Genomic DNA, 72089 nt, shown 5'->3' with positions numbered 1-72089 from the left:
TCATTCTTTGCATATGCTTGAATAAAACTGGTTAAAGGAACCCTGAGTCTCTATGGTCGCTGTGTGATCAGGGATTGTAACTTCTCCTTTTCAACTGGCCTATGTGGTAGTTACAGGATTGGAGGGAGTACCGTTTTCAGATCTTGTCAAAGGCTTTGCTGAAATCCATATAAACCACATCAACTGCACTATCCTCATCTACACATCTGGTCAAATTTGTTAAGCATGACCTCCCTCTGACAAAGCCATGCTGACGATCCCTGATCAAACCTTGCTTCTCCAAGTGGAGATAGATTCTCTCCTTCAGAGTTTTCTCCAATAGTTTCCCTACCACTGACGTGAGACTTATGGCCTGTAGTTCCCTGGCTTTTCTCTCCAACCTTTCTTAAATAGTGAAACCACATTAACTGTTCTCGAGTCCTCTGGCACCTCCCCCCTGGCCAGAGAGGAACTAAAAATTTGGGTCAGAGCCCCTGCGATCTCCTCCCTTGCCTCCCTCAGCAGTCTGGGACATAAATCATCTGGACCTGGAGATTTGTCCACTTTTAAGCCTGCCAACACCCCCAATACCTTGTCAGTCCCTATATCAATTTGCCTAAGAACCTCACAGTCTCTCTCCCCGAGTTCAATACCGTCATCCTCATTCTCTTGGGTGAAGACGGATGTGAAGTATTCGATCAACACTCTACCGATGTCCTCTGGTTCCACCCATAGGTGGTCTCTTATGGGACCTACTCTTTCCCTGGTTATCCTCTTCCCATTGATATACATTTAGAATATCTTGGAATTTTCCCTACTTTTACCAGCCAGAGCTTTTTCATATCCCCTCATTGCTCTCCTAATTGCTTTCTTAAGCTCCACCCTGCACTTTCTGTACTCCATTAATGCCTCCGCTGATTTGCTTCCCTTGTGCCTGCTAAAAGCTTCTCTTTTCCTTCTCATCATAATCTGAATATCTCTGGTCATCCATGGTTCTCTGGGCTTGTTACTCCTTCCTCTCACCATAGAGGGAACATGTTGAGCCTGAACCTTCCCCATTTCCTTTTTGAATGCCCCCCATTGCTCCTCTGTAGATTTCCCCACAAGTAGCTGTTCCCAGTCTATCTTGACCAGATCCTGCCTTATTTTACTAAAATCTGCTCTCACCTAATTCAAAACATTTTTTTGCAACTTTTCTATTTCTTGGTCCATAACAAGCTTAAATTGTACCGTGTCATGGTCGCTTTCACTGAAATGCTCCCCCACCACCACCTCAGCCACCTGTCCAGCTTCATTCCCCAGAATTAGGTCCAGCACTGCGGTGTTCCTTGTTGGGCCCTTTACATATTGACCTAAAAGTTCTCCTGTACACATTTCAAGAAATCCATTCCATCCAAGCCCTTAACACTATTATCTATCCCAATTAATTTTGGGAAAGTTGAAATCACCTAATATAATTAACCTTTTATTATTGTCAGCTCACCTGCTGCTGAAACCCTCATTAATATCTGTGTTACCTCTAGACTTGATTATATTCCAAAGCACTACTCGTTGGTCTCCCACATTCTATGCTCCATAAACCTGAGGTCATCAAAATTCTGATGCTTGTGTTTTAACTTGCGCCAAGCCCTGTTCCCCTACAACTCCTGTGTTCACTGACCTACATTCCTCACATCAAGCAATGTCCTGATTTTAAAATTCTCATTCTTGTTTTCAAACCCTCAATGTCTCCGTAATCAATTCCAGCCTCACAGCTCTACAAGATATCTACATTCATCTAGTTCTGGTCTCTTGAGCATCCCTAATTTTATTCACTCCACCACTGATATCTGTGCCTTCAGTTGCCTATGCCCTAAGTTCTGGAATTTCCTCCCTAAACTTCTCTGCCTCTCTAACTTGCTTTCCTCCTTTAAGACACTTCTGTAAACCTACCTCTTTGACCAAATTTTGGTTATCTGCACTCATATCTCCTTATGCGACTCAGTATCATATTTCTGTTTTATAATGCTCCTATGAAGTGCATTGGGGCATTTTATTCTGTCAAATGGACGATACATGCTGTGTAAAAGCGAAATACTGCAGATGCTGTAAATTTGAAATAAAAACCAAAAATGCTGGAACACTCAGCAGGTCAGGCAGCATCTGAGGAGAGATAGAGTTAACGTTCCAGGTCGAGATGACCTTTTATTGGAACTGATTCTATATAAGTTGTCGTTTGGAAGAGTACTTTTGATTAACATCAGGAGACTTTCTGGGACTCTTTGTCAAGACTTCACAAACACTCTTAGCAACATTTTCCTTGGAAATTCTTTCAGGACTTCACCTAAGAAAAGTGAGCACTGTGCTACTTTACCTTATAGAAGTCATCGGAAGGAAGGAAGTGCTCAGTCATCAGCATTTTGCATTATGTCCCCCTTGCTCTGCTTGAGGAATTGGAGAAAGAGATGAGGCCAGGCAGAGTAGCATCAACTGTTACTAGGAGAGAGGGACTGGAGGGTGAGAGGGTTTTCATAGAGCAATATTCCTATGTTCACATGACCCAAGACTAGGAGGTTGCACTTTACTGAGGAGGTTGTTATGGATCTGTGGCTTCAATGAAAGACTCAGACATCGCAGCATAGCCAGGATTGCATTGCCTGTAGAAATACACAGGTCAAAGAAGCGCTTGATTTTTATGCTACTGGAATCCTCTGTACATTTCTACGTAAGGGAGGTCTCTGAGACTCTCTATGCTCTGAGGAATGACCACAATCATTCCCTTTTACTGGAGATGGCCAGAGGAAGACAACTCTAGGATTCAATAGGATTTTAGGATTCCCCATGGTCTAGGGAGCCATTGACTATGCAGATGTGGCCACTTGAGCCCCTCATTTAAACTTGGAGATGTTCAGAAACAGGAAGGGAATTCATTCTCTCAACATATAGTTGAGTGCAACCATTAGCAATGAATCATGCAAGTGAATACTTGCTATGCAGAGAGCTGCAAAAATGCTTTTACAGTAAGACAGTCATCCATCCAACAAATCTTTGTTCTCCAATGCAATGTGCATGCATGGCTACCAGGTGCCAAGGTTCACCCTTTGGTGTCTTGCCTCAAGATTCCAATGAAAAACCCTAGGCACCAGCTGAGTACTCATATAAGCTGGAATATAATTGAGCAGATGATAGGGGTCCTGAAACAGAGGTTTAGATGCCTTGATCAGGAAGGACTTGGTTTTGTGAAAGGGAAATCATGTTCAAGCAATTTATTGGAGTTCTTTGCAGGAGTCACATGTGCTGTGGATACAGGGGAACTGGTGGATGCACTGTACTTAGGATTCCAGAAGGCATTTGATAAGGTGCCACATCAAAGCTTACTGTGGAAAATCAAAGTTCATGGTGTAGGAGGTAACATATTGGCATGCATAGAAGATTGGCTGGCTAACATGAAACAGAGAGTAGGCATAAATGGGTCTTTTTCTGGTTGGCAGGATGTGATGAGTGGTGTGCCAGAAGAATCAGTGCTGGGGCCTCAACTTTTTACAGTTTATATAAATGACTTGGGTAAAAGGACCGAAGGTATGCTTGCTAAATTTGCTGATGACACAAAGATAGGTAGAAAAGTAAGTTGTGAAGAAGGTATAAGGAGGCTACAAAGGGATATAGGCAGGTTAACTGAGTAGGCAAAGATCTGGCAAATGGAATATAATGTGAACAAATGTGAAATTGTCCATTTTGGCAGGAAGAATAAAATAGCATATTATCTAAATGGTGAGAGATTGCAGAGCTCTGAGATGCGGAGGAATCTGGGTGTCCTGGTGCATGCATGAATCACAAAATTATAGTATGCAGCTACAACAAGTAATTAGGAAAGCTAAAAGAGTGTTATTGTTTATTGTGAGGGGAATTAAATATAAAAGTATGGAGGTTATGCTTCAGTTGTACAGGACACTTGTGAGACCAAATCTGAAGAACTGTGTACAGTTTTGGTTCCCTTACTTAAGGAAGGATATAAATGTATTAGAAGCAGTTCAGAGAAGGTTTACTGGACTAATATCAGGCAGGTTGTCTCATGAAGAAAGGTTGTACAGGCTGAGCTTGTATTCACTGGAGTTCAGAAGAGTAAGAGGTGACTTGATTGAAATTTTTAAGATCCTGAGGGGTCTTGACCGGGTGGATGTTGGAAGGATGTTTCCTCTTGTGGGAGAATCTAGAACTAGGGGTCACTGTTTAAAAATAAAGGGTTGTCCATTTAGGACAGAGTTGAAGAGAATTTTTTTCTCTCAGATGGTAGTGAGTCTTTGGAACTCCCTTCCTGAAAAGGCAGTGGAAGCATAGTCTATGGATTTTTTAAGGCAGAGATAGATAGATTGTTGATAAACAAGGGGGTGAAAAGTTATCGGGGCTGAGTGGGAGGTTACAATCAGATCAGTCATGATCTTATTGAATGGTGAAGCAGGCTCAAGAGGCTGAGTGGCCTACTCCTCCTAATTTGTATTTTTGTAGGATGTAGTGTGCAGGACTTAGCTGAGAAAGTGCCCACATTCCTGGTGATTTGTTGCATGCTCCTCAATCTGGGCATCATGACAGACTAGCCAGGAAAACCATCATTGTTCCAGCAGGTCAAATGCAAGAGCTGAAAGAGGAGGAGGCAAGGGGGACCATGATGGGCACCAGAGTTTTTCAGGTACACGGTCCACATCTGAGAGGGATGCTAGCCATCTTATAAATGAAGAGCGCCTTTGAGAGACAAGTTCCACCATTGGACTCTGCTGCACTGTTATACATGATGTAATTTCCATGGCTTAGGATCCAACAGGCAGTCCATTAGCTTCAGTCAATCCCTTCTCCATGAAGATCACAATGAAAAGATCCCTAATTCCAGCACTCCCAAATTAGTATAATTACTCTTTATCTAATTATTCCTTATCAAAAACAGTAGAAACGTGACTACAATCATTTGTAAACAGGCTGTCCATTGCACCAGGCATTTGGCTTGTCATAACCATGTCTTTTTCAGAAGTTTAACTATATGAGGTCCTCAACTGACATCCCTACAGCAGAACTGGTATGCAATTTTATCCTATGTTACAGACCATGATGCTAGCGGTGCACAGTTAATTCCAGCCCCACTTCTCCATAGGTCATAGCAATAGTTTAAATATTTAACTTTACCACAAACTGGCCAATTGTTTATTCTTTGATACTGTTATTCCCAGCATAAAAAGACTCTAACCAGGCTTCTTTCAGTAAAGACAAAAAAATTGATTTATTATAAAACAAACTACTTTTAAAAAATGAGTTAACAAACACATAGTTTAGAAGTGTAACAATTTTCCCCTTTTCAAAAAAACAGATATTTGAACCCCCATACACTAAAACACAAACAAAAAGCAGGACAAAACAAACACAGTCCCCTGCAGAGGCTGGGGTGTGGGAACATTTCTTTTAAAAGGTTAAAATTCAAAAAGGTCTCGACGTTATTGATCAAACAGAATCCTGGTCACAGTAGGTCTGGAAGTTCTTTCTGACTGATTTCTTGTGAAATTATCCTTGATGACTCTTACTTATCACAATTTTGCAGATTTTCATAAGATGATTTATTCCAATGAAATGTTTCTGACAAAGGTTTAACTCAAAGGTGGGACAGAGAGGGAAAGAGAGAGTCTTTTCCTTGCAACCTGTTCTAAGGCACACCCACACATTCTGACTGAGAATTTTAAAGACTAAGGTGTTCAAAGAATACTTCTCTTAGGCCAGATGTTTTTAACAGTCAGCAAGAGCCTTTAGCCTGGCAATAACCTTCGTTAACTTAGACATACAAAGTATCTCTTCCCTTTCCAGGTGTTCCCCTCTGGACATCTTTCTTGGCCCGTGGGTTTTCTGAAGAATGGCACATTCACAGCCTTGAATTAATATTGCAAACTTTTAAAAATAACTCAGGAGGCAGAATGTCCAAAATTCAACATCCTTCAATTTTTCAGAATTGGTTCCTCACTCAGTCCATTGCACCAAGCATTTGGTTTATCACAACCATCGGTCTTTTTCAGAAGTTTGGCCATATGAGGTCCTCAACTGACTCCTCTACAGCAGAAGTGATATGCAACTTTGCTGCCTGGAATGGTGGTACTTGTGGTGTCCCTTCCACCTGGAATGGCTGCCCACTAGTGCCCAGTGCATCCCGCTGTGAGGATCCCTCTTCTAACCTAGCTCCTAAGTTACATATGGTACTGGTCTCTGAAATGGCACTGCAACAGTGGTAGCCATTGGTGAAATGCATTCTGCATCGCTCTCTTCCTCCAATTCCCCCAGGTGTAGACGTAGAGAGACAGGGTGGTGCGATTAGGTGGCTGTTGCTCTCATGCATTTGGTCCTGGGTCAAAGGGGCAAGGTGAATTTTGCTCCTCGGATTTTGCAATGATAAAACTTGACGAATTAGGGAGATGGTAGCATAATGGTAATGACACTAGGCTAGTAACTGAGAGGCACATGGGTTCAAATCCCACCATAACAGCTGGTGGAATTTAAACTCAATTCGTAAATCTGGAATAAATCTGGTGACCATGTAACCATTGTTGCCAGTAAAATGTTCTAGTTCACTAACGCCCTTTAGGGAAGGAAATCTGCTGTCCTTACCTGGTCTGGCCTACATGTGACTCCAGATTCACAGCGATGTGGTTGACTCTTAACTGCCCTCTGAAATGGTGGGCAAGCCACTCAGTTCAAGAAAAATTAGGGATGGGCAACAAATTCATTGCCATGAAAGAATAAATAAACTAGGGTGCAGTGTGTGTGGCCAGTGTAAGAAGTTGTGTGTGATGAGTTCATATGGAGTTTTGGAGTGAGGATAGATTTGAGGGAATTAGGGATCAGGAATAGTTGTGCACCTGTAAAGAAGCTGGAGTGGCCATATAAACGATATGCTCCTACTCTACCTTGAGCCACAGGTTCTCCCAGTCACCGCCTGCACTGCCTCTTCTTGGGAATGATCTCGTGCATTGTGGTTAACCTCCCCTGATCAGGTTCTGCTCCAATGTTTATGTGTTATATTTCCCTGGAAGAGGAGTGGTGATTGTGTGAATCAATGTGTTGACATATGTATTTTTGTGCACACGTAACACCTCACATGCAACTGTAGTCAGATGTTGAGGTTATGATGCTGGAGGTGGTGCCTTTGTTGAGCAGTTTGAGATGGGATCTTGCCTTGACCACACATGTCAAGTCATTACATTTCTTGTAGCACTGGAGTCATGACCTGGGGCCAGGGCTCCAGGCTGTAGCCTCCCACATGTGCCGCAGTAGCTGCATCAGTGGTATCCTCCCCATGGCAAGTACAGAATATCCCTCCCCTTCTGTACCCACCCCACCATGACCTTCAGTGCAACATTGGAGAAGCTGGCCACCCTCTCTTTCAGATTCCTGAGACATTTTTTCATGTTGGTTTCCCTCCCAGCCAGCATATTCCACACCTTCAATGGATATGGGTTTGTGCGGACCAAATATACAACTCCAGGGACATTGCACCTAATCCATGCCCAAGTGCTAAACCTGCAGTTGTCGATTTCAGGGCCTGCAGGCATATTTAAACATGGTAGTCATCATTTGGTTTAAAAATTGCATGCTAAATCCACACTTTCACAGTATCCATTTAGCGGCTTTTTTCATCTTTTGGACAAAATAATACCCACACCACTAGAATCACAAGAACAAATGAGAAGAATATGAAATACAATCAAAATGAGAGTCGTAAGTGACACAATACTAGCTTGCAAAAATTTAAGGCACTTTAGATAGGTATGAGGCAGTAACTAAATACACTTATCACTCTGGCAAAACATCCAATTCATAGCATCTGAACACAAAAAGAAAGACCTGCACATATACAGTTATATAGTACCTCTCATGACCTCAGGATGTCCCAAAGTGCTTTACAGGCAATGAAGTGCTTTTGAAGTGTTGGCACCATTGTATTATAAGCCAAACACCATCCTGATTTGGAGACAGTCATTTGTTCACTGTCACTGGGTCAAATCCTGGAACTGCACCCCAACAATACTGTGGGTATACCTACATCAAATGGACGGCAGCGGTTCAAGAAGGCAGCTCTCCAGTACCAAATGGCGCACAGCATCAACCTTCCAGTGCCTTTTCAGCTCTCCAGGACTTCTCCTAAGCCCTCACCACTTGGGGCCTGTCAACTGCAGCACTTTTACTGCCTGGAGCCTTTTACCTTTGCTCCTCTCCCCAGTGGTTTCTCTGCCCAGAGGTGGTCTCCTCCCAATGATTACTTCCCCCCGGTGACTCCTTCCACTGTACCCTCTCTCTCTCTCTCTAGGACCTCTCTCTGTCCTGGGACTCCTCTTGTGGCGCCCACTCTAGGGCCCGGTGATTGGTTTTTTGTGACATATTTTCCCTACACAGGTGTGTTGAGCAATTATCCCTTGTCCAAAGATCTCACAACATTGAACTGCGCATGCGCAGCACACTCCCGATCCTCATTTACGCAGAAACTCCTGGGACATGTCGGAATTTATAGTTCCTAAACCTCGCTCGGGAATCAGGTAAGACAAGACCAAAACTGCACACAGTACTCCAGGTATGGTCTCACCAAAGCCTTGTACAATTGTAGCAAGACTTCTTTATTCCTGTACTCCAAACCCCTTGTAACAAAGGCCAACATGCCATTTGCCTTCAAATTGCTTGCTGAACCTGCAGCTAACTTTGAGTTCTTTAGCTGAGCACAACCAAGTCTCTCTGAATAACAACATATACAAGTTTCAAACCTTTTAAAAATATTCAGCTTTCGATTTTCACTAACAGTGATATTATATTCCAAATACCATCTTGTTTCCCACTCACGTAACTCACATAGCCTCTCTACATCCTCGTAACTCACCTTTCCACTCAGCTTTGTATCATTAGCAAACTTAGATACATTACTCTTTGTCCCTTTGCCTAAGTCATTAATATACGGTGGAATTTTCCATACCGGACCAAGTCCCATGGCAGGGGTTGGGGGGGGGGGGGGAGTATTTTGCGCCGTGGGGCCTGCTGGGAATTCATGGTGTTGCACAACCCTGGCCTCATTAATTATGCAGCCAGGGGTTTCCCGATGTATTGTGTGGCAGGGCAGGTTGGATGGCGCGCGCCCCACCATCACATCCAAGTGCCATATTTAAAAATTAGCAATTAACTGAAAGTTGCTGTTAGGCTTGGAAGAAGAGCTTAAAACAGGGCTCATACATGCTCTGCTTGCAGCTGCAGCTAGTTAACTAGATAACTGGCTTAATCAGACATTAACTGACCCAACGTTCAGGGAGGAGATGGATTGAAGGGGACAGGGAGTGCCATTGCCCAAATTTAGCAATGTCTCCCTGGATGTCCTGCTGGATAAAGTGGAGGTCAGGAGGGACATCCTCTATCCAGAGGATGGTAGAGGGAGGCTGAGCAGGGAAACAAACCCAGCATAGGAGGAAGTCTTCAGGGCAGCCAGTGCCACTGGAGAACTGCTGTGCAGTTCAGGAAGTGAATGAATTACCTCATCTGCTCTGCCAGGGTAAGGGAACCTTCAACTGCTCACACTCACCTCACTGAATGGTAGAGGGGACATGGGCCTCAGTGGCAAAGTGATAAGGTGATGCCTCATAGCTGCACTGCAGTCCATCTGCTCTGCAGGTGGAGAGACTAACATGGGTCCCTGACCTTTCCACACAGAAACCTCTCGTTGTCTGAGAGTGTGGTGGGGGGAGGCAGGGGTGTAGATGTTGAGGGCACCAGCAAGCTAATGACGCCTCTGTGAGCTCTAACCTAATATCTGCATGGGCTCACCGCTCTGGAAGGTGTTGCCACAAAACCCTTCTGGACAACGTGCAGTGCAGCAATCACATGGCACACAATCCAGTGGGTTATTTGTAAGACCGGAAGCATGAGAAAGATACCTCAAACTCATTTGCTCTCAACCCCTTCTTCTCTTGTGTTAGGATAAGTTAATGCATAAGAGAAGAGAAAGAGGGAGAAGACGGGAGGGGGCTGGCTACCTGAAAGACATAACAGACTTTTAGGAGGGGGCAGCTGTGTTGGCAGGGAGAGAGCCTGCGGAGATGGAGAGGTTAGCGGGCAGCCTCCATCCAGTAAGGAGCCATGCAAGTCACGTTGAAATCTAAGGGTCACACATTCCTCCATGTTGGGGGGAGCTCATGCAGTCACTTGTTCTCTCCTCTCTCACTGCGCTGCACCGGATTGCTGTGTTTGGCTGCAGTAGAGAGCTTCAGTTGTAACTTGGTGACTGAGGGGGTTTAAGTGTTGAATTAAGGGTTAAATTCTATCTAAATTCTAGTCTTTCTTAATTTAGCAATTAACTAAAAGTTGCTGTTAGACTTGGAAAATGAGTTTTAGTTCAGCCTTAAAACAGGGCTCATACATGCTCTGCTTGCAGCTGCAACTAGTTAATTAGATAAGTGGCTTAATCAGGTTTTCAGAGGCTAGGTTCAGAGAGTATAGAAGTAGACTATCTTAGAGTGCTGACTTTGTCTGCACTGGAGTGCTGTTTTTGGCTGCAGTAGAAAGCTTCAGCTGGAGTTTGGTGACTGGGGGAGTTTGGTGAGAAGGGAAGGGATGCTCCTTTCTTTTTCTACCTTTGCTGAGAAAGAAGAGCGGTGGCCTTGGTAAATAGGAACTGGTGAGTAAATTAGAAAAGTGCAATATTTGTAAAGTTTCTATACTTGGATTTAACTGCGAAGCGCCAGGAATAAGGGAAATTTAGGGCCGATATAATAAAATAATATAAATAATCCAAAGTAGAATAAAGTTAAAATAAGAGAAGTAGAGTTAACATATGGCAGGGGAGCTGAGTCAAGTGTAATGAGTGTCCTGTAATATGTGCGAAGTCATGGAAGCTACCGGTGTCCTAGATGACCACATGCAGGAAATGCTGTCATCTTCAGAAACTTGAGTTCCGGATTTCAGAGCTCGAGCAGCGGCTGGAGTCACTGTGGTGCATCTGCGAGGCTGAGAACTACGTGGATAGCATGCTCAGAGAGGTGGGCACACTGCAGCTTAAGGGCCTGGAGATGGAGATGGAGAGGGAATGAGTGACCACCAGGCAGTCCAAAAGAAGTTGGTAGGTAGTGCAGGAGTCCCCTGGGGTTTCACTCACAAATCGGTTTTCCATTTTGGAAGCTGGTGAGGGCACTGGTTCCTCAGAGGAATGCAGTGAGAGCCAAGTTTGTGACACAATGAGTGGTTTGGCTGTACAGGAGGGGAGGAAGAAGAAAGGAAGAGCTATAGGGATAGGGATTCATTGTTTAGGGGAACAGACAGGCATTTCTGTGGCCATAGACATGTCTCCAGGATGGTATTTTGCCTCCCTGATGCCAGGATCAAGAATGTCAGACAGCAGCTGCAGGACATTCTTCTGGGGGAAGGTGATCAGCCAGAGGTCATGGTCCACATTGGTACCAATGACTTAGGTAGGTAGAGGGGTGTGGTGCTGCAATCAGAATTTAGGGAGCTAGGTAGAAAATTAGCAAGCAGGACGTCAAATGTAGTAATCTCCAGATTGTGCCTAATGCCTCATGCCAGTGAGTACAGAAATAGGAGGATAAGGCAGACGAACGTGTGGCTGGAAAGATGGTGCTGGAGGGAGGGCTTTAGATTCCTGGGACATTGGGACTGGCGCTGGGGGAGATGGCACCTGTACAAACTGGACAGGTTATACCTGAACAGACCTAGGATTGACCTCCTTGTGAGGTGTTTTGCTAGTGCTGTTAGGGGGGCTTTAAAATAACTTGTCAGGGGTGTGGGAACCAAGAAAAAACATTAGACAAGAATACCAGGGTGCACAAAATACTGGGAGGGACAGATAGCACTAGTCTAGAGAATAATAAGTTAATAGGTAAAGCCGGGGTAAGGGAGAAAGTAACAAAATCTAAATCAGGGTTACTACGCATGTACGTGAATGCACGGAGTATAGTAAATAAGATTGGGGAGTTACAGGCGCAGATTGCCATGTGGAAATATGATGTTGTGGTGTTAACATAGACCTGGTTCAAGGAAGGGCAGAACTGGGTATTAAATCTTCCTGGGTACAAGATGTTCAGAAGAGATAGGAAAGGAGGAGGGGTGGCAGTATTGGTTAAGGAGAGCATTGCAGTGCTGGAGAAAGAGAATGTCCCAGAAGGTTCAAGGACAGAATCAATTTGGCTGGAGCTAAGGAACAAAAAGGGCGCAATTACATTGCTCGGTGTAGTCTATAGACTGTCAAATAGTGAGAAGGGCGTAGAAGCTAGAGTATTGCGTGCAGTTCTGGAATCTACATTATAGGAGGAATGTGATTGCACTAGAGAGAGTGCAGAGGAGACTTACCAGGATGTTGCCTGGGCTGGAGAGTTTTAGTTATGAGGAGAGATTGGATAGACTGGGGTTATTTTCCCTAGAGCAGTGGAATTTGAGGGGGGACATGATTGAGGTGTATAACATTATGAGGGGCATAGATAGACAGGAAGGAACTTTTCCCCTTGGTGGAGGGATCAATAACCAGTGGGCATAGATTTAAGGTAAGGGGCAGAAGGTTTAGAGGGGACATGAGGAAGGATATTTTCACCCAGAGGGTGGTGGGAATCTGGAACTCATTGGCTGAAAGGGTGGTAGAGGCAGAAACCTTCATAACATTTGAGAAGTATTTGGATGTGCACTTGCATACAAGGCTATGGGCCTAGTGCTGGAAAATGGGATTAGAATAGTTAGGTACCTGTTTGACTAGCCCAGATTCGATGGGCCGAAGGGCCTTTTTCTGTGCTGTAGATCTCTATGACTCTATAAGAACAAATCTGCAGGGAAAATACAAAGAGATACAGGCATTATAGAGTAGTTATAATGGGGGACTTTAATTACCCGAATGTAGACTCGAACAGTGGTAAAGGGTGGAGAGGGGCAAAGGTTTGCGCTCAGGAGAAATTTCTACAGCAGTATGTGTCCAGCCCAATAAGAAAAGTTGCACTGTTGGACCTGGTTCTTGAATATGAGCTGGGCCAAGTAGATCAAGTGTCAGTGGGGCAACATTTAGGAGACAGTGATCATTGTATTGTATGTTTTAGGATGATAACAGAAAAGGGCTATAGACAATCCAGAGCAAGAATAATTAACTGGACAAGAGCTGACTTCGATGGGACAAGAATGGATCTGGGCCAAATCGACTGGAACGAAAGATTGGCAGGAAAAACTGTAGCTGAACAATGGGCTACCTTCAAAAAAGAATTGGTTCAGGCACAGTCAAGGTATATTCATCAAAAGGGAAAGGTAGAGAAAACCAATCCAGAGATCCCTGGATGAAAAAGGGATTGAAATTAAGATAAAGAAGAAAGTGTGGTATGACAGGTGTCAGGTAGAAAATACATTTGAAAACCAAGAGAAATATACAAGGTTCAGAGAGGGGGTGAAAATGCATATTAGAGAAGCAAGGAGGGATTATGGGAAAAGACTGGCAGCCAACATAAAAGGGAATCCCAAAGTCTTCTATAGGCATATAAATAGCAGATGGGTAGTAAAAGGAGGAGTAAGGCCGACTAGGGACACAGAAGGGCATTTGTACATGGACGAAGGAACCATGACTGAGGTATTAAGTGAATATTTGCAATCATCTTTACCAAGGAGTAGATGCTACCCAGACCATGGTGACAGATGAAGAAACTCTGTCACTAGAAGGGTTCAAAATTGATAAGGAGGAAGTGTTTAATAGACTGTTGGCACTTAAAGTTGACAAGGCACTGGGACCGGATGAGATGCATCCAAGGATATTGAAGGAAGTGAGTAGAAGTTGTAGGGGCACTGGCCATAATCTTTCAGTTTTCCATAGACTCAAGGGTGGTGCCAGGGGACTAGAGAATTGCAAACATTACTTACAAACTTGTTCAGAAAAGGTTGTAAGGACAAGCCCAGCAATTACAGACCAGTCAGTTTAACATCAATGGTGAGCAAGATTCTAGAAACAATTATTCGGGATAGAATTAGTAGTCACATGGAAAAATATGGGTTGATAAGGAAGAGCCAGCATGGATTTCTAAAGAGGAAACTGTGTTTCACTAACTTGCTGGAGTTTTTTGAAGAGGTAACAAAAAAGGTCGATGAGGGTAATGCTGTTGATGTGGTGTACATGACTTTCAAAGGGCATTTGACACAGCGCCACACAACAGACTTGAGGAAAGTTATTGGTCATGGAATAAAAGGGACAGTAGCAACATGGATACAAAATTGACTGAAAAATAGGAAGCAGAGAGTAATGGTCAACGGCTATATTTCGGGTTGGAGGAAGATTTGTAGTGGAGTTCCCCAGGGGTTGGATTGGGACCCTTGCTTTTCCTGATAGATATTAATGATATAGATGTACAAGGGATAATTTTAAAGTTTGCGGATGATATGAAGCTTGGGAGTGTTGTGAACTGCGAGGAGGACAGTGTGGAACTTCAAGAGGACATAGCCAAGTTGGAGGAGTGGGCAGATAGGTGGCAGATGAAGTTCAACGCGGAGAAGTGTGAGATGATGCATCTTGGTAGGAAGAACATAGACAGACGTTATGAAATAAGGGGTGAAATTTTGAAGGGTGTGCAGGAGCAGAAAGACTTGGGTGGATATGTGCATAGATCATTTGAAGGTGGCAGGACAGGTGGAGAGAACAGTTAATAAAACATATAGTATCCTGGGCTTTATTATTAGGGACATAGAGCACAAGAGCAAGGAGGTTATGCTGAATTTATATAAGATACTCATTAGACCTCAGGTGGAATATTGTGTACAGTTCTGGGTGCCACATTAAAGGAAGGATGTGAACACATTGGAAGAAGTGCAGAAGAGGTTTACAAGAATGGTTCCAGGGATGAGAAACTTCAGCTATGAGGATAGATTGCAGAGATTGGGACTGTTCTCCTTGGAGAGAAAAAGGCTGAGAGGAGATTTGATAGAGATGTCTGAAATCATGAGGGGCCTGGACAGAGTAGAGAGGGAGAAGCTGCTCCCGCTCATAAAAGGATCAAGAACGAGAGGGCGTGGATTTAAAGTAATTTATGAAAGAGGCAAGTGTGACATGAGAAAAAACTTTTTCACACAACGGGTGGTTTGGGTCTGGCATGCACTGTCTGGCAGTGTAGTGGAGGCAGGTTCAATCAAGGCATTCAAGAGGTCATTAGATGATTATTTGAATAGAAACAACGTGCAAGAGTTGGGGGAAAAGGCACAGCAATGGCACTAGATCATAATGCTCATTTGGAGAGCTGGTGCAGACATGATGGGCCAATGGCCTCCTTCTGTGCTGTTAAGATTCTGTGATTTACAGGTCCCAGCAGGAAGTGGGCAAGGCCTGAAGCAGACGAAGCTCAGTCCAACAATGAGACAAGCCCGGTATGGACCCCAGGGAAAGAAAGTGCACCTGTAGAGGCATCACAGCAGTCACCTGCACCCTCCACCAGTGCAGAGATGCACACCTCACTGGGTATTAGATCTAGTTTAGGAGGGGTCTCACATTCTGATGGTCATTGCATGGACATTTGTTCGCAGGAGGAGGAGACAGGTCAACCAAGTCCACTGGCACTGCGACATCCAAGTCAGATGAGGCTCCTCTGGAATCATTTGCCAAAAAGTGCTGGTGAGATAGCAAAAGGCAGGGGAACATCAGGCACAGTTGGTGGAGGATCTCAACAGAGTGGCATGTGATGAGGAGTCCGTCTGCTCTCTGATGAAGTGGTGCCAACCTGTGCATGTATGGAGGTCTCCAAAAGGAGGCTGGCGCACTTCTTGGAGACCGGTGCACTCCTTGGAGACCCTGATCCAACATATTCTGCAGAGATGCACTGACCTGCATTTCCATCGCTGTAGCCATAGGTGAGCTTTTGCAGTGGCTTCTCCAGTTGACTCTTCCCCTCAATGAGTCAGGCAGGGGCCCTCGAGCATCCAAAGGGAGGAGCGGCAGTTTGGTACCGTGACCTCCACTCAGAACTCTCTGAGCACGTCCGGCCCTTCCAAATCCCTTTTGTCTATGACTCCTTCAGCCTCGTCCTCTGTGACTGCAGAAGGAGTGGTTGCCCCACAGATGGACAGCCAAGGCAAGCCGGGGCTCTCCAGACCTCTGGTCTCCAGAATACAACCACCAAGGTCATTCAAGGCAACAGGGCAAAGTGGTCAGCAGGCTGACTCCACCTCTGCTGCGGATGTCAGGGGTGCACTCAGAAGAAGTGGTAAGAAAAATTAAGTTGTTTTGATTTGATTTGCATAGGTGCACAATCATTGTTAAATTTATCACTTTTTTTTGTAAATATAGTTCACTTACATTTTAATCATGTCTGATATGCTTTGTTTGCATAGTCCTTAAGCCTCTGTGCACCACTCTCCACCGCCACCATCTTCCAAAGGATATCCCAGGTCCCTGGAATCATGCATGTGCAGGGAGTCACAGGGTCATTACCAGGGTCCTTGCGAACTGTGTATGAGAAATATCCTGTGCACGCTAAACCTTTGCCCTTCACACTCTCAAGGTCTCTGTCCCAAGGTCCTAGCATTCTAAGTACTATATGCTGAGTTTCCCCTTCAGTTGTCCAACTGAGCTGACCTCCATCTCCGCCCACCCCCCTGATGACCCAACTCCCATGCAGCATCTTGAGATCTCCACCACGAGGCTCTCCATAGTTGCGAGCAGTCATGGTGAGTAACATTTGTATTAACCTCATCCACGGGCAGGATAAGACGGCTCATTGGGGTCATGAATGTGCAGTCAAGTATTTATGTTTGAAAGTTTTTCAAACTTGCCTGTGTGATCTGCAGTACTTCAAAACGCATACCAGCTGCTTTTTCTGGACTCTTAACCTTCAGGTCAGCACTCTGCATTGAGGAATCTTTTCTGGGCATGCAGATTTCAGGAAGCCTTCACTTTCTGGGAATGGGAGCTGAACTGTCCAGTGGAGGCACCTCCTCTGAGGAGGGAGAGCTAGAAGGGGGAGGAGGCCAGGAGTGCACATTCAGCCTCATGGAGAGGCAGCTCCAGGAACAGAATCAGGGGTTCCTGGGGTTGAGCTCAGTCCTGAAAGTCAACACACAGGCAATGACCTCAGGTGGCCAGTGTACGTGTGTGTGAAATGGATGGGGCACCCAGTATCCTAGCTAGGTGCCCATCCATCAGTGGTGGGCAGGGAGGTCCAGAGCGACCTCACATTGGCACACGAGCTGCTTGTCGTCTCTGCGGGCTCCTCTCAGGGCGCTCTTGATGATGGCTGCTGCTCCTCCACCCCTCTGCCAGTGACCGTGGCATCTGATGAGGCTACGGCAACTGGGGAGATGCCAGCTATAGCACTGGCTGCTCCCTCCAAGATGAGGACACAATGGGCTCAGAGGATGACTGCCAAGGTCATCAAGACCAACAAGACAGCACAGTCAGAAGACTGTCTCCAATGCTGGTGCCAGCGATGGGGGTGGAACACCTAGATGTAACACCCGTAAATGTAAGTTTAAAGCACTTAAGCACAAAAGGGGCAGGTCATGGGTGATCTTATTGTTCAGTTCAAGAATCTGAGTGTTCCAACATTAAATGACATTTGATTTTGTGTTATTGGCCTGAGTATGTTTCATTTGTTCTGTAGTTGCAGGGTAGGTCAGTATTTAATGTTTGATATGGATCTCTTGAAACTTTATTGCCCAGGCACTGAGTGTATCTCGGGGGCCAAGGAGAGGGTCCTTTCTGGGATCTAGGATGGAGGCAATAGCCTTGGCATGAGGTGGTAGTCCTTATTTGGTAGCCTAGCTGAAGGAGCATTGGATTAATACGTCCCTGCCTCCCTGGAGATTACCAAGGTCTGCCTCCATGTCTTCAACATTCTCCTCACCACTGGACTCATCTTCTGTTGCCTGTGGAGCTGCATCAACATCCTCCTCCTCCTCCACTGGGTCCCCCCTTGGCAGTGCCAGATTGTGGACAGCGCAGCATGCAACCACGAACAATGACACCCGCTCTGAGCATTATTGCAGCGTGCCCCCTGAACGGTCCAGGTATTGGAAGCGCATCTTGAGAAGACCAATGGTTCTCTCTACCACCGTCTTTGTGGAAGCATGGATCCTGTTGTACGGCTGCTCTGCCTCTGTTCTTGGGTGGCGGAAAGACGTCATGAGCCACCTTTTCAAGAAATAGCCCTTGTCACCCAGCAGCCATTCATTTGTTGGGCTGGAGCACTGAAGAGCCTCGGGACCTGTGAGTGTCTGAGGTTGTAAGTGTCATGGGAGCTGCCTGGGTACCTTGTACAGATTTGCAGAATCTGCATCTTGTGGTTACACAGTATCTGCACGTTCATAGAGTGGAATCCCTTCCTGTTGACGAAGGCACCCGGCTCATCCGCTGGCACCTTAATGGCCATGTGTGCAGTCGATGACACCCTGGACGCAATTGCTGCAAAGCCACTGGCTCACTCAGCCTGTCTGGCTTCATCTGTAAAGTAAGGAATAAAGGTCAGTACCTGCCTGAACAGAGCTTCTATCACCAACTTGACGCAACTGTGGACAGCCAATTGGGAGACTCCACACAGATCCCCCACTGACCCCTGGAAAGAGCCGGAGGCATAGAAGTTGAGGACCACTGTGACCTTCAGAGCCACTGGCATGAGGTGTCCATCTACACAGTCGGACCTGATCTCGGGCCCGATCATCTGACAAATGGAATTATGGTCTCCCAGAAGAGGCAGAGCCTCCTTCGGCATTGCACCTTGGACACAGAGGTAGCTGCATTGCCGCCTGAAAACCCTGATGACAGGATAGTGCTATCGTCTGTGGCCTCTTCTGCCTTGGACCTTCTACTGGCCCTGTGCCTCTCCTCCCACAGGTCCCTCCCCTGGAAGCTGCATTGGTCAGCTGGCCGCCTCTCCCTTCTGCCTCTCTTCCTCAGAGGAGGAGGTGCCTCCAGCGGAGACCACAATCCCCATTACCAGGGTAATGAAAGGCTGTCTGATACCTGGAGGGGCCCACACAGTCTGGATCCTCTGGGGGTCTGGAAGACACCAATGAGTCCTGAAATTAAGCCTAGAAATGCTCAGTGAAGCTCAGAACTGAGATGAAGCTTTCCAGTTCAAATAAGCAGCCTGCAACTCCTTATTACTTACATTGACAATACTGCTGACCCTTCTTATCCCACCCATGGATGAGTTTTTGCAAATTGTGGGCTGCCTGCGCAACGGGCGAGACATGTGCCTCTGCTGTCTTTTTCCTAATGTCCTTGATACGTGCGGCTATATATCATCAGGCCCAGGGTTTTTTAAAAATCTTTGTTTAGTTTTACTAATTTGTCAATTATGTTAGCCCTTTAATGCCATTATTAAAATTCTTATGCTCATCTGAAGTATCTATTTCATTATCTTTAATAAAAAACAGGGACATTATCAATATTTCTGCCATTGTGGGAGTTTTTTCCTTGCTCATCCTTTAGCAGCCCCATTCTTGCTTATTTTCCTTTTACGTCTTATTACGCTTTTGGTGTATATTGTACACGAGGAAGCGCAAATTAAAATTGATACAGGTTGCTACCTAGCTTCATTACTGTTTGCTTTTTAATAGCTTGCTAAGAATTTTTATCCTTTTGCAACCTAAAGTCCAGGCAATGATAAGATTGTGTGTCATCTCCAGTTTCACCTACACACAGTGCTACAAAACTAAATATTATAAGTCACATTCTGGTTTGTAGGGAGCAAAGGTTTGCTTACTGGAGTGGTTTCTGATTTTTAAAAATTCATTCATGGGATAAGGGTGTCACTGGCTATTCCAGCATTTATTAAGATGGTGGTGAGCTGCCTTCTTGAGCCACTGCAGTCCATGTGGTGTAGGTACACCCACAGAGCTGTTAGGGAAGGAGTTCCAGGAGTTTGGCTCTGTATAAATAAAACTTCTTGTTGCTTTTCTGGTCACAAACTTTTCTATGACCGATACATGCTGAACCTTGAATATCCAAAAGTCACAATCTCACAATCCACATGTGAACACGAGAAATATTTAGGTAAAGCCTAAAGATGTAAAAAGAATGATCACTCAATTTTCATTTTTTATTAAACTGTTGAATAATTCAAAAGTGTACTTAGATCTCATTTATTCCGTGAGACAAATACACATATTTATATGATAGCAATAAAGGTACAACATGGTATTTTTATCTGTCTTACTGCATTATTTTGATTTATGGTTTAAAGGCTGCTAGTAACTATAGCCCACGGTGCACCTTTTCAGTTTTATCAGTCTTATTGCTTCTTTTCCACAGGTTTCCAAGCACAATTCCAGAAAGCAGTATAAATCCCAATGTGCGATTCAAACAGAATTTCTTCCAGCAATCTTGAGGATTATTTATGTCCAATGAGTATATCTGTTTTAGAATGAAAAGGGTTTGCATTTAAGTAAATTGGTATTGTAAAGTGGGCAAATTTTATAGATTAAAAAAATTTCAATAAAATGTTATAATTTAAGAGATTAACTGAAAGAACTGTCATAAAATGTTCATACTATGGTTGATTTAACATTGTCACTGTTTACAAGAAACATTTGGCCAGTTTCTGTTAATAGATGACTGACTTTTAAGTTGTTAGAACAATACTGGCTGGTCTTTAAATATCAATAAATTCTCACTTTAAACTGGATTTTGTTTTTTCCTTATGGAATTTCTGCTTCCATGATTTGTTTTCCCAGGAACAAATGCAGGGACTTAACTCCCCCTTGGACTTGCCTCTCCCCATCTCTGTAATCCCCTCCAACCTCATAACCCTCTGAAATATCTGTGCATATTTTGGCCTCTTGTGCATTCCCAATCATAACTGCTCCACCACTGGTGGCTGTACCTTCAGTTGCCAGACATCAAACTCTGGAATTCCCTCTACACCTCCTTTAAGAAACTGTTTGAAACCTACCGCTTCGATCAAGCTTTTGGTCATCTGACTTTATCTCCTTTTGTGGCTTGGTGTCATACTTAATTTTATAATGCTCATGTGACATGTCTTGGGATGTTTCATTACATAAAGATGCTATAAGAATAAAAATTACTGTTGTTGTTCTGGTCACAAACTTCTCTATGACCAATAGATGCTTTTCCTTGAATATCCAAAAGTCACAATCCACCATAAGGCATGTTGCCCAATGTCTGGTTTATTCCTTCCCTTGTGATGCTATATTTTGGTCTAGAAATTAATTCACATTTGGACAAACTAGTTACAGGGAATGATCCCTGCACCTAATGAGCAGACTCAATTAAGTTACACCCGATATTGAGCCTTGGGCCTCATTTAAGCAAGATCAGCGAGCTGCAGCTACCTGTACATCCCAGGCAGTTTGCCAGTGAAGATGTCGTCAATTTTGGGACACAGAAATACTTAGACTTTGAAAATTTATTTTCCTATGTCTTAGTGTTATTTTCTCCAACAGAAACAAGATTGATTCTTGGAATTTCTCCTTTGAATTTAGATACGCAAGTACCAGATTCACCACTGATATTCTCTTTTGAAGGATTGCCAATCTATCAATACCAGCTGCTATACAATGAAGTTTTGAACTGCAAGACATTTCTGCTCAAATCCATGTCAATATTTCCAGCAGTTTAGAGATTGTGTAACCTTACAGTCGAAAAATAATAACTGTGACTCAGAATATGATAACATTAGCAATGAAGATATCACAATATTAATCATCCTTCCATGTGCACGGAAGAGTGCAGAAATCGCCTCAGGGAGATTAGGGAAAGTCATAAAAATTTGTCACATGAGGTGGAACATGTTTATCAATTCACATGAAACAACTTATTAAATTAATAAAGCCTATGTGAAACCTCATCCCGCCCGTGGGTGAGGTTCCATGAAAAATGTGAAGGCTGCTTATGTTATTATATGCTGAGTCACAGTTATTATTGTAATTTTCAACTGTAAGGTTACACAATCTCTAAATTGCTCTTCGCCTGCCTGACAATATAAAGTTGGACAGGCAGCCCTGACAAGTGCCTCAATTGGTTGATTAATGGCCTTAACAGGCCACTGACAGTTTGGCAGGCGCGCAGCTGACTTTAGTGCACGCCCGCCGAACTGATGATTGGAATGACATGCGGTGACATTGGGACGCACGCCCAATGTCACCGTGCGTCATTTTATGCGACCAGAAGATTCAGGACCAAGTGTTTTGAGTTATAATATGGTCTATATAGGTTATACAGAAAAAAGATGCAGATACACAGACAAGCTTTAGAAATAAAACATACTTTTCAGTTTTGCAACAGTGATTCACTGAAGGCGGCACTTAAACTGATCTATGATTTCTGATTTGATGATGTTTCTACCACTATCCCGACAAGTGAGAATATACTACACAGCATACGGGAGTAGATATACTAATTCCAAGGTGATGCCATGGGGTAGAGTGAGATTTGTAAGCAGTTTTTACATTCAAAAGTTGCCTCAAGTTTTCAGGCAGGTTCATATTGCTGAAACTGCTCTGCTCTGAAAGTTGAGCCATGGGACCATCACTATGATTTCACTCCTACATTAATTGGTCTGGTTTGCATCTTTCCAATGTATAAAGAAAGACAGTCTTATTCTTAATTAAAATGAAAACCAGTTAACAGCAGTAGATGCAATGAGTTGGAATTTGCTGAAGCAGGGCATCCGGGTTAGTTAGAATTTTGCCTGCACCATTCAGCTCAAAAATCTTTGCCCTGTAAATTGTTGGAAGTGCAGGCCGATAACACAGCAAAGGAAATGGGGCGTCTGGACTTAGATGAACAATGGGACCAACAGTGTATCTTCCTTAACCAATGAGATTAAAAGATTGAAAGGTAAACAGGGAAAGGACCGAGAAGAATTAAAGTGGATGTCAAATCAGGTACAGGAAGAGAAATAAAAAGAAGGAAAGAAAGACTGGATTGAAAGACACAGAGCGGGAGAGAGAGGTAGAGAAAGAAATATTTCAAAAAAATTAAATTGGACTTTAAAATCTCCAACAATTAACTACCTGAAGGAATGTGACTCCACACTTTTAATTGTTACAGGCTGATTAGCTATCATTAAAAATGATAACATTGTTAAAGTGGTACTTATGGTATTAATCACAAGATTTAACTTTCTGTGCCCAAGTTAATCTACAAATACAGCAACTTCATGAAATTCACAGGGAGGTTAGGTGCGAGATGCATTTTCATAAAGCTAATGGTAGTGACAGAAAATAACCAGCAACTTTTGGTGATTCGCAATTCATGGCGGATCTCTTGCCACTGATTGTTGGCTAATTTGTACATTAATAATGGTCATTTTTTCAAGACAATCTGGCTCATTGACGCCACCAAGACAGTAGTTATTTGTCTTCCTTTTCTAAGCAAGATAAAGTGTACAATAAAAGACTTCGTCCTGACAACATTTGAGGAACATGCTATATTGACACCAACCTGCTGCAAAGAACATAGTGGGGAAGATTCTTTAAATCTTCATGGTCTTTACAACATAAAACTGAAATGTAGAATATGGTATTTCATGAGTAATCCTGAAAGAGCCTGGACATTTTATCTTTCTTAACTTACTGCTTTCAGGGATTCTCCAGCTGAAGGAGAAGGGAGGTAACCTACACCAAGGCTTCTGGCATTAATGTGCTGAATCAACCGCTAGGAGATTTGTGCATCATGTATATGATTCTTGTATATTCTCCCCAACCCCAAAAAGTGCTTCATTTCCATTTGATAGTCAATCATAAGCATAGACAAGGTATATAAGGAAATTTAACTGAGAACCTAGTCTGTCAACAAATTAATATGCTATATTACGAGGGATATTTTATGACATTAAAGGCATAATACAAGTGCAAGTTGCTGTCATCAGGGGAGCAACAAAAAACATTATTTTCATGAAAACTACAGTTCAAGGTATAATGTCAAATCTTTTCACTGAAAGTGCAAATATACAGGCAGTGCCTTATGCAGAACTAGTATCTGCATATTATGACACAGCCGATGGAATTTCCACTCAACCCTGGAAATCTCAAAGCTACTTCTTCTGCACTGGGAAATCCACAATAGCCTTGATTTTCACATCTCTTGGAGCCACCTTACCATATTAAATGGTTTGGCCTAGATACATAACTTGCGTTTTTGCAAATTCACTTTTGACCAAGTTCATCACCAAATTAACTTCTTGTAGTCGAGTAAATAATTCTTCCAGATGCTGTAAATGCTCCTCCCACATCTGACTGAAAACTATCAGATCATCAATATAAACAGCACAATTGCTTAGACCTACAATTACTTTGTTTGTCAGTCTTTGAAATGTTGCAGGTGCATTCATCATACCAAAAGGCATGACTTTAAACTGATATTGTCCACTTGGCGTTACAAAAGCTGTTATCTCCTTTGCTCTCTCCAATAATGGTACTTGCCAACATCCTTTTAGCAAGTCAATCTTTGTGATAAGTTTTGATTGTCCTACTTTTTAAATATAAATTTCCAACCGTGGTACAAGATACGAATCCGCTTTTGTCACCATATTCACCTTTCAATAGACCACACAGTCTGTGTTCCATCTGGTTTCAGTACCAGTACAATAGGCGAACTCCAGTTACTGCAACTAGACTCAAATGATATCATTTTGGAGCATGGAATCAATTTCTCTCTGTACTGGTGATAACTTTGCTAGATTTAATCATAAGGATGTTGCCTTATCAAGGATGTTAGAGACATAATGTCTAGCTAAATCTATCCTCCCCAACTTATTCCCACAATTAGGTTTGTGTGACTGCAATAGCTTTTCCAAATCACTGACACTTGTCCGGAAGGTAACTCAATATTACATTTAAGTTTTCAAGTACCACCCTCATTACCCAATTTGATTAGAGGTAAATCAATTTCAGAGTTTTGCACTTCTACCTCTTTCTCTTTATCTAGCACCAGTAACAACACCTTTTGGTCCTCTTTCCTGTCAAAGTACTTTTTAAGCATATTTACATGACACACCCTCTGCTTCTTTCTTTTATCTGGAGTATTTATTAAATAATTTACTTCACTCAATTTCTTTTCAATCCTGTAAGGCCCACTAAACCTTGCCTTTAATGAGTCACTCAGTGCTGGTAAAAGAACGAGCACTTTCTCTCCAACAATAAAATGGTGAACTTTGGTTTTCTTACCTGCCTTCATTTTCATCACTTGCTGTGATATCTTTAAATGTTCCCTATCCAACTCACATGCTTTGTCTAATTTCTCTCTGAAGTTTGCTACATAATCCAGGGGGGTAGTTTCCGGATTTTGACCCACCAATTTCTCATAAATCAATTTCAGCGGTCCCCGCCCCTTATCATCATAAATTAGTTCAAAAGGACTAAAACCAGTTGATGCATTAGGAGCGTCCCAAACAGCAAATAACAAGAATGGAATTCCCCATCCCAATCCAGCGGATAATCCTGTCAGTATACTCTCATCATAGTTTTTAAAGATTGATGCCATTTTTCCAAAGCTCCTTGTGACTCCGGATGATAAGCTGTTGACTTAAATTGTTTTATCCCCAAACTGTTTATTATTTCCTTAAACATATGTCTTAAGAAGGGGCCCTACACAATCAATCATGACCCTACTAAAAATTTCTTCAAATGCTGGTATTAGGATTAAAGGTTGGATTAATTACTGCTTGTGGTTTTCCTATCACCTGACGTGTAACATGTTCTACAGAATTTGACTACATCCCTATGCAATCCTGGTCAATAAAAAATGTTTCTGTACTTTTGCCTATGTCTAATTCCTAAACTTCCCCCCATTGGAATTTCATGAGCAATCCTCAGAATCTCATTTCTATACCCTAATGGGATAACAAACTGACATACCTCCCTCCAGCTTTTATTTGCTGAAACATAATCCAGCTTCCATTTTCATTAAAATATCACTCCTAAGGTAATAACATTATGGAATATATTTTGCTTGTGTTTCAGAGTAAGCTTTCTGATATAACCATTTTAATTACAAATCCTTTTGCTGCAGCTCAATTAACTGCCTTGACTTAAACACTTCAGCCGAATGGTCCTTTCCTGTGTCTTTCAGAATAAGGTTTTCAAACACAGATCCCGCTAATTGGATTTCAATGTCTCCTTCCTGCCTTTGAACGGTCTGTCCTTCTTGTTTTAACCTGTGTGCCTGTGATCTCATTATCACACAATTTGGAAACAATCCAGGGTGCTCCTTCTGTAACACCTCTGTTGAAATTACTTCTACAGGCTACTCAACCACCATAGGCATCACCCAAATTTGTGTTCCAGCTATATCATTACCCAGAATAAATTGAACCCCTGTAATGGGCAATTTTTCCACCAGTCCAACAGTCACTTCGCCAGTCTTTCACTTACTTTTTAAATTTTACTTCCACAATGGAATAGGTTTAGCATCTCCATGAACCCCACTTATTATTACCTGTTCCTGCAATATTCAATTTCCTGTTTTCTTTCTCTGTTCTGCCTTTCTGCCTGTTCCCTTTTGAATGCCCTGCCTCTTTTTTTTTTTCCAATTCAATCGTTTTCATTTGCAAATGAATTTGAGCCCATTCCAATGAACTACCCTTTGGAGAATTCGGTCTCTCAGGTATTCCTTCCAATATCAAATGCCGTGCTATCACTTCAATTACGTTTGATTTCTTAGTCCCTGCAGGTAACCCCAATTGTAATTTATCCGCCAACTCTGTATGTTACTCACGGATACTTATTGTAACCCACATTTATATCATCTACTTCCAAGAAAGATTTAGCCATGGATACAGCCGTTTTTTTGCAGTCTCACCACTTCAAAAATACCTCACGCCCACTACTGAATTCAAAGTGCTTCTTGTACTCATAGCCTTAAGATTCACCAATTCCAAAAAACACAAGGAATTTCAAAAAATCCCAGACGAGCCCCCCCAATTATGACACAGCTGATGGTAAAGGTGGAGTTGCTCAAATCCCAGAGGGAAACTTGAAATAATGATCATAACCCATATTTGCAATTTGTATGTTTCGAGATGCAGGCTTTAAATTCAGTAGTAATAAGCCCACCAAGTCTTGAGAGCTTTTTTAAATAAAAAAAACTAACTTAAACATTTATTAATAGAAGAAAAATTGTAAGCACATAAGTATGTCTACAAAATTACTACAATAACTACAAAAAATCCCCTAATTAGTCTGATTCTGAGTTACAGCTTCGTTAAGGCAACAGGAAAACTCAGATTTAAAGAGACACCTGGCAGCGCAGACCCTGGACAGTCACATTCAAAATTAGTTTCTTTCTGCACTGGGACCTTGCAGGCAGACAGGCTGGAGGCATCTTAAAATGCCTCTGCGTTACACACAATCTCCTTTATACATATCTTTCTCTTTGAATGTAAATTTCCATTGTATTACTAGGTTTTTAATTTAAACTCTTTTAACAATAACATCCTTTGATTCCACCAATTTTATTAGTAAGCTGAAAAAAAAACCAAATTGCTTGGCGTCTTCTAGCTAGTTGCAAGATTTCATTCATTCTTTCGAATGGCTTATTCAACAAATGCAAATATACCCCCTTGGCAACTATGCTTCTAAACTTTACCAAGTTTATCTAATTACTATTTCAAACCTACTTCTTTCTATACATCAAAGCTTCTAGGCCAGCTGTCTTTAACCCAATTAAGACACACAGACACCACTAAACTCTATTTTTAAAAGATAATTTCCAATAAAATTACAGACATTAATCTCTCCATGACACTGCTGGCAGTATGAATTCTAATTCAATGACCTTTAATCACTAATGAAAAATCAGTTATTGCAAATGTGTTCAGAGTTAACGTTTAAGCATTAAACTCCTAATTATAAATTCATTGTTAAATTCTTCCTGAATGCAACATACAAAATACAATAAAGGGAATATCAATAACAAGCAAAAGTGAAACTCTGCTCAGTCCTGAGAAAAGAGATGAAAAGTAAAACCTAATGTTACAATTCTGGCCCAACTCTTGCCTCATTTAATTTTAAAAGGCACTTTTATTACCAAAAGTACTGAACAAAAATGTGCAAATGTTCGTACCTGATGAGACAGGTGAGCTCCAACAGTTACCACAGCAATGTAGTAGGGCAATGTCTGGTCGCTGTTTAGTCCTACAACCGTCAGTCCTGTCAGCATGATTGTGCTAAATCCAATTAGCCATTGTTTGGTCTGTTCTTGAAACATCAATGCGGTTGATTTCACTCCTATTAGGATATCATCTGTTTTATCCTAGATACAGAAACTCAGAATAAAATAGTATCAAGAATGGTCTGTCACAGCTCAAACTGTCACTAATTTATTTATCATCTCAGAATGCTCATGCACCCAGACTCAAGACAGTTAGGAAACTGCCTTGATTATATTCTTTAGAATGATCGACCTAAACAAAGTTGGTGTATTTGGCGACCACATTTGTGCCTTTGGAGACTGCATGTTTGGCCAGTTCTGTTGGCAGCATGAAGTGCTCTGGATCTCTCTGGTCGAGATGGTGTGCGCTTTTTGTAGTAAATGAGGTGTGAAGCCTCGGAGGCGATGCATTCAAAAATGTCGACAATGAAGGAATTCATAACACTCATGGCCTTGGACGAGACCTTGGTGAAAGGGTGGACCTGGGTTAGCACCCTGTACATGTGAGTGGAATAGCTCTGCTTGTGAGATTTCCTCTGCTTCTTGGGCGGCTTCTTGGTGACTTTAGTCAGCAACTGCTTCGCTGCCTTGCGGGCCACACCGCCCTTAGCTGCAGCCACCACCTCAGGCATTTGACTTGGACCAACTCAAGTCCACATCTGGAAAAACACCCCTCCCCAGTAGAAATGAAACAAATAGAGTAAGCACGGTATGAAATACAAGTCCAACAAAAAAAGTTTACAGTAAATGCTATGGGTAATTTCAAGAGAGGTTAGTCAAGTGCTACTGCTTCCAAAATTAGGAAGATGGATGAACTTATTTGCATTTTGTAACTATAGCAAAATTCTCCATATTGTCATGACTGACTGGGGATAGTGTGCGGTTATATCAAGCCCCACTGGTCACCGAGCCGGGATAAATGTGAAAAGTTTAATCAGACCACCAAACTGCCTCAATTTTACCTGTGTAATTTGATTTAATTTAGATTAACAGAATATGAGCATCAGGTTTGCAAACTTAACAAGTAGATAACTGTTTATTAAACAAATTGTTTTTTTATCCAATAACAAAAGAAATATGAACTGCTAACTCTTAACTGTATAACTTACTCCATCCCTTTTTAACCCCTACACACAAACACACCCACACACAAGACACACAAAGCAAGGATTTTAAGGGCGACGGGAAAAAAACAGTTCGATAGCACCAATCCGGAGTACAGGGTTAGATGGGTTGACTTTGCTTGAAGTCTTCCAAGTTCTTTGCAGACCTGTACTGCTGACACGAGGTGATGTTTCAGCACTTCCAGTCTGCAGTTTACTTGTTGAAAACCTGGTTTTAACAACTCTACTAGTGATTTCACAAAAAACAGGATAGGGAGATGTGAGGGATAGCCAGCTAATTACTAGGGCAGAATTAATGGAGTTTTACCAAAGACATCGGAGAGAGATTTTTAGGTCTTTCTTCTTGGCAGGCTGGGATCCTTCTGCTGGCTACTGCTATCACAAAACCCTGGTCAGCAGCCAAACATCATCGCTAGGCAGTTCTCTCTTAAACATGTCCTTTCTGGTACCATCGTCCAACCTGGCACATGTTGTTCTAAGAAGTAGCCACATTGTAGATCTTCTCTTCCTGCTTCAGCCACTGTAGCTTTTTAAAGCCACAGTCCAAAAAAATAATATAGGTTCTTTACAATATGCTTTAACTAGCATTATTGTTTTTAATGCTAACTTCATATGTTAAAAGATAAGACCCTAAATGAAATACAGCAGCCTCAGAATTAGAATTTGTTTTCACGCAAGTTATGTTGGATGAATGGGAGAACCCCTGTGGAAAGTCACCACATGTGATATTTGGTGACAGAACATTAGGGAGCAATCAGCACTAACAGGAAGAGGCCTCAAATTTGACCTTGCTTGCTGCTGGAAGCAATAGAAGCACCTGAATATTAATGGGTAAAACACAAATTCACAAAAACCCTAAATAATGGCTAGGAACTCACATTTTCCAATAATAGTTAACTTGACATTAAAACACACACAGACAAAAGTTTCAGATTCCTGCACTAGATATTTTGTATGAAATACTATTGCTGATATGTGCATTCACCTTTCTCTTTTGGCCGTTGCGCCTTCAGTTGCCCCGGCCCTACTGGAACCCTCCCCTGGCAAAACACCTCAGTTCCCACCTTCCTCCTTCTTTAAGTCCCTCTTAAATCCACCACTAATCAAAACAACATCAGTCTTAATTTAAAAGCAAAATACTGCGGATGCTGGAAATCTGGAACAAAAACACACCTGGAAAAGCTCAGCAGGTCTGACAGCATCTGCGGAGAGGGACACAGCTGACGTTTCGAGTCCGTATGACTCTTCATCAGAACAGTTCTGATGAAGGGTCATATGGACTCGAAACGTCAGCTGTGTCCCTCTCCACAGTTGCTGTCAGACCTGATCAGTCTTAATTTCTTCCTTTGGGTTGGCTTCAATTTTCCTCCCACTTCCTTGAAGCACCTTGAGTTATTTTTCTATTTAAAGGCAATATAAATGTCAGTTGTTTATGTCCTTTTAGACATCTACTGTATGTTGCAATGCCACTATAACTGTTCATGACGAATACTGTCTGATTTAGGCTTTAGCAACTCTTGTGGTGCTGCATGTTCTAGTCAAAAAGTTAGAGAACTGAAATTTAAATTAATTTTAACTTATAATCTTACCTGATGTGCATAAATAGTGTCATATATCAATGTCCACATGATACCAGAAATATAAAGTGGTAGGCAGATTGACCAATCACAAGAGTTCTTCATAGCAGACCATCCTAAAAGTGCTCCCCAGTTGAATACAAGACCTATAGACAATAATTCAGGTGAAATTTAATATATATGCAAATCTAAAGAAGAAACTGGAAAATTGATCACAGCAGATGGTGAGATGAGTTGGTAGAGAAGTGCAAGACAGCAGATAGCAAGTCTGCAGCCAGTTTTGCAGTGCCACATTAAGTATTTCAGGCAAAAAGAATTTCCTGCGCAAGCATGATATCAACAAACAACAATATCTCCTCCAGTAGCAATCTCACTAAGTCAGGAAAACACCACATATACTTCAATGAAAGCAAAATATTGCAGACACTGGAAATCTGAAATGAAAAACAGGAAACACTGGAGATACTCAGCAGGTCAGGCAGGATCTGTGCAGAGAAACATAACATTTCAGGTTGACGACTGCTCATCATAACTGACGAAAGAAAGAGCAGGTGAAAGTGGGTTAGAGACAAGATAGACAAAAGGGACGCTGTGTGGAAGGCAGGAGAGATTAAATGATGAAAACTTTCATTGTACAAAAGTCAAAGAGAGTAATAATGGTATAGAAGAGAAACGAAAGATGTGTCCTGATGAGGTGCAAATGGCTGGATAGCAGCCATCCAAATGCAAAGCGCAGTAACTAGATGTACTGTCCCTCCCTCCCATCAATCAGTCATCATGTGATGCGATTACAGGGGCTTCGACCAATAATCTTATTGCACTCTAGCGTGCAAGCACCTCGACATGTCTCCTAAATAAAGTTTAGCCTTTTCTTCACCAAATCTGCTGCTCCGTCAAGTTATTACACAAAGTGAAGGAATACAGAAAGAAATGAGAAAAGGAATAAAGAATATACTTATATCTGGATGAGTGGCTGATGCAGTTCGATTGTGTTTGTCACTAAAAGATAATAGGCCATTTTCCAAGGACAAGAAAAAGCAGGTAGGGTGTAAAAGGGGCTTTTACACTATCACACAAGGCCAATTTTACCCCTAGCATTTAACAGCTAATCTAGCACAAGTTCTGAAAAACAGCTTACTCAATGTTTTTTCTGAACAAGATAAAACTTTGGAAGGACTTAAAAATAGTGTAAAAAGGAACAACTAATGAAGATGAATTAAACTGCCTATACTTTAAAACATACACAGCATCCAATATAAAACCGTTAACTGGAAGTAATAATCAGAGGCCTTCCAGCTTCAAAGCAGCAGTTGGATGCCATGGCAGCTAAGTGAAGGAGAGAGTGTTTCCAAATGGAGCTGCTCTCTCTCCTACATTTTCAAACTTTAAAAACTGGCCTTTGCAGCCAGGCCAATGCTGGGGTGATGGGGATACACCTCTACAGAGCAGCCTGTGGTTGCTGCTGCACCCAGCTAAACTGTCCCCAGCAGTTTGGGAATCTGGAGGTCAACAGGAAAATCTCATTTGGGCTCCTTTAGGGCTTTCATAGGTCCTTCATTAGTTTAGACAGCTACTGCGGTTTGCAGGCAGTTAAGCCCTGCGGCAACCCCACCCCGTCCCCAGCCTCCGAGAAAATAGACAAGGAGAAGGATGGAGTCAGGGAACCATGTGAGCCAACAGCGTTTAGCTCCCACCAGGTTCTGTTATTTGTCCTGCAGGGGGCTAAATACATGGACTCAAGGGGATGGATTAAAAGGCTAGTAGTTAAAGATGGAAATCCATAATTTGCTCTTGGTGATGCTACGCTGTTCCATAAGGTGTGCTTTTAAAACCCTCATGGACTGCAGTCAATTAGCAATCATTGAACTGATGAGAACTTCAATATTGCTTTAAAAAACCCTAAAAAGTTACACCTTGTTAATAAAGTGCAACAAGGTTATTAATGGCATACAAATTTATAATTACAGGGGTTGGAAAGCTAATTTTATATTTGTGCAATGTCAATTTTCTCCATTCTAATATTACCCCCAATCCCATGAGCTCCAATTAAGTGTATCAAACTGTTGTAAGGCACCTTATCAATTGTCTTCTGAAAATCCAAATATACAACAACCACTGATTTCCTCTCATTTACCCCGCTGGTTACACCCTCAAAAAAACTAATAGATTTATCAAACATTATTCCCCTTTCATAAAACCATGTTTACTCTAGCAAATCAAACTGTGATTTTTCAAGTGTCTTGGTACCACATCCTTAATAAATTATAGTATTTTCCCTACTATCGTACTGATGTCAGGCTAACTAGTCTATGGGAAGAATTTTCTCCCTGTTGGGCGGGTTGGTTAGGTGTTCATTCTAGACCGCCAGATAGTCAGCGGGAAATTGAAGAGCAAATATGTGCACAATTCTCGGAGGTGTGTATAAACAATTATAGGGTAATTATATTAGGTGATTTCAACTTTCCCAACATTAATTGGGATAGATATAGTGTTAAGGGCTTGGATGGAGTGGATTCCTTGAAATGTGTACAAGAGAACGTTTTAGGTCAATATGTAGAGGGTCCAACAAGGAACGGCGCAGTGCTGGACCTAATTCTGGGGAATGAAGCCGGACAGGTGGCTGAGGTGGTGGTGGGGGAACATTTTAGTGGTAGCCACCACAACATGGTACAATAAAGCTTGTTATGGACAAAGAAATAGACAAGTTGCAAAAAAATGTTTTGGATTGGGGGAGAGCAGATTTTAGTAAAATAATGCAGGATCTGGCCAAAGTAGACAGCTACTTGTGGGGAAATCTACAGAAGAGCAGTGGGGGGCATTCAAAAAGGAAACAGGCTCAACATGTTCCTTCTAGGGTGATAGGAAGGAGTAGCAAGCCAAAAAACCATGGATGACCAGAGATATTCAGGATACGATGAGAAGGAAAAGAGAGGCTTTTAGCAGGTACAAGGGGAGCAAATCAGTGGAGGCATTAGTGGAGTACAGAAAGTGCAGGTTGGAGCTTAAGAAAACAATTAGGAGAGCAAAGAGGGGATATGAGAAAGCTCTGGCTGGTAAAAGTAGGGAAAATCCCAAGATATTCTATAAGTATATCAATGCGAAGAGGATAACCAGGGAAAGAAAGAGCCCATTAGGGACCAAGGGGGCAATCTATAGGTGAAGCCAGAGGACATTGGTAGAGTGTTGAACGAATACCTCACATCCATCTTCACCCAAGAGAATGAGGATGAAGGTATGGAACTCGGGGAGAGAGGCTGCGAGGTTCTTGGGCAAATTATTATAGGGAGTAACAAGGTATTGGAGATGTTGGCAGGCTTAAAAGTGGACAAATCTCCAGGTCCAGATGATTTGTGTCACAGACTGCTGAGGGAGGCAAGGGAGGAGATCGCAGGGGCTCTGGCCCAAATTTTTAATTCCTCTCTGGCCACGGGGGAGGTGCCAGAGGACTGGAGAACAGCTAGTGTGGTTCCGCTATTTAAGAGATATGCCAGGGAACTACAGGCTAGTGAGTCTCACGTCAGTGGTAGGGAAACTATTGGAGAAAGTTCTGAAGGAGAGTATCTATCTCCACTTGGAGAGGCAAAGTTTGATCAGGGATAGTCAGCATGGTTTTGTCTGAGCGAGGTCATGCCTAACAAATTTGATTTAATTTTTTAAGGTGGTGGCCAAGTGTGTAGATGAGGGTACCGCAGTTAATGTAGTTTATATGGATTTCAGCAAAGCCTTTGACGAGGTCCCACATGGGAGACTTATAAAGAAGGCAAATGCACATGGGATACAGGGTAATTTGATAATGTGGATTCAAAATTGGCATAGGTGTAAGAGACAGAGGGTGATGACAGGAGGATGCTTTACTGACTGGAAGCCAGTGTCCAGTGGTGTACCACAGGGATCTGTGCTGGGTCCCCCATTATTCGTCATTTATATAAATGACATAGATGACTACGTGGAGTGTTGGATTAGTAAGTTCGCAAATGACACAAAGATTGGCCGGGTGGTTAACAGTGAGGTTGAGTGTCTTGGGCTATAGGAAGATATAGACGGGATGGTCAAATGGGCAGATGAGTGGCAGATGGAATTTAACCCTGAAAAGTGTGAGGTGTTACATTTTGGTAGGAGTAATTTGACAAGGAAGTATTCAATGAATGGCATGACACTAGGAAGTTCTGAGGACCTTGGCGTGTGTGTCCATAGATCCCTGAAGACAGAGGGGCATGTTAGTGGGGCGGTGAAAAAGGCATATGGGACACTTGCCTTTATCAATCGAGACATAGATTACAAAAGTAGGGAGATCATGTTGGAGTTGTATAGAACCTTGGTGCGGCCACAGCTGGAATACTGTATTCAATTCTGGTCGCCACATTATAGGAAGGGTGTGATTGCACTGGAGGGGATGCAGAAGAGATTCACCAGGATGTTGCCTGGGATGAAACATTTAAGATATGAAGAGAGGTTGGATAGATTTGGGTTGTTTTCGTTGGAGCAGAGAAGACTGAGAGGCGACCTGATCGAGGTGTACAAGATTAGAAAGGGCATGGACAGGGTGGACAGGGAGCAGCTGTTCCCCTTAGTTGAAGGGTCAGTCACGAAGGGACACAAGTTCAAGGTGAGGGGCAGGAGGTTTAGGAGGGAAGTGAGGAAAAACATTTTTACCAAGAGGGTTGTGACAGTCTAGAATGTGCTGCCTGGGAGGGTGGTGGAGGCCCTGTGCCTCACATGCTTTAAAAAGTACCTGGTTGCGCATTTGGCACATCATAACATTCAAGGTTACAGCCAAGTGCTGGTAAATGGGATTAGGTAGGTAGGTTAGGTGTTTGTCACTTGTCGGTGCAGACTCGATGGGCCGAAGGGCCTCTTCTGCACTGTGTGTTTCTGTGATTCTGTGAAAGCCAATAGACTTTTTACTGGCCGCCAAATCTCCTGTGGTGTGTCAGGATTGGGCCAGGAATTCCTGGCACTTCTGTACCATTGGGACTCGCATGTCCACATCAGAGCTCTGGCTTTGGATTGGATCCAGAACTTTAAATGGGAACGCAGGTCAAGGCAGTGGAAGCGGCGAGAGGGTGAGTCAGGGAGTGGGAGATTTGGCTAGAGGGTGGGCCACAACTCGGAGGCCAGGAAGGGGAGAGGCTGCTCCAAAATGGCATCAAACTGGTCTCAAGGGAAATGACGTTAAAACAAATCTCTTGACAAAAATACTGGCCCTGTTAACTTACTGACATTAAAGCGGAACAATGTTAAACAGGACCATATTAAAAGAGGATGTCCTGTGATTGCTAGACCAGATTTCTTTTTTAACCTCTCGCTGATACAGGGAGCCTAGTTTTTTTTTAATTTTTTAAAGGGTTGGGATTTAAATAACTTCACAGCTTGACAGTTCTACAGAAGACCTTTACCCTTCAAAAGCATTTACCCACACTGTGGGTTAAGGTCCTTGCTACAGCGAAAATGGGGTCTGTTTGAACTCAGCGCCATGCTTAAATGGCCCTGCTGAGTTCTTATTTTCCTCATGCATCTAACACCCCTCCCCCTTTCCCCTACCAGTGAAAATGTGATCGGAAATGGGGTTGCACTTCCAGACCTGGGTCCCGCCTGCCAATCTGGGAGCTCCATAGAGTCTAGAGTCCGGAGGCTCCGTGAAAATCTGGGCCAAATTATTTAACATCTCTGCCATTTCCTTATTCTCTATTATCTCTGCCTCTAAGAGACCCACATTTAGCTCTGCTAATCTCTTCCTTTTTACATAAGGTGAGGCTGTTTATCACTGCTTGGCAAACTATTTTAAACAATTGGGTGATTGTAAAGCATAAAATGGGATTGTATCCAGCAGGAAGAGAACCATAAAAGAAAAAGTGTATAAGACAGATGCCATGCTTTTACTTATCATAAAAGAGACACCATTTGCTACCTACAAAAACCTGTGGTATAAACAGGCTTAGAGAAGTTAAGTTCACAATTTCTCATTAAAAGTATACAGTAATTTTTAGACAGTTTTGAGTTGCACTATGGTTGGTTAGGATCTTTCAGATCAATGATTTGTCAATAATAATGGAAATCAAATATCAAACATATTATGGTCACCAGTTGTTTGAATATATTTAAAAGGATAAGCAAGAAATTATCCAATATCAGGAAGGAAGAATAAGATAGAGCAGCAGGGACCAAAACAATAGCTCACAAAAAAACTCCTATAAAATCAAATACGTGATTACTCAGACCCAAAAAGAAAATGAAGAAGTTGTCTTCAATAATTTAAGGCTACCTTTCCTCTGCAAATTCCATTTATGTTACAGGGCAAATTTCCAAAAACCAACATGGGTTGAGGAGAGAATGAACATCAAGAATGCTGGCCTGGAGACCAATGCCTGATGTACACTTTTCCTTTTATTAAATTGAATAGAAGGATAACCCCAGTGCTAGAAGCTCAAAACGTTTGCTGTTATCAGTTTATTGGAGGTTGCAATTTGGGTGCTTTATGTCCGGATTAAGTCTAACACTATAAATCAGGGCCTGAGAGAGCAGGTAGAGATGGTGCCAAACACTGGGGCCCGGGGGGCCTAGGATTGGTGTTGCAAACATTTCTCATCATTCAGACTGAGCAGCCAGAGCTTCAGGCCTGAAAGAACGGCTTTAAAAAAAAAAACTTGGATCTATCAGCCTGACAGTTCCAATTTTTTTTTTTTAAAGTGGGTCTTTCAGGTCAGCTTCACTGGGCAGGATTTTCCTGTTGTCGTGCAGGGGTCTGCCCCCGCATGCCAGTGCGTAAAATGATGCGCAGTGACATCAGGTGAGCGTCCTGACATTACCAAACGTCATTGTGATACTTCGCTGGGCAGGCAAGTGATGATGTCCAACGCGTGCCCGCCATTAATTAATGGGCCACTTAAGGCCCTTGAGTGTTCAATCGATGCCAATTTTTCAGCACCCATGCAATCTTCGGGTCAGCATACAGGTGCAGCAGGCAGGCGGGTAGGACACATTTGTATTAAGCTCACCACGGGTGGGATAAGAGGGCTCACTGGGGTTGTGAAAGTACAGTCAAGTATTTATTTTTGAAAGTTTTTCAAACTTGCCTGTGTGATCTGCAGTACTTCAAAACGCATACCAGCTGCTTTTTCTGGACTCTTAACCTTCAGGTCAGCACTCTGCAGTGAGGAACCTTTTCCGGGCCTGCAGGTTTCAGGAAGCCTTCCCTTAGCCTGGGAATGGGATCTGAACTGTTCACTGGAGGCAGCTCGACTGAGGAGGAAGGGACGGCTAGAAGGGGGAGGAGGCTAGGAGTACACATTCAGCCTCCAGGGGAGCTACCTTTGGGAGGATAGGCGCCGGGCCAACAGGAAGTCCAAGGCGGAAGGGGCTGCAGAAGACGCCACTGTCCTACTGCCAGGGTATACAGGTGGCAAAACAGCTACCTCAATATGTCTGAGGTGCAGTGCCGAATGAGGTTCTGTCTCTCAAGGGAGACAGTCAACTATATCTGTCAGATGATTGGGCCTGAGATTTCCCCTGTGTGGGTGGACATCACATGCCAGAGGCTCTAAAGGTCACAGCTGCCCTCAACATCTATGCCTCTGGCTCCTTCCAGGGGTCGATGGGTGATCTTCGCGGTGTCTCCCAATCAGCTGTCCACACTTGTGTCAAGCAGGTTACAGACGCTCTGTTCAAGTGTGCATTGACCTTCATTCATTTTCGTTGGGACCAGGCAAGCCAAGCACAGCGAGCCAGAGGCTTCACGGCATCTGCTGGCTTCCCCCGTGTCCAGGGTGCAATAGACTGCACACGTGGTCATCAAGGCACCAGGTGAGCCCGATGCCTTCGTCAACAGAAAGGGCTTCCACTCCATGAACAGGCATAGTGTGATCACAGGATGCTGATTCTACAAGTCTGTGCACGGTACCCAGGGAGCTCCCACGACACCTACATTCTCAGACACTTCCAGGTGCCAGCGCTCTTCAGTGCTCCAGCCGGCTTGATGGATGGTTGCTCGGTGAGGAGGGCTATCCCCTAAGTAGGTGGCTCATGATGCCTCTCCGTCATCCAAGAACAGGAGCTGAGGAGTGCTACAAAAGGAGCCACGCCTCCACAAGGGCTGTGCTGGAGAGAACCATCAGGTCTTCTCAAAATGCACTTCCGATGCCTGGACTGATCAGGGAGCGCACTCCAGCACCCCCCAGATCGTGTCTCCACAATCTTGTGCTGGAAAGGGGGGATGCAGTGGACCACGAAGACATCGACACAGTGGCTGCGACGGCACACGATAAGTTCAGCGGTGCGTCTGAGAAGTAGCACGCACAGGGAAATGCTGAGGGGGTAGATGCTGACCCGGGCATCCTCCAGGGAGGCAGGGACACCCGGGAGGCTTTAACCCATCGAACTTTCAGCTAGCACACCGTAGATGGTCCACTAGGGCAAGCCTGGGCTGTAGGCTCGATACTCGACACCTAAGTGCAAAATCTGCCAGGTTAGCAACGGTAACTAAGGGCCTTGTTAATAAAGCTGAATGTCCCACAAAGCACTCATTACAGTTTTGGAAACCATACACATGCAGAAGAAAAGAGGCAGCCTTAGCCATAGTGACTTATCTGAATTTATTTTGTCAAACAAAGCAACTTATTATAAAAAAAAGACAATGGTGTTACAAATCAAATGAAATCATAAGGGCCTCATTTCAGACCAACATAAAAGCACCAGCGAAAAACCTGTGGTGTGCCTTATGCTTTCGTTTCCAGGTGCTACGTCTTGGTGCTGCCCCATTGCTCGGAGTGGCACTTGAGACAGCCTGTTGGGTCTGCTGTCCTGTTGGCCTTGATGATCTTGGCGGTCGTTCTCTGGCCCATGGAGCCTGTGCTGGCCCCGCCTGGGAGGGAGCTGCCAGTTCCACAGCTGGCATCTCCCTCATCATCACAGCCTCACCGGATGATACGGTCACTGGGAGAGGGGCAGAGGAGCTGCCGCCCTCATCCAGAGCGCCCTGAGAGGAGTTTGCAGAGATGACAGGCAGCTACTGCGCTGACATGAGCTTGCTTCAGACTTCCGTGCTCTCCATGGACGGATGGGCACCAAGCTGGGAAAGCTGATGTCCACACCATCTCCCACACTAGCACTGACCATCTGATGTGAGGGCTTGCTGGTCAGAGCGCATCCAGGAAGCCCTAACGGGACGCCTGGAGTAGGCTCTCCATGACAGTCGCCACTCTCTCCATGGAGGACGCATGGCGCTCGGACATGTGGCTCATTGCTTCAGCGAGCGTCCGCGTAGACTCCTCCACCAAGCCAAGCACAGCCTCATGTATCTCCGCCAGATCCTCCCGCACACTCTGCTGGACTGACACCAGTGGACCTGGGTGAATAGTGCTTCTCCATATCCAGGGCCTCCTGCTTGAAACGTCTTAGGATAGCGATCTGCAACTGGCCGCCTGCCGCCAGTCCTCGCACGCTTTGCCACGTTATGAGCATTCTTCTCCTGAAAATGAGAACAGCACTGAATAGTGCAAATTACACATGGACTCTGTTCACATACGGCCCGCCCCAACCAGAGTGGGGCACTTAAGGGTTCCAGTGCCTCCTCACCCTGCTGCTGCCAAGCAGTTGCACAAAGATGCTAGGCCTGCTCCCCACCTTCCCATCCCCACCTTGGACACAAGCTGCCTACCCACATTAGGCACCACACAGTATATCCTTCCATAGCAAGGCGGCACAAGCATGTGGAGCGCAGAAGATGGCTCGTTGCCACGCCACCTTGAAGCTCCCCTCCCACCATCTCATCATCCTGACTAGGACATGTCCTGGAGTACTAACAGCGCCTAGATGCAGCTCCTCCAGGTTGCCCCCACACCAGTCATGTGGGACTCAGTGTAACACATGCTGCAGGGGCAAAACACATCTCAGGCTGACCTTAGCATGGGCAATATCTCTTTGCCCACCCAGCAAAGGACAAATACCGTCAATGATTCAATGCAGTCACGACACTTGGACTTGGGGGGTTGGGCTGCAGGGGGGTAAGCTGACCTGCTGGGTTAAATGCCCAATGCCAACATGGTACTCATCCTGCCAGAGTGCAACAAGTTGTTGAAGCACTTGCGACACCAGATCCAGGTACGCCGCACCATGTCGCGGGAGCTCACCACCTCTGCTACCTCCTGCCAGGCACGTTTCGTCATGTGGGGGGGCCTCCTGCTCCCATCGTGGGAGACCAGCACCTCCCGCCGTGCTGCCGCTTCCTCAAGGAGGGCAGCAAGGCAGTCATCTGAAAAACGGAGGACATACTGGCTCCCCGCCCTAACCTCTGGCCTGGCCTGTTCCGTTGGCCTACTCTCCGGACTGGCCTGCTCACCAGATGCCCTCTGCTGTGGCCTTGCACTTGCCATTGTGAGCAGCCTGGAAAAGGCTTCCAGGCCTTCATTTAAACAAGCTGCTGGGTCACCATTGGACTAGGTGGTCTGTGCACGCCTGTCCTCTCCCGCTCTCCTTGAATTGAATTGGCCCGCCTGCGTAAAACGGCGGTATGGACCTGATCGTGGATGGCGATTGGGTCCACTCCCGTTCCGTCCCTCCCCCAAACTGGAAAATTCAGGCCACTGTTTCCAACCTTTGGGCCGCTTCATGGTTCTGATTCTTTTTTTGGAAAAGCCTGCCAAAAAAACCACAAAGCTGCCTGAAAGTCAGAAGTTATTTGCAGCAACTGCCACACGAGTGCTCTTTGTTGAAAATCTGCTTGAAAAATGGCAAGTGAAATCCCTGGAATCATTTTAGAGGCAATCTGATGCTGTGTGCACATGGGTGGTGTGATGGTTGGGAATGGGGTTGAGGGGTGTGGGGGTCGCTTTTCAGTGCCACAAAATTAAATACTGTTTACCTGTCAAAATTCTTCTTTGTTTCTATGTACTGGTTTAAATTAATCAAAAATAAGAGCAATAGGTTATTTGGCCCTTTGAGGTTGCTCTGCCATTCAATATGATCATAACTGATCCTCTACCTCAACACCATACTCCTGCTCTCCCCATACCCCATGGCACCTTTACAGTCTAGAAATCTACCTAATTCCTTGTTAAATATATTGTGATTTGGCCTCCACAGCCTTCTGTGGGAGAGAATTTCACAGGTTCACCACCCGCCGAGTGAAGAAGTTTCTCCTCATCTCAGTTCCAAATGGCCTACCCCATAACCTGAGCTTGCCAACATATAAAATGACACAGGGTGACATCGGGTGGAACTCCCGACATCCCCCACGTCATTTCCATTTTCAGGTCGGCGGGGGTGCAGCCTAGTCGGATGCACGCCCACCGACCTGTCAACGGCCTATTAAGGCCATTAGAAAACCAATTCAGGTCAAATAATGGACCTGTCTGTCCAACCTTGAGGTTGGTGGGCAGGCCAAGAAACCAGCAAGCTGGTGAAAATTCATGAAACCTCATCCACTGGTGGGATGGGGTTTCAGCAGGGTATTTAAATTTTAATGAAAGGTTTAAATAAAAATTATGGATATGTCCCAACTTACATGGCAGTGTCACACGATGGGACATGGCAGGGAAAATTTTTAAACTCCTTTATTAAAAGTTGAAAATCTGAGCCGATCTCCCTGAGGCAGTACATAGCATCAGGGAGATCTGTGCACTATTTCGCGCGCATACATGAAAGAGCACACTCCCAGCTGAGGGAATCCCATTCCCCCACCCACCGCACAGAAAGCACATAGCACTTCCTGGTAGGCGTCACGCTGGGTGGGCCTTAATTGGCCCACCCACATAAAATGGCAGTGTGCCCCCAACTGGGGGCGCCAATTAGGAACCCAACCGCTAGTGCCCGTTCCCGCTCTTCCCCCACGACAGGGGGATAATTTTGGCAACGATTTCCTTTTCAAAAATCCATGTTGACTTTTTCTAATTCCTTTGATGTTTTCTAAGTGTCCTATTATCAAATGCTTTATAATAGACTCTAGCGTTTTCCCTACTACTGATGTTAGGCTAACTGGTCTGTAATTCCGTTTTCTCCCTCCCTCCTGTTTAAATAGTGAAGTTACATTTGTCACCCACCAATGTGACGGAGCTGTTTCAGAATCTATGAATTTTGGAAGATGACAACCAATGCATCCACTATTTCCATGGTCACCTCTAGTACCCTGGGATATAGACCATCAGGCCCTGGGGATTTATCGGCTTTCAGTCCCATTAATGTCTCCAGCAGTATTTTTTTTAGTAATGCTAATTTCTTTCAATTCCTCCTTTTCACTAGACTCCCGTTTCAGACTGTAAGGGGCCTACATTTGTCTTATCTAATCTTTTTCTTTTTACGTACTTATAGAAGCTTTTGCAGTCTATTTTTATGTTCCTTGCAAGTTTATGCTCATACTCTATTTTTCCACTCTTAATCAATCTCTTGGTCCTCCTTTGCTGAATTCTAAACTGCTCCCAATCCTCAGGCTTGCTACTTTTTCTAGCAACTTTATATGACTCCTCTTTGGATCTGATACTATCCTTAATTTATTTTTTAAGCCATGTTTGGGCCGCTTCTCCTGTTGTTTTTTGTACCAGAAAGGAATGTATAACCATTGCAATGCATACATTCGTTCCTTAAATATTATCCATTGCCTATCCACCATCATGCTTTTTAAAGAAGTTCCCCAATCTAGCTTAGCTAACTCATGCCTCATACCTTCGTAGTTTTATTTAGATTTAGGACCATAGTCTGGGATTGGACTACTTCAATTTCCATCCTAATGAAGAATTCTTGTGTTATGGTCACTGTTCCCTAAAGGACCCTGCACAACGAGGTTATTAATTAACCCACCCCTTCTCATTGCACAATACCAAACCTAAGGTAGCCTGTTTCCTAGTTGGTTCGACGTATTGGTCTAAAAAATACCACCTCGTCCACACTCCAGGAATTTGTCTGCCACAGAATTATTGCTAATTTGGTTTGCCCAGTCTATACGTAGATTAAACTCACCTATAAATAGCAATTTAAATTTTTATTATGCCTTAAAGTAGACAATTCTGTGGCACGCTGTGTTGATGTACTGGAGGTTTGAGAATCTTGAATCTTGAGTAAAATAAATGTTAGAAACTAAAAATCGGGAGTGATGCAAAACAAGATGTTGGCTCACTATTGTTTTATTACTCTTACAAAGCCTGGAAAAGAAATCCCTATTTGCTTAAGAAAAGGTTTTACAAATCTCTACTCCACCCTCACACCACCCTGCAACACCCTGTTTAAAATCTAGCAGAAGGTAGTCACACTGTGAGACTAACTTCTCTAGGGAGAGGATTTCCGATCATTCATTGTAACTTTGGCAAAAAATAAAATTGAAATCCCAGAAAAACAGCATAAAGGGCATTTATAGAAATCCTATGGCTTAAATGCTTCTGGAAATGATTTTGAAATGACCGACATTTCTCAGGATTTGAGCCGAGGCCATATAATGCGAACTGCTTCCTCCAGTGATTTCACCAAACATAATCGGATAAGCAAGACATCCAAATATATGTGAAGTACATACAGAGTTCTTCCTACCTCCAAGAAACTGTTACCAGAGAGGATATTATTGATGATAAATGCCACACTTGTATGGAATTTTTTTTTTGTCCAAGATACTGCATGTGGGGCTTCCTGCTCCTGGTGCTCAAGTTGGGGTCCTTCTGGCCAACTGCTTACAGCCAGCCTTCCAGTCTATGCTGTAAATGATCTATAGGAGAGCGACTGACAAGTTACTAGCCAGTCTGAAGTCTTCAAACATAAAATGTTATTAAAGTTGGAAATACTCAGCTAATCAGACTACATCCAAGAGATGAAAGGGTGGTTAATGTTTTAGCTTGACGACCTTACAGATGGCTGACCACCACCTTCTGAAAGGCAATTAGGGATGTGCATCAAATGCTGGCCTAGCCAAATGCACCCAAATCCTGTGAACAAATTTTAAAAAACGTTTGTCTTGGATTCTGACGGAAGGTCACAACCTGAAACATCCATATATCTGGGGCTTCTAGGGAAAAGCAACAGAAAGCTTAAAAAAGCCACACAAAGGACAACAATTTTCCACTGTCTACTGAACTGTGCCCCACCCTATGTGGAACAATTGATCCAGTGGCCCTGCTGTCATTAGGAGTGCACTATCAAGGAGCTACCGAGTAGGCAAAGGAGAAAGGAGCAGCTGCATTCCTGCAGTCTCATTGATTGCCTAGAATGGATATTTTGTTTACTAGCGGAATTCCCAAATTAATTAGTGTGGGGTGGGTCACAGTTCAATTGAAGGGAAGTTTAAAAAATCAAAAATCGAGAGAGCAGAGGTGCAGCGTATTGAAGAGGTGAATGATAACAAAGCGTGACAGGAAGGGGCAGAAAATATAAGCAGAAGAGTGCAGCAGAAATTAGAACCAGAATGAGTAATAATGGTAAAAAGTCAAAGCTTAAGGCTCTTTACCTGAATGCACGCAACATTTATAACAAGATAGATGAGTTGACAGCACAAATAGAAATAGACGGATATGACTTGATAGCTATTACAAAGACGTGGTTGCAGGCTGACCAAGACTGGGAACTCAATATTCAAGAGTATTCAATGTTGCGGAAAAATAGGCAAAAAGGAAAAGGAGGCAGGGTAGCTTTGTTAATAAAGGAAGGTATCAGTGTGGCAGTGAGTAGTGATATAGGTGCAATAGATCATGACGTGGGATCAGTTTGGGTGGAAAAAAGGAATAGGAAGGGGAAGAAGTCACGGGTGGGAGTCGTCTATAGGTTCCCGAAGAGTTGCTTCACCGTAGGGCAAAGTATAAATCGGGAAATAATGGAGGCCTGTGAGAAGGGTGCTACAATTGTCATGGGTGATTTTAATCTGCATACTGACTGGGCAAATCAGATTGGCAGGGGTAATATGGAAGATGAATTTGTAGAGTGCATCAGGGATTGTTTCTTAAAGCAATACTTTGCAGAACCTACCCTGGAACAAGCTATTTTAGATCTAGTAATGTGTAATGAGGTAGGATTAAAAAGAGATCTCATTGTTAAGGATCCTCTAGGGGGTAGCAATCACAACATGGTGGAATATCAAATTCAGTTTGAGGTCGAGTAACTCTGATCTCAAACCAATATCCTCAACTTAAATAAGGGCAATTACAGAGGTAAGGAACATTTGTCTGAAGTGGGCTGGGAAAATAGACTAAGGGGAAGGTCAGTGGATGAGCAGTGGCAGACATTTAAGCAGATATTTCATAATGCTCAGCAAAGATTTATCCCGGTCAAAAAGAAGGACTCTATGAGAAGGATGAACCGCCTGTGGTTAACAAAGATGGTCAAGGAGAGTATCCAATCAAAAACTAAGGCATACAAAGCGGTGAAAATTAGTGGTAGGCCAGAGGATTGGGAATTTTTTTTTTTTAGGAACCAGCAGATGACTAAAAAGCTAATAAAGAGGGAGAAAATTGATTATGAAAGTAAATTGTCAAGAAATATAAAAACAGCAAGAGCTTCTATGGGTATATAAAAAGAGAGTGGCTAAAGTGAGCATGGGTACCTTGGAAGATGCGACTGGAAAATTGATAACGGGGAACAGGTAAACGGCAGGCAATTTAAATCAATAGTTTGCATTCTTCATGGTGGAGGACACTATAAACATTCCAAAGATATCAGATAAGCAAGGAGCTAATGGGAGGAAAAATCTTTTAACAGCCTCTATCATGAGGGAGAAAGTATTCGAGAAGCTAATGGGACTAAGAGTAGACAAGTCGCCAGGACCTGATGGCCTGCATCCAAGGATTTTAAAGGAAGTGGCGGCAGAGATATTGGAGACATTGGTCGAAATATTCCAGAACTCACTGGATTCCAGGAGGGTCCCAGTGGATTGGAAAACCGCTACTGTGATGCCCCTGTAGAAGAAGGGAGGGAGACAAAAAGTAGGAAACTATAGGCCAGTCAACCTAATATTGTCATTGGGAAAATGCTACAGTCCATTATTAAGGAAGAAATAGCAGGACATTTAGAAAAGCTTAACGCAATCAAACAGAGTCAACATGGTTTTGTGAAAGGGAAATCATGTTTGAAAATTTGCTAGAGTTCTTTGAGCATATAACAAGCAGAGTTGATAAAGGGGAACCGGTTGATGTAGTGTATTTGGATTTCCAGAAGGCATTCGATAAGGTGCCACATAATAGGTTATTGCACAAGATAAGAGTTCACGGTATTGGGGGTAATGTATTAGTATGGATTGAGGATTGGTTAATACAGAGAAGGCAGACTCAGGATTACTGGATCTTTTTCAGGTTGGAAAGACGTTACTAGTGGAGTGGCACAAGGATCAGTCCTAGAGTCTCAATTATTTACTACTTATATTAATGACTTGGAGGAGGGGGCAGGGTGTAATGTATTCAAATTTGCTTATGATACAAAAATAGGAGGGAGGGCACGTTGTGATGAGGACATAAGGAATTTGCAAGGGGATACAGACAGGTTGAGTGAATGGGCAAAAACTTGGCAGATGGAGTTTAATGTAGGAAACTGTGAGGTCATGCACTTTGGAGGGAAGAATCAAAAGGCAGACTATTATTTAAATGGAGGGAGACTCCAAAAAAGTGCAGCACAGAGGAATCTGGGTGTTCTTGTGCATGAAACAAAAAGTTAGCATGCAGGTGCAGCAAGTAATTAAAGTGGCAAATGGAAATTTGGCCTGTATTGCTAGGGGTTGCAGTTTAAAAATAGGGAAGTCTTGTTGCAACTATACAGGGTGTTGGTGAGGCCGCACCTGGAGTACTGTGTACAGTTTTGGTCCTCGTATTTAAGAAAGGATGTACTGGCATTGGAGGCAGTTCAAAAAAGAGATTCACTAGGCTGATTTCTGGGATGAAGGGATTGACTTATCAAGAACAGCTAAACAGATTAGGCCATCATTCATTAGAGTTTAGAAGAATGAGGGGTGATCTTATTGAAACGTACAAGATTCTGAGGGGGCTTGACAGGGTAGATGTTGAGAAGATGCTTCCATTTGTGGGGGAATCTCGAACTAGGGGACATAGTTACAGAATAAGGGGACACTCATTTAAAACTGAGAGGCGTAGGAATTTCTTCCCTCAGAGGGTGGTGAATGTCTGGAATTCTCTACCCCAGAGAGTTGAGGAGGCGAGATCACTGATAGTACTTAAAGAGGAGGTAGATAGTTTTTTGAAATATCGGGGAGTTGAGGGCTATGAAGAGCTGACATGAAAGAGGAGTTGAGGCCTGGGGCAGATCAGCCACGATCTTATTGAATGGCGGGGTCGGTTTGAGGAGCCGGAGGGTCTACTCCTGCTCCTATTATGTTTCTTACAGGGACAAAAAAAGGAATTAAGTTGAGACCCAGGGATCCTGAAGGGATGCTGATATTGCCTAAGTTGAGTCTTGGTTGACATGCTTTGGGTCACATGTATTTTCCTAGCGTTTTATAAATGTCTCTAGCTTTGGCAAGTTGCTTGAACGAGCTCCTATAGGATGTCATCTCCAGCTAACGGAAAGCCTGGGAACCTTAAACTCTGCACTGTTTAATGCATTCTGTAAACTGTGCTTGGTGATGGGGAGCGACTGAAACCGAACTCGCTTGGTGCTTTGGTGTAAAGAATCAGACAGATAGGCTCAGGAATGTCACTATTCAGAACGTTTGGCCACTCAGCACCAGCAGTATCATTTGACTAACAGGCAGATTAATTTAAATGGTCAGAAAGAATGTACAATGTCTGCCCAAAATTCCAATATAAATTGTCAGTCATCAAGGCTCCACACTAGTAGCTCAAAATCAGAAAATTACCCTTTGTGTGTTTATACTTTAAAGTATGCTGTTATAATTCAACTAAAACAAAGCAGAATGAGACTCAACTGCATGTCACATTCTCAACATAAAATTATACTTTTTTCTTTTGGAGTCTTTAATTTTATTAAATTTAGAAAAAAATTTTAATTCTGTAATACAGTTGACACCTTTACTTTTAGGTTAGATGATAGATTTGGAATTCAATTTGGACTTAACAAGGGAGTCTAAAACATAGAACATGCTTCCATGTATCTCTACTACAAATACTTCAAAGGTTTTCCATTGAGACAGACTATGGAAAGTCAAATAAAACTCCTTCGTTGATCATAAATTACAAAGTTAATTTAGGTCATAAAAGTCCACGAAACACATTTGGATAAGGAAATTTGACATCACACATGGGTGTTGAAAAAGTTCACCCACTTACTGATATAGCTGTAATTCTTTATCATTAATAAGTTAAACACTTGGTGCAGCTCCAGTAAAACCACATAAATGAATTCTTCTGGAGAAGGAAGTGCTTTGAATTTAAAGATACTATCATTCTATGTCCTTGTATTTGCAATTGTTTATTCTTCTACCGTGGGAAAGGTCACAAGCTAAATCACGCCATGGCAGCTTGATAGAAACTGGGTTTTGAATGTCAGGTCCCCTAGTCTCACTGACATACAAAGCAGATCATTCACAAAGTGGCTTCCAGTGAAGGAATATGGATCTGTCTTCACCTTGGTACGTAAAGTAAATCCTGGAGTTGCAGAATAATGAATTAAATATCAATCTCAGTTTATTGAATTTTTAAATTGCTTGGGACTTCATAAAGCTATTCACTTTAAAACACAACATATAATTCGGAAATTGAATAATAGGTGAACTTTATTTTTTTTAAATTAAAAAAAGCATTATCTCTATTTCCGACAATTTATCTACAGCTGTGGTTTTTAAAGAGTTACTTATTTCCTGGAAGATAAGCTACTAAGAAATCACGAAGACTTTACACACCCAGAATTAATTGTGGCCAGTACGTTAGTCTCTTCATCAGGGGGTAAATGACCACCAGTCCCAGCGATGCAGCTCCGAGCACAATGCTGTCAATAGAAAGAAATGGGCATCCCATATTATTTAGCAAAGTATAAGATTACTAAAGCCAACTGAATTTATACTGTTTTTTTACTAACAGCTTTTAGATTGTATTTATGGAAAGAAGACTCACTTTCACATTAATCTTTCTGGGGCTGTTTGTGGCATTTCTCCAGGCTTTCTGCCAAAGTTGTGGCAGATCAAGGAACCCATGGAAAAATTCTGCCCCATTAAGTTTTTGGTGCTGCACAGATTAAGTTTAATGCATTATTTATCTTGGCTAACATTAAAAACAACAAAGTCCAAAGTAGATGAAATTATTCAAATCCAAAGCACTTAAGTTGGTACACGAATAGCAAATGCTCCTTTTTCCACACAAGTCTTTTCCAATAGGTTTTATAAAATGTTAGTTCTCTTTACGTCACATTATACTGCAAGTGATTTTAAGCTTTCAGAACAGAAATTGATGCACTCTATTTACATAGTTGTATTGTTCAAGTCCATGATTTAATTAAAGTAGATGTAAATTCAGTTGTAGAAAGTCGATTACTTTGCTTGATCAGTACTTAATTCACCAGCCTAAATACCCATCCCCTTCAAAACTGGCTGCAGTGTCTAAAACACGAAGCACTACAAAAACTCAAAGGCTCCTCTTTCAGCACCTCCCAAATCCATAACTTCCACCACCTAGAGGACAAAAGAATCATGTACTTGAGATAAAAACCTCCAAGTCGCATATCATCTTGACTCAGATATATAATCACTGTTCCTTCATTGCTGTTGCAGTGAACTCCTCAACTCACAGGCTATGGGAGCACTTTCACCATACATAGTGGTTCAAGAAGAAGGATCACTACTGTCTTCTGAACAGCAACTAATGGGCAATAAAAGCCAACAGCTTCTATATCCAAGGACTGAATATGAATAGCTGAGAAACATGTGCAGCAATGTCCTGAGTCTGGGATGATTGGCCCCAACAGCACAACCAACCTTCCCTGTGCTAGATATTACTCCAGCCACAGAAGAGATCCCTATTGACTTCAGTTACTAGGGCTCCTTCAGGCTATATTCTGAAATTAAAATTAAATAACTAATTCCTTGTTTGTGTGATGACTCTACATATTGTAAAATAAGTAAAGCTGTCAGTACCAAAATTAAACATTACTGTTGTTAACAGGGAGATACTGCCCTCTTCAGGCCTTTTAAAGGGACAATCTTAGAATTTATTTATTTACAATGTTATGTTCCAAGGACAGCTATTTAAACTGAGACAATTTGAAGAGTAAGGAGGAAAATAAGTCTCAAGCCCCACACTGCAACATGCAAGTTACACTTGGTTAAATATTTTCTCACTCCTAAATTTGCGATCTAATTTGCTAACAAATGAGTTTGTACATCTGCTGTTCTCCTAGAAAGAAGCCCCACTACAGCACATATTAGCTAAAAACGATTGAAAAATAGTAATAAAAACAGAAAACGCTGGAAATACTCAACATGTCATGCAGCACCAATGAAGAAAGGAACAGATTTAATGGTCGGAATTTTATGGGGTCCCTGGGGACGGGCCCCGGAGGCGGGAAGGCGTGGCAGATGGCTCAAGCGCAAATGAGCCACTTAACTGACTAAATAAGCCACCTCCCGCCTTCGTGAACATTTTGACAGCAGGCCGGGCTGGCCATCCACCATCTACAAGGCACAAGTCAGGAGTGTGATGGAATACACCACACTTGCCTGGATGAGTGCAGCTCCAATAACACTCAAGAAGCTTGACACCGTCCAAGACAAAGCAGCCCACTTGATTGGCACCACATTCACAAACATTCACTCCCTCCACCACCGACACACAGTAGCAGCAGTGTGTATCATCTACAAGATGCAGGAATTTACCAAGCCTCCTTCGACAGCACTTTCCAAATCCACGACCACTACCATGTAGAAGGACAAGGGCAGCTGATACATGGGAACACAGCCACCTGGAAGTTCCCTTCCAAGCCACTCACGATCTGGACTTGGAAATACATTGCCATCCCTTCACTGTTGCTGGAGCAAAATCCTGGAACCCTCTGCTCAACAGCACTGTGGGTGTACCTACACCATATGGACGGCAGCAATTCAAAAAGGCAGCTCACCACAACCTTCTCAAGAGCAATTAAGGATGACCAATAAATGCTGGCCTAGCCAGCAATGCCCACATTCCATGAATGAATGGTGGGGAGACTGCCAAGTAAACTGGTGGCCTCCGATTGGGCTCGGAAGGTGGGTAGCCTCCTAATTGGCCACTCTTTGTCAACGAAGAGGCTCCCCGACAACAGTGGCAGCACCCTCCCCCAAACCAGGGCCTGCCTGACCAGCTTCAGTGTATCCGAACCCCAGTTATCTTACTTCAAGGGCAGATGTCCTAGATGCACCTTTGTCCTCCAAGTGTAACCCTAGCAGTGGCCACTGCTCCCTCTGACTGTCCAGCAGCTCTTCAGAGCAGGGTGCCATCCTTAATTAGCGCTGGCAACAGCCACTTAATTGGCTGCGATGAATAAAACACGATCCCAGGTCCTGCTACCTGCTGACCCGGTATTCCCCGCCTGCTTTTGGCCCCAGGACCCCTGCCGTCTCCAAAATAACCCAGCCAACATTTCAGTTCTGTGACTTTTCATCACAAGTAAAGCCACAGACCTGAAAGATTTGACTCCATTTCTCTCCCCACAGATACTGCCAAATATGCTGATCATTTCCAGCATTTTCTGTTTTTACTTCAGATTTCCAGCATCCACAGTATTTTGCTTTTGTAGAAAAACAGTTTGTGTAATTCTCTAACACCATCAGACTATCAAAATATGTGTCAACATTTCTCGTATTCCACAGACGTTAGCTTCACTTGCCTGTAATAATTTAAGCATAAGAGAACAGCAAGTGCCAAACTCAGCTGACCGCCCAAAAACACCAGGGCCTGAAAGCGACTGACTTCTCCAGCAGCTATGGGCCGATTTTCAGATCTTGCAACCTATTCCAGAGTCAGAGAAAGACATGACAATTAACAAGGATCCTTGAGATGAGATTTTAAAGAGAGCACAGGAATTAAAGCAGATATTAAGATTACAGTAGTCAACACTCACTTAAACACCAAAAACAGAAAATGCAGGGAATACTCAGCAGGTCAAGCAGCAGCCATGGAATTCAGGAGAGAAAGCAACTCCCTTTCTCCACCCTACAATAACATCCCTCCACCTCAAATTCTTTGTTTCTGATTCTAGCTTTTTGCACAACCCTCCCAACCCCCGCAGTAGTAAGAAAGGGGCTCAGAAGATCAGGAAGTAGAATCAGTATGGGGGGAGATTAGGAATAACAAGGATTGTAAAACACTGGTGGTAGTAGTTATAGGTTCACCTAATAGTAGATGTACCATTAGACAAAGCATCTAGCAAGAAATCATGAGGAGTCTGGACAGGGTAGATAGTGAGAAACTGTTCCCATTCGTGAAAAGACCGAGAACAAGAGGGCACAGATTTAAAGTAATTGATAAAAGTAAAAGTGACATGAGAATAAATTTTTCACACAGCGAGTGGTTAAGGTCTGGAATGCACTGCCTGAGAGTGTGATGGAGGCAGGTTCAATTGAAGCAATAGTTAGCTAAAAAGGAAGAATGTGCAGGGTTACGGGGAGAAGGTGGGAGGATGGCGTTAAGTGAATTGGTTCTCTAACCAGCTCTCTAGCTGGTGCAGACACGATGGGCTGAATGACCTCCTTCTGTGCTGTAATAATTCTATGAAATAATTGAAGCTTGTAATAAAATAATCATGGAGGACTTAAATCTTCATTTAGACTAGACAAATCAAATGGGCAAAGGCAGTTTGGAAGATGAGTTTCTAGAATGCTTTTGCAACAGCTTCAGAGAACATTGTGGCATGAACTAGTAGCAAAATGATTTTAAGCTAGTTTTGTGCAATGAGGCATAGTTAATTAGTAATCTCATAGTAAAAGATCCTCTTGGAAAAGCGATCATAAAACAATTGAATTCCATATTCAATTTGAGCAACATAACCAGATTTCAAAACAAGGAACTTAAACTTAAAGCCAAATACATAGGTATGTGGGGAGACTGCACGCCCTCCTGGAAGGAAAGGCAGCCAACAACCAACCCACCGGAAAGAGGCCACCCTTCAGCCATAACACACTTAGCTGGGCTAAACAAGGTAACAATGGGACTTCTGCCCCGCAGTGGGTGAAGTCCATCCTTGAGAAATGTTGGCCAAAGTGACAGCAGCTCTGGCAGTCCTAGCAGTGCCCCCAATGCACACAGGCACTGACGCCCCACCCCCAACCCTTGAATGAGCTGTGCCCCCTCTCTTATTGCTGTTTGTCTAGGCCACAGAAAACAGCCTGCCCACAACAACCGTACTACAGCAAGGGCAGCTATCATCTTGGTCAACAGACTTACTAACAAGGCTAACTGACTCAGTGGGGAGGGGGGGGGGATGTAAAATCCAGCTCATGGATACATGGTGACCAAGGCTGGGACCTGAATATTCAAGGGTATTTAATATTTCAGAAGGACAGGAAGAAAGGAAAAGGAGGTGGGGTAGCTCTGTCAATAAAGGATGAGATCAGTATAGTGGTGAGAATTTATTTTAGCTTGGAAGATCAAGATGTAGAATCAGTTTTGGTGCAGGTGAGAAATAGCAAGAAAGGAAGTCACTGGTGAGTAGTTTACAGGTCGCACCTAACAGTAGCTACAGTGTGGGATTATGTATAAATCCAAGAAATAATGGGAGCTAAGAAAGGTACAGTAATAATCATGGGAGATTTTAAACTTCATATACATTGGACAAATCAAATTGACAAAGAGATCCAGGAGGATGAGTTTAAAGAGTGTATTCAGGACCGTTTGTTAGAAGAATATTCTGAAATCAACCATGGAGCAGGGTATATTTGAGCTGGTAACATGTAATGAGACAGGATTAATTAATGGCCTCAACATAAAGGATCCTCTTGGCAATAGTGCTCATAACATGGTAGAATTTCACATTCATTACGAGGGCAAGAAATGTGGGTCAAAAACCAATGTCTTAAACTAACTTCAGTTTTGCAACTCTAAGATTTTAAAATTCTCACCCTTGTTTTCAAATCCGTCTATGGCCTCTGCCCCTCCCTAACCTGGTAATCGCCACCCTATAACTCTCCAAAGTTTCTGCACACCTCAAATTCTAGCCTCTGGACATCCGATATTAAATCACTCCACCACTGGTAATCATGACTTCAGTTAGCAAGGTCCTAAACTCTAGAATTCCCTCCCTAAACCTCTCTACCGCTCTTCCTCCTTTACGACTTCATTCTCACCAACCTGCCTGCCGCAAATGCATCTGTCCATGACAGTATCGGTAGAAGTGACCACCACACAGTCCTTGTGGAGATGAAATCTCACCTTCACATTGAGGAAACACTCCATCGTGTTGTGTGGCACTACCATTTTGCTAAATGGGGAAGATTTTGAACAGATCTAGCAACTCAAGACTAGATATCCAGGAGGCGCTGTGGGCCATCAGCAGTAGCATTGTACTCAAACATAATCTATAACCTCATGGCACGGCATATCGCCAACTCTACAATTACCATCAAGCTAGGGGATCAACCCTGGCTCAATGAAGAGTACAGGAGGGCATACCAGGAACAGCAACAGGCATAGCGTAAAATGAGTTGTCAACCTGGTGAAGCTATAACACAGAACTACTTGTGTGCCAAACAAAAGAAGCAGCAAGTGATAGACAGGGCTAAGCAATCCCACGACCAACGGGTCAGCTCTAAGCTCTGCGGTCCTGCCACATTGAGTTGTGAATGGTGGATGACAATTAAATAACTCAATGGAGGCGGTGGCTCCACAAACATCCCCATCCTCAATGATAAAGGCGCCCAGCACATCAGCGCAGAAGATAAGGCTGATTTGCTACAATCTTCAGCCAGAAGTGCCAAGGGAATGACCCATCTCAGCCTCCTCCAGAGGTCCTTAACATCACAGATACCAGTCTTCAACCAATTTGATGCACTCCACGTGTTATCAAGAACTGGCTGAAGGCACTGGATATTGCAAAGACTCTGGGCCCTGATAACATTCCAGCAATAGTGCTGAAGACTTCTGTTCCAGAACTTGCCACGCCCCTAGCCAAGCTGTTTCAATACAGTTACAACACTGGCATCTACCCGGCTACGTGGAAAATTGCCCAGGTATGTCCTGTACAAAAAAGCGGGACAAATCCAACCCAGCCAATTACCGCCCCATCAGTCTACTCCCCATCATCAGTAAAGTAATGGCACGGGTCATCAACAGTGCTATCAAGCAGCACTTGCATAGCAACAACCCAGTTTGGGTTCTGTCAGGGCCACTCAGCTCCTGAACTCATTACAGCCTTGGTTCAAACATGGACAAAAGAGCTGAACTTCTGAGGTGAGTGTGACTGCCCTCGACATCAAGGTAGCATTTGACCAAGTGTGGCATCAGGGAGCCCGAACAAAGCTGGAGTCAATGAGAGATCATGGGGGAAACTCTCAGCTGGTTGGAGTCATATCTAGCACAAAGGAAGATGGTTATGGTTGTTGGAGGTCAGTCACCTCAGCTCCAGGACTTCACTGCAGGAGTTCCTCAGGGTAGTGTCCTAGGCCCAACCATCTTCAGCTGCTTCACCAATGACCTTCCTTCCATCATAAGGTCAGAAGTGGGGATGTTCACTGATGATTGCACAATGTTCAGCACCATTAGCAAATCCTCAGATGCTGCAGCAGTCCATGTCTAAATGCAGCAAGACCTACACAATATCCAGGCTTGGGCTGACAAGTGGCAATTAACATTCACACCACACAAATGTCAGCCAAAGACCATCTCCAACAAGAGAGAATCTAACCATCACCTCTTGATGTTCAATGGCATCACCATCACTGAATCCCCACTTCAACACCCCGGGGGTTACCATTGACCAGAAACTGAACTGGACTGTGGCTACAAAAGCAGGTCAGAGGGTAGGAATCATGTGATGAGTAACTCACCTCCTGACTCCCCAAAGCCTGTCCACCATCTACAAGGCACAAGTCAGGAGCGTGATGGAATACTCCCTACTTGCCTGGATGACTGCAGCTCCCACAACACTCAAGAAGCTTGACACTGTCCAGGACCAAGCAGCCCACTTGATTGGCACCACATCCATAAACATTCAAACCCTCCACCACTGACTCACAGAAGCAGCAGTGCATACCATCTACAAGATGCACTGCAGGAATTCACCAAGACTCCTTCGACAGCACCTTCCAAACCCACGACCACTACCATATAGAAGGGCAAGGGCAGCAGATCGATGAAAACACCATCACCTGGAAGTTCCCCTCCAAGCCACTCACCATCCTGACTTGGAACTATATTGCCGTTCCTTCACTGTCGCTGGGTCAAAATCCTGGAACTCCCTTCCTAACAGTACTGTGGGTGTACCTACACCATATGGAATGCAGTAGTTCAAGAAGGCAGCTCACCACCACCTACTCAAGGGCAACAAGGGGTGGGCATAAATGCTGGCCCAGTCAGTGAAGCCCACATCCCATGAAATGAATAAAAAAAAGGCACTCCTTAAAATCTACACTTTGACCAAGCTTTTGGCCAATTACCACAACCAGTGGTTAAGGTTCACCCAGGTGGCACAGGTTTGACTCTCGGTATGGGAATGAAAATTTTGAGTTAGCCATACTCAGTTGGTAACACTGCTCTGAGTCACAAGGTTCTGGGTTTAAGTTTCACTCTAGAGCTTGACAAAAATCTAGGCTGATACTCCAGTACACTGCTTGAGGGGGTGCTGCACTGTCAGAGGTGCCATCTTTCAGATGGGACATGAAATTGTGGTGTCATCTGCCTGTTCGGGAGGATGTAAAAGATTCCACGACACAACTTGGAAGAACAGGGGATAATTATCCATCAATCAACATCACAAAAAGCAGATTTTATCTGGTCACACTGCTGGCTTGTCCGTAGGAGCTTGCTGTGTGCAGATTAGCTGCTGCAGTCCCTACATTACATTACTGCACTGCCAAGAAAAAATACTTAATTGGCTGTAAAGCACTTTGGGATGTCCAGTTTTTTACTAAATGCAAGTCTTTCTTTGAAGTGCCTAGGGATGTTTTTCAACATTAAAGGAGTTATGCAAATGTGAGTTCAAGAGACCAATGAACTCCTTGCACTTGGTGCTGATGTGAATATGTGGGGGGAGGGGTTTAAGGAAATAGTTGGTGGCTCATATATTAGAAAAATGTAAGTGGTACAGATTCCACACAACATTTTAATGCACTGACTCAAAGGTCCTCCCACCAAGTAAGGACTATTTCCTGGGTTTTGCCCTGAAGGCAAGCTCTGTGCTGGGGCCAGGGAGGCTGTTGAGAGGTCATGAAACTTGGAGGAACAGACCTCCAAAATGTCCCGTAGAATTTAACTGCAAGATTGCTTTTAATTGTTTTCTGTGGATTGCTTCCCAAAGGCAGCCTGATTGACAGGTTGGAAGCCCTTCGGGTGGGAATCCTGCTTCACAAGGCCTTAGCCAATGTGAGCAGGTTGGTGTATTGGGGGGTTGAGAAGGATCGCAGGGGTTCCCTATTTACAGTGGGGAGGGGAGGGGTCGAAAGGGTTGGTGCTACAATGGCTCCAGGGAGCAGACACATCAGAGGGGCTCGGTTACTGGGGGAAGCAATGTTTTCTTTTCTTAATCTCACTGTTACTGCTAGTGTCCCCCTGTGGATCTATCCTTATCCCCCTTTTTTATTTCTCATCTACACATTGCCCCCTCAGCAACATAGATCAAAAACCACAGCTTAGCACAGGCATGTAGGCTCACGACATCCAGCTCAAACTCGCCACCACCTATCTCACCCCTTCCCACTGTCTCTAAATTGTCCAACATCCAGTATTGGATGAGCAGAAATTTCCTCCAATTAAATATTGGAAAGACCAAAGCCATTGTTTCTGAGGCTGGACCAGACAATTCACCACCTTGATGTCATACTTAACCCAAGATGAGCTTCCGACCACATATCCATACCATCACTTATACTGCATATTTCCACCCCCATTACATTGCCCATCTCTGCTCTATACCTCAGCTCATCTGCTGCATTCGTCCCTCTAGACTTGACTAAGCTCTGCTATCCCTGTTCTTACTTGGACCAAATTGTGTTCATATATCAGCTGTGCTTGATGATCTGCACTGGCCCCAGCTAAACAACACCTCAATTTTAAAATTTTCAACTTTGTTTTCAAATATCCATGGCCTCGCCCCTTCCCAACCTCCTTCAGCCCACAGCTATCAGAGATACCTGCGCTCCTCTAACTCTGGCCTCTTGCTGGCCACATCTTCAGCTACCAAGCCTCTAAGCTCTGAAATTCCCTCCCTAAACCTCTTCACCTCCCTTTCCTCCTTTAAATCACTCCTTAAAACCTGCCTTTTTAACCAAGTTTTTGGTCATCTGCCCCAATATCTCCTAACGTGGCTATCAAATTTTGCTTTATAACACTCCAATGAAGCGGGGGATATTTTATTATGTTAAAGGTGCTAGTGAAATACACATTGCTGTTGTTGTTCCTCCTGGCCCTTACCAATGCTGTAAAGGCATTTCTTCATGGATTCAGTTCCTCTTAGCTGTAAGCTGCCAAGTTTCCCAAGGCTTGGGAAACCTGGCTGCCTGTGGTTTAAAAAAAATGAATGATTGTTAAAATTAAGGCATGCAGCCTCGATTTAATATTTAAATTAGGGCAGTCAAACTGACAGCCCACCAAGTGGTCTTGTGCAGCGGTAAGCAGAAGGGTCAGGGAGAGTCGTGGCAGGAAGCAGTGAGTGGGAGGGTCAGAAAGAGTTGTGGAAGGAAGTGATGAGCACAAGAGTCAAGGAAGGGAAGTGACAAGTCAGGAGGGTCAATGGCAAGTGGGAGGGTAAACAATGAGTGGGAGAGAAATGGTGAAGCAGTAGTTTGTTTTTAAAAAAAGACTGAGTATGCTCAGTAGCTGCACCCCATGAGCAGATTGATCACCCACCCCCTCATCTCATTTCCCTTAAAACTAGAAGTGGGCAGGTATGAGGCTGGTTGGGCTCCTAATCTGGATTTGATTGCATTTTACCCTCTGACATGATCTCAATCCCACCTGTTTTGGGGCATTAAGGTTCAAGCCCTCAGAATGCCTACATTATGCCTAACTAATTTTCTAATGTTCAATTTGCTTAAATTGGTTACCTATTATAATGTAGAAACAATTTATGATGTTTGTTTACAATGCCAACAACTTATATTTATATAGCATCTTTAATGTAATAAAATGTCCCAAGCATTTCACAGGAGCGTAATAAAGCAAAGTATGATACCGAACCACAAAAAGGTCAAATGACCAAATGGTTAGTCAAAGAGATAAAAGCAAAATACTGCGGATGCTGGTAATCTAGAACAAAAACAAAAATACCTGGAAAAATTCAGCAGGTCTGACAGCATCTGCGGAGAGGGACACAGTTGACGTTTCGAGTCCGTATGACCCTTCATCAGAACTAAGACATATAGAAATGAGATGAAATATACGCTGGTAGAAGGGGGTGGGACAGCAGAGCTCAACAGAGGGCCAGTGATAGGTGGAGGCTAAGAAGAGACGGCCAAAGATGTCATAGACAAAAGGACAAAGGGGTGTTGACGGTGGTGATATTATCTAAAAGATGTGCTAATGGGGACATTAAAGGAAGCAAGCTAGTGGCAGATGGCCCTAGTGCGGGGGAGGGGGTCTAAATGGGCTAAAAGGTGGAGATGAAACAATAGATCAAAATAAATTTAAAAATAGGAGGGAAAAGAAAAAAATATAGCATATAAAAAATTATAAATTATTGGAAAAGGGGGGATCAAAAAGGGGGTGCGGATGGAGGAGAGAGTTCATGATCTGAAATTATTGAACTCAATATTAAGTCTGGAAGGCTGCAAAGTGCCTAGTCAGAAGATGAGGTGCTGTTCCTCCAGTTTGTGTTGAGCTTCGCTGGAACATTGCAGCAGGCCAAGGACAGACATGTGGGCATGAGAGCAGGGTGGAGTGTTGAAATGGCAAGCGACAGGGAGGTCTGGGTCATGCTTGTGGACAGACCGAAGATGTTCCGCAAAGTGGTCACCAGTCTGCGTTTGGTCTCTCCAATGTAGAGGAGACCGAACTGGGAGCAACGAATGCAGTAGACTAAATTGAAGGAAGTGCAAGTGAAGTGCTGCTTCACTTGAAAGGAGTATATGGTGAAGAGGGGGGAAGTAAAGGGGCAGGTTTTGCACTTTCTGCGATTGCATGAGAAGGTGCCGTGGGAAGGGTTTGAGGTGTAGGGGGTGATGGAGGAGTTGACCAGGGTGTCCCGGAGGGAACGATCCCTGCAGAAAGCCACCGGGGGTGGGGGGGGAGATGTGTTTGGTTGTGGCATCATGCTGGAGTTGGTGGAAATGATGGAGGATGATCCTTTGAACGCGGAGGCTGGTGGGGTGATAAGTGAGGAAAAGGGGGACCTTATCATGGTCCTGGGAGGGAGAGGAAGGTGGGAGGGTGGATGCGGAGATGGGCCGGACACGTTTGAGGGCCCTGTCAACCACCGTGGGTGGAAAACCTTGGTTAAGGAAGAAGGAAGACATGTCAGACGAATTGTTTTGGAAAGTGGCATCATCAGAACAAATGCGCCCTTTATCAAGCTCTCCTGTCCCACCCCCTTCTACCAGCATATATTTCATCTCATTTCTATATGTGTTAGTTCTGATGAAGGGTCATAAGGACTTGAAACGTCAACTGTATCCCTCTCCACAGATGCTGTCAGACCTGCTGAGTTTTTCCAGGTATATTTGTTTTTGCTTAGTCAAAGAGATAGGTTTTAAAAAGTTTTAAAGGAAGAAAGCAAGGTAGAGAGGTGGAGAAGTTTGGGGGGGGGGGTATTCCAGAGCTTGGATCCTAGGCAATTCAAGGCGTGGCCACCAACAGCAGAGCAATTAGAATTGGGATGCATAAGAGGCCAGAATTAGAGGAGTGCAGAAATTTCAGATGGCTGTGGGGCTAGAGGAGATTAGTGGCACGCACAAGGTGGAATTTGAAAACAAGGGAGTCAACATAGGTCATCAAGCAGAGGGGTGTTAGAGGAACAGGACTTGGGGCAAGTTTAAGATGGGGGTAGCAAAGTTTTGGATGACCTCAAGTTTATACAGGGTAGAATGTGGGAGTCTAGTCAGCAATTCCCAAGATCTCCTACACCCTTTAAATTGAAAGATTACTAGGTTAACATGTAGTGTGAAAAATGAGGGATCCTATACTAAATCGAAAATTCTCATTAATGCCACTTCTAGAGAAATAAATAATTGACATAAGAACGTGTCCCAGTGGGGAAAGTTACCTTTCTGTCAATGTCTTTATCCCACATGTCATTGATTGTACACCCAGCTCCTCTCATCAGTATTGCCCCGGTTCCAAAAAGTGCAAGCATGGACAGATCTGGAAGACAGCCTGGTTCTGATGCTAAACTGATGCTCCAGGTGCAAGGCAAATACAACAGCCAAGTCCCTGAAACATTAAATTGTAACAGATTAAACCTTTGTGTGCCAGCACCTTGCTGTCAGATTGGAGAAAGGAGAAAAGAAAATATGTTTACTGTTACAACAAGTCATGCATTGGTGTAAGGTATGAACTAGGAAATTGGTTGTACAAAACCAGTCTGAATGCACAAAATGCCTTAGAATTGTTCAAAAATAGAGAATTGAATTACCAGAAAACCTAGTTTAATGAAAGGTACATGCCCAAAATTAATCATGTCCTTTCTCTTTACAGATGCTGACTACCCTGTGTATATCCACTACAAACACTTTGCCCCATTTCTGCAAGATTTTATATTTTCAACAATTTATTGACTTGGAATAACTCGCGGAAGCGCTAATAAAATTGGACATCACTTGGACTATGGACTTGCAAGTGATTTGACAAAATTTGCACTTACTCCCGTCTATTATTAATAGGGATTTTCCAAGAAATCTACAAGCAGCAACGTGCAGACTGGGATTCCCTAACATCAGTTCAGAGAGTCGCTGATTTAAAAACAAAAATAAAAACAAAAAACTGCGGATGCTGGAAATCCAAAACAAAAACAGAAATACCTGGAAAAACTCAGCAGGTCTGGCAGCATCGGTCGAGAAGAACAAAGTTGACGTTTCGGGTCCTCATGACTCTTCAACAGAAGGACTCGAAACGTCGGAGTCGCTGATTGACAGATGCCAGCCTCAGGATCCACTCCAGCACGTGATGCGGCCAGCAGACAAACACCGTCTCCAACCCCACCCGCCCCCAGGTATTCTGGTTGATTTACCAATGGGTTTGTCCAGTCGCATCAGTTTAAGGTAAGGCTGCACCGCCAGCGGCGCCGATTCCACCAGTCCCGCTGCCGATAGGCCGCTGCTACACCTGAAGTCCCCACTCGACAGCGCCCGGACATGGCGAGCCGGCGCTGTCAGTGCGGCCTTTAGCCAGCAGCTCCTCGGCGCCACGAGCGCGGTCAACAAGCGACGCGAGGTCGGCCTCAGCAACAACAGCGACATCTCGCGCGGCTCCCTCCACTCTTCTCGCGACGGCACGTCAGGCTGGGGAGGGAGCGGCTGTGGAAGATCCGAGTTTCTGTTGTTAGGGCCAACGTCAGACTGCCCTTCGTGAACGAAAGAGCATGCGCGATTTTGGAACCTACCGAATAAAGTGCGAGTACTGAGCCAGTGCAATAAAGGTTTTGAGAAAGAGTTGGAGGCTTGTGGGATTATGTTGGAGGAGCTGGAAATGATGGAAGGCGATTTGGTGAATGTGGAGGCTGGTAGTTCAAGAAAAGAGGGAACCTGTGATGGCTACGAGACGGGGGAAATTAGTACGATTGGTCAAGAGTTTAGTCTATCATGGTGGGAGAATGAGAAAAATGGAGGTGGCATCATAACAGCAGATGCAATGGAGTAACTGGACTAACATAATGTAGTTTTTGTAGAAGGAGAGATGGCAGGATGAATAGTCCCAAGTATGTGGTGACTATTCGTCCTAGTTTTGCCTGGTCAAGCCTGGTTTTTCATTATACACTCTCTGTCCCGACAGTTTAATAGCTCAACTATCCTAATGTAAAAGCAAAGAACTGCGGATGCTGGAAATCCAAAACAGAAACAGAAATACCTGGAAAAACTCAGCAGGTCTGGCAGCATCAGTGGAGAAGAGCACAGTTGACGTTTCGAGTCCTCGTGACCCTTCAACAGAACTAAGTAAAAATAGGAAAGGGGTGAAATATAAACTGGTTTAAGTGAGGGGGGGGGGGGGGGTGTGGTTTGGGACAAGAAGCCAGTAATAGGTGGAGATAACCAAAAGATGTCACAGAAAAAAGGAGTGTCTGTTTTTTGCAAGAAATTTTCATGTGGGCCCCCCTTTCTGCTTCTTTCCTCAACCCTACATTTTTCTACCAGGCTTTCAGGTTTCTGTAGTGAAGTAATGCCATTAGAGTGCAAATTAGGGAACCTCTCTTTAATTCTGGAAAGACTGCTGCTGACTGCATAGATGCTGCGTTTGCTGTCCCATAGACTTTTTAAAAATACTCTTGGCATTACGGTGATATAGTGGCAAGGGCTCCCACAAGTACTGGAATAAGCTAACCGAAGTGGTCCTCTTCTGAGCCACATGTTTCTCTTTTGCTCCCGTCCCAATGCTTCTATGCTAGCTTGAAACATTTATCTCCCTTTTTCTCTCAATCTGCTGATTGGATCAGTGCAAGCATTAGCAGTCTCCATGAAAATTATTACTTTTTCTATGGAATAAACTTGAACTTTAGCAACTTGAACTTCCTAAAAATGTTTTTTTGCACATTTAAAGTTTATAATCTACTTGAGACCATTATCACGGTGAAAAGGACGCTTGATTGTTGAGATAAAAGCAAAAAACTGCGGATGCTGGAAATTCAAAACAAAAACAAAAATACCTGGAAAAACTCATCAGGTCTGGCAGCATCTGCAGAGAGGAACACAGTTAACGTTTCGAGTCTGAATGACCCTTCAACAGAACCAAGTAAAAATAGAAGAGAGGTGAAATATAAGCTGGTTTAAGGGGGGGTGGGGCAAGTAGAGCTGGATAGAGGGCCAGTGATAGGTGGAGATAACCAAAAGATGTCACAGACAAAAGGACAAAGAGGTGTTGAAGGTGGTGATATTATCTAAAGGAATGTGCTAATTAAGGGTAGAAAGTAGGACAAACAAAGTACAGATAGCTCTAATGGGGGTGGGGTGGTGTGAAGGAATACTAAAAAGGCTAAAAGGTGTATTTCCACCCATTATCTCTACCTTTTAGCCTTTTTATAATATCACCACCTTCAATACCTCTTTGTCCTTTTGTCTGTGACATCTTTTGGTTATCTCCACCTATCACTGGTTTCTTGTCCCCCTCCTTAAACCAACTTATATTTCACCCCTTTCCTATTTTTACTTAGTTCTGTTGAAGGGTCATGAGGACTCGAAATGTCAACTGTGCTCTTCTCCAACGATGCTGCCAGACCTGCTGAGTTTTTCCAGGTATTTCTGTTTCTGTTTTAGCTCAACTATCCTGTTTTGTAGCTTTTCCCTCTTTACATGAACTATATCAGAGATTTCCGTTTGCACTTCACTTTTTTGCACAGCATCAGCTCGCCCCTCCTTTTTCTCACTCCATTTACTGTCCACGACCCCAGTGGGAGCTGGAGGCACCGGGGTTAGTTTATAGGAGTTACTGGGGATAATTTACCTCCATGACCTCCTGCAGATTAACCCTATGACCACCTGGGAGCGAATTAGCCCCTGGGTAATGACAGACAATTTACAGCAGTGTCCGCAAGGTGCACTGGAAGTAATTGGACTGCACCCATTGGTAAACCACCGATCAGCGCCGAGGAAGGTGGCAGTCAAAGTTCTATTGAGCTGTAGTACGGTCAAGCAAACTTCTCATTGAAAGATCATGTGCTTTCCTGCTTGCAGCACTGGGCGCAAACAAAATCTCCCACATTTGAAATACGTTCACAGATTAAAAAACCCAAAACCCAGTTTGTGGCTGAATAGATCTATTGTTAGAACCCAGTGTGCAAATTAAAATAAACAAGGTTTTTAAATGGAAAACAAAAACAGAATTACCTGGAAAAACTCAGCAGGTCTGGCAGCATCGGCGGAGAAGAAAAGAGTTGACGTTTCGAGTCCTCATGACCCTTTAACAGAACTTGAGTTCGAGTCCAAGAAAGAGTTGAAATATAAGTTGGTTTAAGGTGTGTGTGTGGGGGGCGGAGAGATAGAGAGAGAGAGAGAGAGGTGGGGGGGTGAGGTGTGGTTGTAGGGACAAACAAGCAGTGATAGAAGCAGATCATCAAAAGATGTCAACGACAATAGTACAATAGAACACCTAGGTGTTAAAGTTAAAGTTGGTGATATTATCTAAACGAATGTGCTAATTAAGAATGGATGGTAGGGCACTCAAGGTATAGCTCTAGTGGGGGTGTTTTTTTTTACTTATTTTTTTTATATAATGGAAATAGGTGGGAAAAGGAAAATCTATATAATTTATTGGGAAAAAAAGGAAGGGGGAAACAGAAAGGGGGTGGGGATGGGGGAGGGAGCTCACGACCTAAAGTTGTTGAATTCAATATTCAGTCTGGAAGGCTGTAAAGTGCCTAGTCGGAAGATGAGGTGTTGTTCCTCCAGTTTGCGTTGGGCTTCACTGGAACAATGCAGCAAGCCAAGGACAGACATGTGGGCAAGAGAGCAGGGTGGAGTGTTAAAATGGCAAGCGACAGGGAGGTTTGGGTCATTCTTGCGGACAGACCGCAGGTGTTCTGCAAAGCGGTCGCCCAGTTTACGTTTGGTTTCTCCAATGTAGAGGAGACCACATTGGGAGCAACGAATGCAGTAGACTAAGTTGGGGGAAATGCAAGTGAAATGCTGCTTCACTTGAAAGGAGTGTTTGGGTCCTTGGACGGTGAGGAGAGAGGAAGTGAAGGGGCAGGTGTTGCATCTTTTGTGTGGGCATGGGGTGGTGCCATAGGAGGGGGTTGAGGAGTAGAGGGTGATGGAGGAGTGGACCAGGGTGTCCCGGAGGGAGCGATCCCTACGGAATGCCGATAAGGGGGGGTGAAGGGAAGATGTGTTTGGTGATGGCATCATGCTGGAGACTAGTCTGCTTTTCTGCATTGCACAGTAAAATTAAGTGGAACAGAGGATTCTGAGATCTTGTGACAAATAAAGTCTTGGTTAAGCTTTTTTTAAAGAAAGATATAAATGTCATTGAAATGAAAGTCTGTGGTTCATGACAGCTGTCTTCAATAATTGGGTGTCTTTGGGGTTGGCAACCCTGGCTGGACATATTCCAGGAGATGTCATCACGTGACCTCCTGCCTTCAATTGTGCCCCCCCCGCCCCCACCCCACAAATCCTGCCATTGGCCACCCAACACATGCATACTCATAGGACCCTGCCTTCCTAAGGCTTTTCAATGTGGCCATGGTTTTGACTTTTGAAAATCTGATCACTCCATCCAAGTAGTTGTGATAGATGTCAGTGGAAAGTCCATCCCTAGAAAGAGAAAAATTTGGAAGGGAGGGAATCAGATTGATTAACTCTTCTTTCACCTCAATACAAGCTTGAGGAACATCAGCATATCTTTTTATTAAAAACTCACAGACCTTCCGAACAATTTAAATAATGTTAGACCTTAACTTTAGCTCCCACTATTTTTATAAGACAAGATTATGAAATGCTGTTATGGGGAGGAGATACGTTGCTGTTTAGTCTGGACACCCTCCATTTGAAAACTATATTGACAGGACAGTTTGCACTCGCTGCTGGATTCTGTTCTGCTTTACCAGCGTGGCCTGTTTTCATTCTAGACATGTCTTGCCCCTGTTCACAAGTTCACTGTAGGTGAAATCATCCCAGAATTGTACTAACAGTGGTAACGGATATGAAAAATGACATTTTACCCGTGAGCTGCAGTGGTAGGTTTTTGTGCCACATCATCCTCTTCCCACCTTAATTATGCAGCCACAGGAAACATGCTTTCTTGCTGGTGGTGGACGGTCTCTGACTCACCCGCCGCGCTGTTACCTCACCGTTTCCCCACTCCAGCTGCCATATCTAAACTGTAGCTGTGCATATATCTCTATGCTTGCAGAGCAGGACTGCTCCAGTGAAGACATGGCCCTGAAAGCCAAGTAGAGTGCAGTGACCTGTCACTGGAATGCCTTTTGGAGGCCCGCCGTGATGTCCTCCGCCCCCATTTTGGCCGCAGGAGATCCAGCAATCTCACCACTCTGGCTTGGGAGGTGGTGGCAGTGGTGGTCAGTGCCAATGCTGCAGAAGAGGTTGGCCATCCAGTGCAGAAAGAGGATGAATGATCTCAGCCTTGCTGCCAGGGTAAGTCAACCATTTCATCACTCTAAACTCACACTCAAGTGCATCACACATTCACTGGCATCTCACTCACTGCCAGCTCAAGGGACATATGAACAAGGAGCAGGAGTAGGCCATTCAGCCCCCTGAGCCTGCTCTGCCATTTAATAAGATCATGGCTGATCTGATAGTAACATGAAATCTGCATCCCATCTACCCCCGATAACCTATCACCCCCTTGCTTACCAATAATCTATTCACCTCTGCCTTAAAAATATTCAAAGACTCTGCTTCCACCACCTTTTCAGGAAGAGTTCTAAAGACTCACAACCATGAGTGAAAAAAATTCACTTCATTTCTGTTTTAAATGGGCGAACCTTTTTTTTAAACAGTGACCCCCTAGTTCTAGATTTTTCCACAAGAGGAAACATCATCTCCACATCAACCCTGTCAAGACCCCTGAGGATCTTATATGTTTCAGTCATGCCACCTCTTACTCTAAACTCCAGTGGATACAAGCTTAGTCTGTCCAACCTTTCCTCATAATACAACCCACCCATTCCAGGTATTAGTCTGGTAAACCTTCTCTGAACTGCTTCGAATGAATTTACATCCTTTAATAAGGTGACCAATACTGTACACAGTAATCCAAATGTGATCTCACAAGTGCCCTGTACAACTGAAGCTTAAACTCCCTAATTTTGTATTCATTTCCCCTCGCAATAAATGACAACATTTTATTAGCTTTCCCAATCACTTGCATACTAGCGTTTTGTGATTCATGCACTAGGACACCCAGATCCCTCTGCATCTCAGAGCTCTGCAATCTCTCACCAATTAAGTAATATGCTTCTCTTTCATTCTTCCTGTCAAAATGGACAATTTCACATTTTCCATATCTTTGCCCACTCATTTAACCTATATTTTTTTGTAGCCTCCTTATGTCCTCTTCACAGCTTACTTTCCTACCTATCTGTGTCATCAGCAAATTTGGCAACTATCCCTTCAACCAAGTCATTTATATAAATTGTAAACAGTTGAGGTCCCAGCACTGATCCCTGTGGCACACCACTTGTTACATTTTGCCAATCTGAAAAAGACCCATTTATGCCTACTCTACTTCCTGTTAGCCAATCTTCTATCTATGCCAATATGTAACCCCCTATACCATGAGCCTTTATTTTCTGCAATAACCTTTGATGTGGCACTTTATCAAATGCCTTCTGGAAATCTAAGTACAGCACATCCACCCTTTATCCATAGCACGTTACTTCCTCAAAAGGACTCCAATAAGTTGTGTAAACACTATTTCCTTTTCACAAAATCATGTTGACTCTGCCTGATGACCTTGAGCTTATCCAAGTTCCCCGCTATAACCTCTTTACCCAGTGACGCCTAACATTTTCCCTGTGACAGATGTTAAGCTAATTGGCCTGCTTTCTCTCCTTCCCTTTTTGAATAATAGTTACATTTGCTATCTTCCAATCTAATGGGACCTTCCCCAAATCTAGGGAGTTTTGGAAAATTAAAATCAATGCATCAACTCTCACCAGACACTTTTTAAGACCCTCAGATAAAGTCCATCAGGACCTGGGCTTGTCAGCCTGCAGCTCCAATTTACACCGTACCACTTCTCTGGTGACAGTAATTTTCCTGACTTGCTTCCCCACTGCTATTTCCTGGTTTATAGCAGCTTCTGGAATGTTACTTGTTCATTTATAATGAAAACTTATGCAAAATACCTGTTCAATTCATCTGCCATCTCCTTGTTTTCCATTATCAATTCTCCAGACTCTTTCTATAGGACTAGTGCTCACTTTGTCAACTCTTTTTTAAACATTTATAAAAACTCTTACTATCTGTTTTTATATTTCTGGCTAGCTTTCTCTCAGATTAATTTTTCCCTCCTTATTAGTCTTTTAGTCATTCCTTGCTGTTCCTTATATTCTGTTCAATCTTCTGACCTGCCACCTGTTTTTGCACAATTATATGCTTTTTCTTAAAGTTTGATACTATCTTTAACCTTTCTAGTTAATCACGGAAGGTATGTCCATCCCTTGGACTTTTTCTTATTCATTTGAATGTATCTATTCTATGCATTCTGAAATATTCCCTTAAATGTTAGCCACTGCATCTCTATTGACCTATCCTTTAACCTAATTTGCCAATTCACTTTAGCCAGCTCAGTTTTCATGCCCTCATAATTGACCTTATTTAAATTTAAAAACTTAGTCTCAGACCCACTCGCCACTTCTCCCCCTTCCCCAAGGAAGGCCTAGCCCTGCAGCCATTGAATAGCCAACCCTGCCTTATGGCTGGTCTGGTAGGTAGAGACCTGCCCATGAGACCCACTAAAAGTGATGTGGTGCTGCTGCCTGTGAAGCCTGGTGCTGATGACTGTGAGTGCTGCCCAAAGCAAGATAGGCAAACAAACCTTGAAGTCTTGAGTGAAGAGCAGCTCGCCAGATGCATGTTGCTTATGTACAGTTGTGAAACATGTATCATGATGCCCAGATGATCCAGTAAGGGACGATGAGTCTGGCGTGCAGGGCTTATAATGAGATGCTAAGGTATTGTAATTAGGTTCCTGACATGCGGCGGCGGGAAAAGCGGCTGGCCATTGATGGGTGGAGCAGACGATCGCAAACTGGTTTCCTGACAGGGTAAATTTGATTTTTGGCCTTCTCGCCATATTGTCCATTCATGCTGCCCACCATGCCCACCACCAACAGGAGCAAAAAATTCCACTCTGTGTCTCCAATTCTGTCTTCAATTTCTTTTTATTATGCTTCTTCCCATTATTTAATGTTAATATCACTCCAGGTGTTTATCCATTCCGTTTTCTATTTGAGCACTTTACAGGCCATTCTATTTCCTCCCCTAATGTCTGTTTTTACCTCCCCCTCTCCCATTATAACTGAATCCAAACTTCGGTGGCGCACCCATTGGAGTTACTGCGTAGAAAGTCTGGAAGGCTATAGTCTTTTCTGTTATCACCTTTGTCTATAGAATCAAGTCTAATCTTCTAATTCACCTGACAGCTTTTCTAAAACTTTTGCATTCAAATCTAAGGAAACTTCATTTTAGTGGAATAACTTTCGAATAATAAATTGTATCAAATCGTCTGCCATTTTGCCACACTTAACCAATCCATAATTTCATCCATCTCTCCCATGCCATCCCCATCCCTCCCATCTTACTACTCACGGAAACAATCTCTCCAGGCAGGGTAACTGTTGGGAAGTGAATATCTGTAGGATGTCTAGCCATGAAGGGGAATATCATAGCAATGGTCAATCTTGACACTCCTCACCCCAATGTCCACACATACACTTTCCAAGAGGCGTCACTGGGTCAGCAATCAAGTACAGAGCCTTTAATTGATTTTCCAGCTTCCTAACTCAGCAATGCTGTAAATGAGCTGTCTCAAGTGTGGCTATGAGTGGCATGTTTGAGATTGGCTAATTCAACACAGAAAAGCAAGTAAACCTGGGGCTCTCTGGTATATATGACTTTTTGCATTTTCTACCTAAAAAGATATTTTCAAGCTTGACTCTGTGTATAATTTCTGTGGGTTGCGGCACAGGGCATCTCTGATTACATCAATAGTACATAATGTTCTGAAAATGGCTGTTAACTTTTAAGTATGCTGGTTGGTCTTATTTGCAATTATACTTGGCATTTTTTGTAAATGTTAATTTACTAAAAGCAGAACACTCTTTTATCCACTAACTAAAATATTTCTATATCTTGTGATACACAATTAGTAATATTTTGTCTTGTGTTCAAGGGTTAAGCAGTAATTTATATTTGCGAGAGCGTGCTCCTTCGGAACCTCCTCTATTTTGTATTCCTTGCCATTCATTGAACATTAACTTTATGCTTCTGCCTTCCGTTTGCCTTGGTCACTTTTCTTTTTCGTAAAGGGTAGGTGGCCTAGACCATAGATACCTCGACATAACAGAATTATATAGATTGCACAACACGAACAGGCCATTCAACTCAACTGGTCCATGCCAGTGTTTATGCTCCACGGTAGCTTCCTCCCA

General features: G+C 43.5%; 1 protein-coding gene across 2 annotated transcripts; it reads right to left on the bottom strand.

Annotated features, from left to right (window-relative positions):
* Positions 1-19996: 19996 nt before the first annotated feature.
* On the bottom strand, positions 19997-63619 carry coq2 (coenzyme Q2 4-hydroxybenzoate polyprenyltransferase). 2 transcript variants are annotated; one of them, XM_041188154.1, is made up of 7 exons: positions 62991-63619; positions 62028-62194; positions 52509-52630; positions 49555-49640; positions 30801-30934; positions 28001-28189; positions 19997-20329 (listed from the first exon to the last, which is right to left on the bottom strand). In XM_041188154.1, exons 1-7 carry the CDS (start codon positions 63217-63219, stop codon positions 20171-20173), a joined length of 1086 nt encoding a protein of 361 aa, XP_041044088.1. In that variant the 5' UTR covers positions 63220-63619; the 3' UTR covers positions 19997-20170. The 2 variants fall into 2 exon arrangements, with proteins under 2 accessions (XP_041044088.1, XP_041044096.1); XM_041188162.1 differs by lacking the exon at positions 62991-63619 and adding an exon at positions 62625-62958.
* Between the last annotated feature and the right edge of the window lie 8470 nt (positions 63620-72089).

This window comes from Carcharodon carcharias, chromosome 1 (assembly GCF_017639515.1).
Source record: "Carcharodon carcharias isolate sCarCar2 chromosome 1, sCarCar2.pri, whole genome shotgun sequence".
Classification (NCBI taxonomy): domain Eukaryota; kingdom Metazoa; phylum Chordata; class Chondrichthyes; order Lamniformes; family Lamnidae; genus Carcharodon; species Carcharodon carcharias.
Note: the sequence above shows the minus strand (reverse complement) of the source record. Positions and strands in the feature narration are given on the sequence as shown.

Excerpts from the sequence above, each read along its gene's own strand:
- coq2 (XM_041188154.1), bottom strand. The coding sequence starts at position 63,219 with ATGTCGCTGTTGTTGCTGAGGCCGACCTCGCGTCGCTTGTTGACCGCG. Across the intron at positions 49,641-52,508 it reads TTATGCTTAAATTATTACAG|CATTGTGCTCGGAGCTGCAT; the intron begins GCAAGTGAAGCT and ends TTCTATTGACAG. Across the intron at positions 28,190-30,800 it reads ACACTATTTATGCACATCAG|GATAAAACAGATGATATCCT; the intron begins GTAAGATTATAA and ends TTCTGTATCTAG.